This window comes from Miscanthus floridulus, chromosome 1, assembly GCF_019320115.1.
Source record: "Miscanthus floridulus cultivar M001 chromosome 1, ASM1932011v1, whole genome shotgun sequence".
NCBI classification, from domain to species: Eukaryota; Viridiplantae; Streptophyta; class Magnoliopsida; order Poales; family Poaceae; genus Miscanthus; species Miscanthus floridulus.
The window spans coordinates 170,719,546-170,791,634 of record NC_089580.1 but is presented as its reverse complement, the minus strand read 5'-3'; the positions used below and the strand labels follow the sequence as shown (position 1 = coordinate 170,791,634).

Below are 72,089 nucleotides of genomic sequence, written 5' to 3'. Positions count from 1 at the left end.
AAAATCAGGTCTAAAGTACCCATGGTCACCCACTTTAACCCAATTAAGGGGTGTTCTACATTTCTTACCATATAGGGTCTCGAATGGTGCCATTCGAATGCTCTCTTTATAGCTATTGTTATAAGAAAACTCGGCTAAAATCAAGCATTCATTCCATTTTTCTGGATAAGAAATGGCACAAGCTCTCAACATGTCTTCAAGTACTTGATTGACTCTTTCTGTCTGACCATTAGTTTGTGGATGATAAGCTAAACTTCTAAGGAGACGAGTACTAAGACATTTCTAGAGTTGCTCCTAGAAAAGAGAGACAAAGACTGACCCTCTATCAGAAATAGTAGTAAGAGGAACTCCATGCAAGGTTACAATCCGATCAAAATACAGCTTGCCATACTTCTTGGCATACTTCTTGGCCGAATACCTTGTATCCACCGGAAGGAAATAAGCGGACTTGGTAAGGCAATCCATAATGATCCAAATAGAGTCATACCCCTTTGTCGTGTGGGGCAAACCCATAACAAAGTCCATGGAAATATCCTCCCATTTCCAAACATGGATACGCAAGGGCTGTAGAAATCTAGGCGTACACATATGGTCCACCTTAACCCTTCCATAAATGTCACATTCTGAGATGTATTTGGTAATATCATGTTTCATATTTGGCCACTAATACAAGAGACGTAAATCATGATACATCTTGTTACTTCCCGGATGAATGGATAATTTGGAGTTGTGGGCTTCATCCAAAAATTTTCTTCTAAGCTCATCACTTGAGGAAACCACCAATCGGTTCTTAAACTTCACCATACCTTGATCATCAACACTTAAATGAGGACCATGCCCATCGGCAATTAACTTCTTGATATGCGGAATTTCTAAAACATCTTGCCTTTGCTCTATAATAATTTGCTCAAGTAGATCCAAGACTAGAGCAATTTGGGCTAACACCTCGGAATGGTTGAGAGACAAAGATGCTTCTTCAACTTAATGCGACTTTCAACTTAAGGCATCAACCACCACATTAGCTTTTCTTGGGTGATAATGATCTTCTAAGTTATAATCTTTGATTAACTCAAGCCACCTCCATTGCCTCACATTCAACTTGGATTGAGTGAAAATATATTTGAGACTCTTGTGATCCATGTAGATATGCACTTTATTTCCCAATAGGTAATGTCTTTAAATTTTTAGAGCGTGCACCACTACAGCCAGCTCTAAATCATGGATGGGATAATTCAACTCGTGCTTTTTCAGCTGACGTGAAGCATAAGCGATCACACATCTGCCTTGCATAAGCACACATCCCAGTCCTGTCCTAGAGGCATCACAATACACATCAAATGGCCTATCAATATCTGGTTAGGCAAGAATCGGAGCAGAGGTAAGAAACCTCTTCAAGGCTTAGAAAGCTTCTTCACAAGCCAGACTCCATACAAGCTTGAAATCTTTCTAGAGCAACTTGGTCATTGGTTGAGCAATTTTGGAAAATCAGGGATGAAGCGCTGATAATACCCAGCAAGACTAAGGAACTGACGAATCTGATGCACTAACTTTTGAGATTTCCAATTTAACACGTCCTCCACCTTGCTAAGATCCATAGAGATGCCTTCAGGTGTCAGGACATGTCCCAAAAACTACACTCGATCTAACCAAAACTCATACTTGCTGAATTTGGCATACGGATTATGTTCCCTTAACCGAGTCAATACTATCCGAAGATGCGGTGCATGCTCTTCATTGTTCTTAGAATATATCAATATGTCATCAATGAACACCACTATAAACTTGTCTAACTCCGGCATGAAGACCGAATTCATGAGATACATGAAGAATGCAGGAGCATTGGTGAGACCAAAAGATAAGACTAGGTATTTATAAAGCCCATACCTAGTAGAGAAAGTTGTCTTTGGTATATCTTGTGGCCGGATCTTAATTTGGTGATACCTAGAACGAAGATCAATCTTTGAAAACACCTTGGCACTAGCCAACTGATTGAATAAAGTATCAATACAAGGTAAAGGATACTTGTTCTTAATGGTTACCGTATTGAGAGGGTGATAATCCACACACATCCGAAGGGTGCCGTCCTTCTTCTTCACAAAAAAGCTGGACAACCCCATGGTAAAGAACTAGGATAGATGAATCCCTTCTCCAACAATTCCTCTAGCTGCTTCTTTATTTCTACCAGTTCCTTTGGACCCATGCGGTAAGGACGCCATGAAATAGGAGCAATACCCAGTTCTAACTCAATTGCAAACTCAACCTCCCGATCCGGTGGTAACCCAGGTAAATTCTTAGGGAAGATATCTAGAATCTCATAGACCATAGGAATAGAGGCAAGATCAGGAGAGGCCTCCGTATGGGCAATAACTGGTAGGGTGGAAACTAAAGACATAAGGAGAGACATTCTATCCTCATAAGAAGGAAGCTTCAACTTGACAACTCTCTGCCTAAGGTTCAGGACTACCCCATAAGTTCTCAACTAGTTTATTCCTAGAATTGCATCTATGCCTTGCCTAGGCAACACCATGAACTAGAGATGATAAGAGTGAGTTGCTAGCACTAGTCTTACTATGTCCGTCCGAGTTTTAACACACAACTACGCACCCAGGGTTCTGATTCTATAGGCAATAGAAATAGTCATAGTAGATATATTTTATCTTTGTGCAAACCCCATACTCATGAATGAATGTGATGCACCAGAATCAAATAATACATAAGCTAGGTGGGAATCAATGGTCAACATACCAGCCATCATAGGCTCTCCTTGTGGGATCTCCTCAGCCTCAGTGAAGTTAACCTGTCCTAAGCGGCTCACGGGCACCTTCTTCCTGATGATAGTCCTCTTGACCAAATAAGAGTTGGTTGAAGGCTGAGAAGACTGAATAAGCTGGTTCTGGGGCACTCACGAGCATAGTGGCCTTCCTTGCCACACTTGAAACAAGCACCCGACTTATTCTCCTATCCCTGATGAGGCAAAACCTATTGTCCCTGATGCTGCTGCACCTGCTGAGTAGGTGCACGGTACTATGTGGGAGGTGCCTGGCGAGTCTGCTGAGTCTAGCAAGACAACTATCCACCCAAAGAGTGATAGGACACCTGTAACACCCTGGTGTTACGATCTTGTTTAGCACCGCGATTGAGGCCTAAGAAAAATTTTCAAAACGAGTTTTTTGGATTTTTGATTTAAAACGTACTTGATGTGATAAGTGAATCATGTCTGACTTAGTGGACTCAAATAAACGCCCAAGTTAAATTACACAATGCGTAAAGACATTTAGGAATGTCGGACAACAATTCTAGCAAATAGATAGCGAACGGTTTGTTCTATTAGATTAAGCATGAAAAGCAATTTTTATAAACAAAATATAGTATAACTTGTATTTAGTACTTGAATAAATCTGGAGCGCAAGTTTAATAGATGAAAATGCAACTCTTGTTTTGGTGAGTAAAAGTTACCCAATAGTATATATGATAGCTCAGAAATCAAATCCAAGATTTAAACTAGAACTTTTCATTGAGTTAGCGAGAAACTGGATTTATGTTTGAAAGGTCAATTTTGGCGAATTTTGTTGAGCAAAATAGTCCAATAGTGCTTAAGTATTTTGCTCCTATGGGTTAGTATGCAGTATGGGCTAGGTCATGATATACTTGTTAGTTGAAATCGATAGGATTTAGATCTTTTGGTGTTGTCGACGACGTATCGTTGTTCACATCCGCGCCGCGTCATCTCACGTGTAGGCAGGCAGCCAACAGAGCCACGCGACGCCCATGTGTTCAACTGATGTCTGATCTCTCACGTCCTTGCTGCTGCCACTGCTGTCCTTACCTCACTGCCTTCTGGCTGCTTGAATATGGTGGTGCGCTCCCCTGCTCTGAATCTATCAACCATCCAATTCAGTCGCATCGCGCCGTGTTGCCCTGCCGGCCACGTTGTGCCAGGCTGCGATGTCCCTGCGTTAATGAAAGTTGGCCGAACCCTCATGCTGCTTTCCTCCTTCCTTTTCAATTTCTACTGTCGAATGGAGGCCCTAGCTCCTGCCGCCCATCGCCGTGCTCACCCACTCTCTTAGTCTTTGCTTCTGTTTGCCTGGCTTGCTCGTCTCTGCCTGCCTTGATTGCTTTTGTCTGCCTCTACCGACATGACCGTGCCAAGCAGGTCGGGTCACCTTTGAGCTGCTGTTGCTCCAGCTCTACACCGGCGCCCCTCCTTTTTCCTCCCCGCGTCACGCGCCCATGCCCGCAGCACTGCCCCTCCTTTTTTGTCCTCTCCGCTCTCTCTCTACTTTCCTTCTACATTGGACCACCGTGCCGTGCCGCTCACCCGTCGCCTCTCCCTTTCCCCCTCGTGAGCGTGCATGCCCCTTGGCTCCATGTGGACCTGCTGCTCCTCGACGCGCTCGGGCCACAGCGCCCCATCGTCGTCCACGCCTAGCTAACCCTGCTGCCGCTGTCGTCGTGGGGTTCTGCCTCCACGACCTGCCCGGCCAGAGGTCCGCCGGTGAAGGCTCCCCTCACCGTGCTCTACCATAGCAAGGTCCATGGTCGTGTGCCATCACCGTGAGTTCATGCAGACCTCGCGCGCCTCTCCGTCGACTCTTGTCGGCCATCGTGCCTTGCAGCAGCCGTAGTGCTCCATGCCGCCGTGTGCGCCCATGCTAGGTCCACCTAGTGCCGTAGAGCCTACCCACATTGATCGTCGTGCCACGCCACCCATAGGTGCGCCATGGCCGCCCATGCATGTGGCCAGAGCCATCGAGTTGGACCACCGTGGTGTGCGCGCGTGGCCGTCGTGCGGTGCTCCACCTCAGTCCACGTTGTGGCCAGGCCTGGGTCTGAGCGTGGTCCGCATACCTCCCCGCGTCGCCCCACGACAGCACTGTCGCCGGCGAGCCATCCATCGGCCGGTGGAGTACTTCCCCTGCTCGGTGCTCTGTTTCAAGGTTGAAAAGGGACCCTATCGCAAATAGGTTTCTTTACCGTGTTCATGGGGAAAACGCTAGACTCATAGGTTTACGAATAGGGGCGTAGTTCATTTCAAGGAAACCTAGGGGTCTCTTCACAAAATGTACCACTGTCACCTTGCCCTGGACCTAAGGGGGCTGACTTGCTTGGCCACCGCCTGCGCCATGTTGGGCCACCCTCGCTGCGCCATGGGCCACGACCTATGGTCACACGCGCGTCCCACCTGCACGCTGGGCCAGCCTGCTGCTGACTGCGTGCCTAGGCTGCCCACGCCCATGATCGCGCGCCCTGCTGGCCGGCCGGTCACTGCCACGCTGAGCCGCTCACACCCGCGCGTGCGCACCCTGCCCGTCTGGGCTGCTGGCTCTACTGGACCCTATGCGCCGTTCCACGTTGGGACGAGGTTGTTGACGCCGGCCCGTTTCGATTTGTAGAGCGATTTCTAAGTTAGCTTATAAGGTAAATTTGTAAATTTAAAAAAAATTATGTAGATATCCAAAAATTATGAAACCAATTTTGTTAGGCTCCTAAAATTATGATCTATCTAATAGTGTATTTTATTTGCATAGGTTCAGTATGTTTTAGGGTTGCTCTAATTATTTTTAAAATGTTTAATATTGTTAAAATGTGAACTTGTTGGAATTTCCGTGATAAATTGGTGATAGAATTAACTCTAAATTTTTTATAGTAAATTACTAATATTATTAGCTGCTCATGATAATTTTTGTAGCTCCTAGAATAATTAGTTTGCTAGATAGATAATGATGTCCTTTTTCGAATAAAGATTAAATTGATAGAATGGAATAAAGAAACAACTTGGGGTTGTATAACTAAAATATTTATTGGGAAATAACACCTTATTCGACAACATGAATATGTAGCCTAAGTACGGTCGTCGTTAGAGCTATCTCGTTAGCTTGTGAGACGTGATCGGATTTCTAAGCATTTCGACTATCGTTGATTATTTACATCTATGCATTTGCATCAATGCATATCATATAGGTACGATGATGGATCAACGGATCAATTGAAGGATGATTGGGAATCTGAAGATGGTGTAATGGTATTCTCTCTAGGAGATGATACAATGGGCTTTCTATTCAGTTGATAGTGGATGATCTGAAGGTGCAGATACTAACTTTTTAGTATATATTTTACCCAAGCAAGCCCCGGTGCATAACTCCTACTTTTATGTACTTTAAATTATATTTGTGCATTAAGTTTTAAGGAATTGAATGAAACCCACTTGCATATATAAATCTTTATCCTATGAGTCTTACTAGTATGACATGATCATGTAGATTGCTATGCTACAGGACTCCGGTAGAAGTCGAGTGATTTCCTGTCACTCGTGAGAGATAGGAAATATATTACTATATTATTATCACTTGGAAAATATAAATGGTGGAAAGGAAAAATGGTGACCGGGCAGGGATATGGTTTGGGTATTGGTGGGAGTAAGAGGTTGTGTCCTGTGACCAATGGGGCATAGCTTGGTTACACTATTTTCCCTGTTCGTGTCGGTTGAGGACCGACCGTTGCATTAGACTCTAGGCAAGTCACAGACTTATTATCCCAAGCACATACTTGGGTATGGGCATAGTGAAGACTTGTTACTCTCTTGTCATGGGTTTTGGCTCTTTCTAAACTAACTGTCGGGGTGGTTTTTGGGTAGAAGGTCCTTGCCCCGCACTGAGTCTGGGACTCAGGGGCGGGGTCTTGGAGTCCCAGTTTGGATGGGGACCTGGACCCCGTGATAGGAGGGTAGTGGGTTGGTCCTGCTTGTGCCTGGGGTACAAGTGAGGCGTGTGTTTTTAGGGTATCTAGCTAGGGGCATTGATTCACGAATCGCCAGGTAATCCGGTATGGCTTGTCTACCGTCTAGCACTGTAGTAAGAACTGGAAGATGAAAGATGGTAAAAGGAAAGTTGATTGCTTACCACCTGCTTGAAAGTAGCTTAGGTACTTACATAGAATGGTTAGTTAATGAACTAATGCGACTGCAAATAAAAAACAAATATAAGGACGCATGTTTAGTAATGCTTTCTATAGATGCAATAAACCCACAAGCTAGATAGCCTTACATATCCTTGGAGTCTTTTCTTTCCTCTTGTCGGGTAAGTTTTGCTGAGTATATTTGAGTACTCAGGGTTTTATTTTCCCCTGTTGCAAGTGACAGGTGGAGGCTAGAGCTGACCTTGTGTGTAGATTCCTCCTGGTGGGCTCAGAGAGAATTTTATTTATGCTGCGATCATAGTTTTTATTTAAAACTCTCACCAAATATTTTATTAAATGAAAGTTTTATAATCTGTTATTGTAGTTTATATATCAATATTTCATCAAGTCATAAATAGATGTTTAATTCCGCTATAACTCTATTCACATGTTTATATTCCGCTGTTCAATTAAATTGTTCATAACACTGATAACATGATAATATTCTGCTATTATCCACAGTAAATATTATACTCTGATGTTGTATTAAAAGTGATATAAGAAATGGTTTAAGAATGTTGTAAGCTTTATTCTCTCATTTGTGATCCTGATGAAAAAAGGTGGATTTTTGGGTTCTCCACTGGGGTGTGCCCGACGGAACTATATAATTTAGTGTTCTCCCTTGAGTACTTAGTGTCTAATGAAAGACAAGTACTCTAGGGAGGCATTAGATTAGGTAGTTCTACCACAACACCCTCCTCACAACCTGTATCTTCTGAGACCATGGGTGACTAGAAGACCCAGTGATCACGCTCTTACGCTTCCACTCAGCCTGAGAGTCATGCTGAAGTCCCTCCATAGCAATGGCAGCATTTATCAAAGCACCAAAGGTCTGATAGCCCCCTATATACAACATCTCTTACAAGATGCAAGAGAGACCGCGATTGAAATGGTCCATCTTCTTCTCATTAGTATCCACATGAGTCCCAGCATAATGTGTAAGATGGTTGAACTTGTTCACAAACTCCATCACAATCATCTTTTCTTGCTTCAGCTCTAGAAACTCGGACAACTTCCTATTCAGCAAACCAGTAGAAATATAGTACTGACAAAAAGTAGTGGTAAACTCCTACCAAGTCACATGGTGGTCCACAGGCTGCATGGCATTGAAAGTGTCCCACCAAGCACTAGCAGATCCTAAAAACTGTTGTGCAGCAAAGCGTACCTTCTGCTCATCAGTCACATTGAGCAGCTAAAACTTCTGCTCCAGAATACGAAGCCAATGCTCCATATCCAGAGGCTCAGCAGTTGGTGTGAACTTAGGTGAGTGTGTCCCCAAAAAGTCATGATAGGAACAGGGCCTCTCAGGACAGCGGGAATCACCCTTGTTCCTGCCATTGCCACCGGGGCCTCCATGAGCGAAAACCACCAATAGCCTGTGCTAGCATCTCCAAGGCATGTGCTGACTCACGACGAGCAACCATCATCTTAGCATAGGTCATCAGAGGTGGTGGTGGTGGAGGAGGAGGAGGAGGACCAAGGAGTGGGGCCTCATGGCTCTCCTCATTAGCATTGCCATGATCATCGCCACAACCATTTTCATCCTGGTCTTCACCAAGACCACGGCCCGTCCGAGCACTGGTGCTCCCACGACAAGACCTCAGGTTCATCTATAAATAGATAGGAACCCACCATGAGGGACATGGCCTCCATATTTAGAAACAAAAGGCTAGAGAGATGATAAGGCCCAATAAATAGTTACTAGCGAGATTTTTCCTTAAGAATTAAAGCATTTCTCTTTATTTATTATCCTATCAATTTACTATCCAAAAATTATACGTGTGGGAGAGTTTAGTTTAAGAAAGATTCCCTTTTTATGATTCATGGATTGACCTATTCGTTCACTCAGACCCACACATAAGACCCAATCTCAGCATGGTGCTTAGATCTCCACCTTTCCCTGCCTCCAATCAGTCGATCCGAAAAGAGCTATAACCCACGATAAGAGCATAACGAGCCTTCCCTCTCCCATAAGCAAGTATATGCTTAGGATAATAAGTCTGTGACTTAACTACCATCCACATCAATGGACGATCCTTAATCAATACGAATAGGGAAAGTATAACCAAGCTAAGCCCTGTTAGTCGTGGGACACAACCTGTTACACCCATCAGACCCCATACCATATCCCTGCCCTGTCTCCATTTTTTATTTCATCATATTATTATGAGAGTAATAATAATCACCTATTGTGAGTAACGGCAGGTTACTCATGCTACCAAAACCTAAGCATAGTAGCTACTTGAACCTGCACTAGTAAGACTCTTAGGACATGCATATCTATGCATGTGGTTTCCATAAAATTCATGTAACGTAAATGCACATAACATATATAAATAGTGATTATCCAAAAATAAGAGGTTATGCACTGGGGCTTGCCTTGTGCAGGCACGGTGTCAGCTGAGTCAGTCAATGGCGGCTCTGGGACCTTCTCCTACACGAGAATCTCCTCCTCATACTCCTCGACGATCTCCTCGAATTTGTGATCGCCGGTGGTCACGATCTCCGCCAACTCGTTCTCTCCATGCATGCGATGATGATGTAACACCTAGCATTTAAGCAACATCAACTCCTAAACTAAGAATACGCATACTAAGCTACTAAGCTATCTCTAATGACTAAGGTACTAAGCTAACTATCATCTTTACCAAGCAAAGTGTTGGGTTCAACTAACAAACACCTAGCTTTACAAATAATGGATATATCTTTATTTCTACTAATGATTTAATGTATATTTGAAACAAAGTGCATTTAACTACCCTAATGCTTAATCTATTCTAAAGCTAAAAAATTACAGTGAGCACATAATAATATAATGAAGCTACTATAAAAATTTCAGGACCAACGTTATCACCAATTTTACCACAAAAATTCCTACAATATTTCTCCTAATAACACTAAACATTTTCAAATGATTTAATAGCTCCTGGTATCAACATGTATATGTATGAACTAAATACACTAACAAATAGAGCGTAATTTTAGGAACCTAACAAAATTTGTTTCACAATTTTTAGGCACCTACATGATTTTATATGATTTATCAAAGATCAGCTCAAAAATTAAATTAGAAAGCTATTTCTAATTCCTTAGGAAAAGAAAAATGAAATATTCCGCGCAACCCACGCGACATAGCGCGTGCAGGCCAGCACGCGGCGGCCCGCGGTGCGGCCCATGTGGGGATAGCCCATGCCAGGAAATCTCGCTCACGTCGATGACTTTGCAAAAGAGACCTCGAACTCCTTCCGAATTATAATTAAGTACTAACACTAATTTTCTCTCTCTCAAACCTTCTCATTTAACCCTTGGCCTTTCCGTAATTCACTCGTGTGTACCCCAGTGACCCAGCGCATGGCGGTGCTATGGCTGGTGACACATACGCGCGTGCGGAGGTAGGTGGGGGTGTGGCATGCGCGGCCGCAGCGCCAATAAGGTGAGGCGACGGCACGAGGCAGCCGGGACAGCCCACGTGCGTGCGAGGATAAGGCGAGCGACAGTGCAGCACAGCGTCACAGTAGCGTCGATAGCGACAATGTGAGGCAGGGCATCAGTGCGGACACGATGGCGAGGTGATGGTGCTGGCAGCGGCTCCATCGCGACGTTGGGCAGGGCAGGCGACAGCAGCGGCGACGCCACGGGGCAGGGCCAGCGGTGGCTAGGCCATAGCCAGGCCAGAGCAGCCATGGTCGGCCACGCATGACAGCGCGTGTGAGTGCGGGACAGCTAGCGTGGCGACGCCGAGCGCATGAGCATGGTGACCGTGCCCACGTGGCCAACCAGCCCGAGACTGTGTCATGCATGAATTTTAAAGCGCCTATAAAAACTAAACGGTTGTTTCTGGGCCTAAACCATCTTCACCATGCTCAAGATGACATGAGACTACCAAATCGACCTATAACACTACACCACCCCCTTAACCCAATCTCTCAAAATAATTTGCTAAACATAGCAATGTCTACCTGTTGACAAACTTGGAAATTTTCTATGTTTTTGAGCTGAACTTGATTTCAATTTGTAATTTCTAGGCTAGTAGAAATATTAGCTAGTAATATCATTTTTAACAAGTATTTCACTGTCATCTACAAAGTTTGTACTTCAAACTTTATTTAAGTATCACATAGATGTTCTATAGTATTTTTGCTTAATAAAAATTGGTTTTCAACCATACTTGATATACATGAGCTATTAAATCAACTTTCATTCAACATTTTTATTGATCATTTTAAGTTACAAGAAATTTATCTACACATTCTATCACATGCATTAACACATAAACATGATGCTCATGACATGTTTTAGTAAATGATTTAGGGTGTAACACCGAGGGTGTTACACACGCCTTACACTATTGGCGACATGAGCCCGAGGTATGGTCTGTCGTGGCCATGGGTCACGTCGAGACATGCCCGCTTCCCTCTCGGTGTTAGAAGTTTGACCTTGGGGTCGTACTCTTAGACCCATAGTTGTTGGAGGCGGTATGGATCCCTGTCGGGCGAGACGGAACCCGTGCTTGAGGATTCTGGCGAGACGGAGCCCGCTGAAAGCTCTACTTTGGTTTTGGTGAATTGATGAAACCCTAAGTGCTAACCTAGTTTATCAAAGTGATTATGAGATAGGTAGTACTACTCCAAGTGGTGAAGCAAATGAAGATCATGACATGATGATGGTGTTGCCATGGTGATGATCAAGTGCTTGGACTTGGAAAAGAAGTAAAAGAAAAACAAAAGGCTCAAGGCAAAGGTATAAGTGGTAGGAGCCTTTTTGTTTCGATGATCAAGACACTTAGCGAGTGTGATCACATTTAGGTTCGATAGCCATACTATTAAGAGGGGTGAAACTCGTATCGAAATGCGGTTATCAAACTATCACTAGATGCTCTAACTCATTGCATATGCATTTAGGATCTAGTGGAGTGCTAACACCCTTGAAGATGATTGTGAAAATATGCTAACACACATGCACGGAGGTGATACACATTGTGTTTAGCACTTGGGAGCAAGGGTTTGAAACTTCACTGATGGAGTGTGGATAGTCCGATGGTGCCACCGGCGTCCTGTACAGAAAAAACATGGTTTTACAAAGTGGACCGAATGCTGGCCTCAACTAGACCAGCACGTCCGGCCAGTAGAAGCAGTGAAGACACTGGTGTCGGTCTTCGACCGAACGCTGAGTGGGTGCATCTGGTCCCGCTGATGTGGTAGCATAGAGAAGAAGAGAAAGGACCGGACGCTAATGCTGCGCCAGATCGTGACTGACCGAATCGTCCGGTCGCAGTTGAGTGGCTCTGGGAGCTCTCTGGAAGTGACCGGACACTGTGGTCCTACGTCCGGTCGTGACTAGAACCTTATTGGAAATAACCGGACGTTGGGGTCCTACATCCAGTCACTTTGAGCAGTGCGTCCGGTCACAACTTAAATGTACTGATGACCGTTGAGATCGGACGATCAGCTTTTGAAGTAGGGGGGCCGTGGTGTGCATCGCGCGATCGGATGCTAGGGTCCTACGTCTGATCGCCCCGATTTTTCAGTGAACTGGGCAACCAATGGCTCTATTTCGTGGGGACTTCTATTTAAGCCCCATGGCCGGCTCTAGCTCACCCTCTTGGCCATTTGTATTGACATAGCAACCTTGTGAGCTTAGCCATAGCCCTCCCACTCATCTCCATCACTGATTCATCATCTTTGTGAGATTGGGAGTGAATCCAAGTGCATTGCTTGAGTGATTGCATCTAGGGGCACTTGGTATTCGTGTTTCGCTGTGGGATTTGCTTGTTACTCTTGGTGGTTGCCACCACCTAGATAGCTTGGAGCAGCGAGGATCATCGAGCGGAGGTTGGTGATTGTCTCCGGCTCCGATCGTGATGATTGTGAGGGGTTCTTGACCTTTCCCCGGTGGAGAGCCAAAAGGTACTCTAGTAAATTGCTCATGGCTTGTGTGATCCTCATCTTATGTTAGTTGTGCGACACCCTATGGAGGGTTTGGCGTGTGATGCCAATTAGCGCGTGAACCTCCAAGTGAGTAAATCGCCACGAGGACTAGCTTGCCAGCAAGCAAGTGAACCTCGGTAAAAAAATCATTGTGTCATCATTTGATTCTGAGGTGATTGGTCTTCATTGGTATTGATTCTTGTGATTGATTAGTTCATTCCTCGACTCGGTGGTATAACTATCTTGCTCTCTCTCTCTCTTTATATTACCGCAAACTAGTTGTTAAGCTCTTTAGTGTAGCTAGTCGTGAGAGCTTGTTAGTTTGGTTAGTGTAGCTCTTTAGTTAGCCTTTGAGAGCACACTAACTTAGTGTAGTGACATAGCTATTGTATAGATAGAGACTATATAAACTAGAATTATGGTAGGTGCCTTGTACTTTTAGTAGGCTAGCGCAACACTTGCTTCGTCTCATATTTGTCTAACCGGATTGCTAAGTGTTGTTGTAGAATTTTTTATAGGCTATTTACCTTCCTCTAGCCATTATGACCTTTCACCCACGCCCTCGGGGGTCGGACGAGACCTTAAATATGTCTAGGACCATCCGGGCGAATTAATGTTCGTGACCGTTAACTTCCTTCCTCTAGGTATCCCTAATATCGATACCCGATAATACTCTAAATGGAATAGGTATAGATAACTTATCGAGTCGCTTGGCAAGTGATTTGGTTGCGCTGTCTTAGGGGGTGTTTGATCTAGTGACTAAAATTTAGAAGGTGTCACGTGATGGTGTCGTATGGGGTGTTTGAATATTAATAAAAAATAAATTACAGAATCCGTTAGTACTCCACGAGACGAATTTATTAAGCCTAATTAAACCGTCATTAGCACATGTTTACTGTAGCACCACATTGTTAAATCGTAGACTAATTATGCTTAAAAGATTCAGCTCATAAATTAGTCGTAACCTGTGTAATTAGTTTCGTAATTAGTCTATATTTAATACTTCATGTATTTGTCCAAATATCCGAAGGGACAACAACTAAAGTTTAGGTAGAGGAACTAAACATCCCCTTATTATTAATCGGATATACAAGATATACATCAACTACATAGTAGAACGTCGGCTGGACAGATCTGGCCCTATTGCTAAAGGACATTCTGTTCATTTTGTTTATCGTGACTGCCTTAAAAACGAATAGAGCCACTCTGTTTTTAAGGGTCCGTTTGGTTCGCACCCAAACTTTGCCGCACCGCGCCGCACCTTCCGCGCTGCAAGTTTGGCGTGCGTTTGGTTTGCTGCGGTAGTTGCGGCATTCCGCGGCCTCGCCATCGCGTGCCAGTGCATTTTTGCTGCCAAAACATGCCGCAAGTGCGGCGAACGAAATTGGCGCCGCAAGTTTGGCGCTGCCGCAGCTCTGGCGTGGCATGCACCTGCTGCGAACCAAACGGACAAACTTTGCTTTGTTGCTGCCACTAGGCATTTAAAGCCTTCTGTCAATGCAGAACTAGCAAAGATAGCCCGTGAATTCAGAACTAGCAAATATAGACCGTATAAATAGCAGGGTAGTTAACTTTTTTTAATAATAACATTTTGTGTTTTCTACTTAAATATAATTAATATTTTTGGTAGATTTAAATTAATATAAATATTTATATATTGTTGAGCTGGTCTACGTACGGTCCAGGGTGTCTAGGGTCCCGGCAGGCCCGTACATTAGCAGGTGCAAAGTGTGCGACTGTTCAGGGCCTCCAAAATTATAGGGACTACAAATTTACACATTACACTAAGTATTAAGTACTAAGTAGCAATTAGCGACCATGCCTGCAATCAATAATTTGTTAATTGGAGCACTGGCCCAACGTAAGGCCCAAAGCCATCCGCCATGCTAGCCCACCAGCCTGCTTGGGTGACTCCTTAGCTTCCCCATACGTATAGATTGGCCGGCGACATTTTATTTTCCTATGCCGGTGTGCTGCAAACCAGCCGCTGCTAGAGCTATAGCACGCCGAGTCACCGACGTCGACAGTTTGGCACCGCGGCGACTACGCCACCATCATCGCCAAGACGCCAAGCCATCGTCCGTCGAGAGTCAACACGTCGGTAGCTCGATATGCACATGGCTTTCATTTCCAATTGTTTACGTTTGTATCTTAAAAAGCAAATTAGTCTAAAAAATTGCATTATAATCAGGGATTCCAGAGGAGATTTCGAGATTTGCATCATATCTTCTAGAAATAGGAGGTTTGATTCTGGTCACGAAAATATAATGGAAGATATAATTGAAGACTTCATTTCAAAGAATACTAAGAGAATGATACTTTTTAGTAGAACATAAGGTCAGTTGGTTGCCTAAGTACTTTTTGTATTGTTTTATCATTTAGATTTGATATGTTCTAAGTACGGTAAGAACAACGTATATTTGAAGCTTTATAATTAAGCAAAAGTATGCTTTTGTTATATCATTTTCTTATATAATTTTAGGGCCACATCACGCGTTTCGTTCAGGGTCTTCCAAATCGTAGGTACGGGCCTGGTCCCGGCTGTGGCGGATCGCCTCATCGCAGTCCCTAGAGTCCACGAAGCTGCTCTAGGTGCCTGCTCACTCTTGTGGTTATAGTGAGCACGCCATTTCCTAAGTCCATGGAGCTACGTGTAGGTAGGCTAGAGGTTTGTTGTCACTTGGCGAACTTCAAACCAAGTAAAGCAGCAGTACAAACTGAACCTCGGCAGCCACCGGAGTCAGGAGTTCTAAAAATATAAATGTGGACGAGGCTTTTGATCAGAACTCACACACGGGTGCAGCGGGAGCAGTTTTGCGCAACAATAATGGAGCATTCCGGGCAGCTTCGGCTCGGTTCTCGGACTCGGTGGGTTCTGCATGTTAGATTGACCTCTAATTCTAAACTAGGCCCAATGGCTCAGTTGGGTCTTTGATCTGCGCCCTGATCGGGGGCGCCCAGCCCACTATAGCTGGAGAGACCCTATCACACTACGTAATAAATAAAGGTGGGGGCCGACGGCTCAAGTCACGAGGTTCGTCTAAGCCAAGCTCCCCATCGACAAACCCTAAACCCAATCTAGTGAGAAGCACAGCCAGTGACGGGAAGCACCTCCACCACAGCACTGCGCCGCCTTCGGACTACGTCATCGGACTCCACTGCCTTCACCGCCGATAGTCACCGCATATCACCGACGCCGTCTTCACCGAACGTCACTGCCCTAGCGTAGACACCGATTCCATGGCGGCCATGAGCGGATCCTCCTCTGTGGTGTCAGGTTTGACACGTTCTTCTACTCCACCCCTCTCTGTCTCTCTCGTTACACTAGTAGATGTTCTAGGGCTCATGATTCTATTCAATAGCAAGCAGGCATGCTAGTTCTATGCCTAGAGATCTTGTTCTAGGTTTAACAATGGTATCAGAGCCTCGTTTGGGTATAGATCTAGCCTATCAGATTAAATCTGTTTGGATCTGAGAAAAGAATAGAGGGTTCGATCCATTTTTGGATTGAAACCCTAACCCTAATCGGGAAACGAACCCTAACCCATCGGGGAAGAAGAACAGTGACTCAACCGTACACTAACCCGTCGGGGAAGATGAACAGTGAATGGAACCCTAACCCTAACCAAACCCTAATCTCAATCCTAACACCATCCCCAACCCATAATCGGATACATCCAAGAAAGAAGAAAGGAAAATAAAAAAAAGGTGAAGGGGAAGAGGCCTACCTCGTCGCCGCACCATGTTGCCGCCTTGTCCGCGCGGGGCGGGTGCTCGGGAAATAGGCGCCACGGCCAGGCCGCTCGACGGCGGCGCGCTCACCCACTAGGGAGCGCATGCACCGGCGTGAGGGCCGGCAACGGCGCCGTCATCGTCTCTGAGACAGAGAAGGAGGAGATGAAGGCCGGGTCAGATCTAGGGTTTTGGAGGGGATCAGGGCATCGCCGCCTAGACCGCTCGACGGTGGCATGCTCACCTGCTGGGGAGCATGCACGCCGACGAGGGGGCCGACGACGGCGCCATGGCTGCCGCTCATCGCTTCCTCTTCGCTCGGCTGCTCGGTGCTGTTGTGCTGAGGAGAGAATGGAGCGAGGTCTAGAGAGAGAAAGGCCAGCACAGAATGAATTAGGGTTTCCTTGGGGGCATCGTGGCGTCGGCTTTTATTTCGAGCAAAACGCGCACGTGGTCGTCGGATTAAGATGAACGGTGCAGATTGATCAGGCCAGTGATCGGCCTAGGCGGGCGCGCGCAGCCACGCGGCTGTCGCGGCCCAGGCCCAGGTTGTGGCTTGGGAAGCACAGCGCGTGCGCAAGGAGAGAGGGCTGGGCCGTTTTGCGGGCTAGGCTGAAAACAATGTTCAATTTGAATCTGTTTTTCTTTTTTCTTTTTCTAGTAACTATTTATTTCCTATAAAATGGATAAATGGCTTAAAGAAAATAGAAAAGTGAATTTTCCTGTGGGTAAAATTCACAAAATTGAGATTATTTTTCCGCTGCGTATTTAAAGTTGTTATTTTCATTATTAAATTCGAACCAACGGGAGAATTTAATTTTGAAAAATGGATATGTTTTTAGTTGATTACAATATTGTTATTGTTCTAACCAACGTTGATTAATGACAATATTATGATGCTATTTATGAGTTTTGTCATGCATTAATTCTATTTCTGCCCAACGGTGATGTAGAATTAGTGTAGAGGACAATTGTATGTTTTAATTTTGACCAACATTGGAACTAAGGCATGCAATTGTTATTGTTATTATTTATGTTCTCACTCTATATGAATTGTGTTTTTAGACGGATACAACTTAATGGGTTGTATCAAAGAGATCCACACTCTCAAAGGTGATAACTACATGGAGTGAAAGAAAAAGATTAACCTAGCCTTCATCTTGGCTGAGGTGAACTGGGTAGTCACCTCACCGTGTCCCACTGATCCTGTGGCACCGGTGAGGGAGGCAAACGAGGCTGATGCCGCTTGGGCAACAAGAGAGGGATTTTGTATCCCAAAAGATGTCCTATGACCTTGAGCATAGGAAATGGGTCACTGCCAACAAGAAATATTTGTCTGTGATAAAGAACACGATTGAGCCTGCAATTGTGGGCTCAATCCCAGAGTGTGACACCATCACCGAGTACCTCGATAGAATAAAGAGTCAGTTCACTAGCTCTTCAAAGACATATGCTACCCAGCTGATAAAGCAGCTGGTGACAGAGAGGTGCTCTGGAACTGGTGGCATAAGAGAGCACATACTAAGGATTAGCAATTTGGCATCCAAGCTAAAACCAATGGATCTGGCTCTCAAGGAAGAGTTCCTTACCCATCTGATTTTTGCTTCCTTGCCTAAGGCGTTTGACACTTTTGTTGTCAACTACAACATATAGCCTGAGAAGTGGGACTTAGGGAGGCTCATGGGCTCATGGCTGAAAGCATCTAGGCCCCTAGTTGGGTTTCGGTGATTAATGACAATACATGATTACTGTGTGTCGATAAAATATGGTCGGCAGTCCATCTAGGGGTATGCCCATGATGGCAGATTGTCGGTAGACGGTGCGTGTAATCAGGAACTAGATGGTGACACAAGGCGCAGAGACAGCAATTTAGACAGGTTCGGGCCGTCTGATCGATGTAATACCCTACGTCCTATGTCTTTAGTGTATTGTATTGAGATGTATATAGATTAACCTATCCTCTAGGGGACCCTTGTCTCTCCTTATATACTCTGAAGAGACAAGGTTACAAGTAAAGTATCCAATTTGGTACTATTACAATATCTAGTATAACTTGTAATCTTGATGTGCACACCTTGATCTTACGGGCCGGGCCACCTCGGATGGTACGACCCATGTACCATCTTGTGGTACTCGGGGGTATATCCCCCACATTGTGACTAACGTGTGTTTTGTAGAAACAATTGAGTTAGGTCACGGTAATGGAGATCGATTGGGCAATTATGGTTGTCATGCCCCTATGATGGAAATCGTTTTGGTTTTCAAAGGATGGACGACAAGGTTAAGGATGGACTAGTTCTAAGTGTCAATTGGAGTTAGAGAGACACTTAGAGTAGTTTAGGACTTTGTTTTTCCTTTGGCCATACTATTAAGGGGGGTATGAACGGGTAGCTTGACCTAGGTGAGTCTAGTGAGTTAGGTGTGGTGCACACTTATTAAAACTAGCACTAGGTAGCTCCACAATAGCCCTATGATTCAATGGAGTAAACTTCATTCACATATGTTCGAGAGTTGGAAGTGAATGGAGGGTCCAATACTGACTGGACGCTGGCTCCGGTGTGACCGAACGCTGGCTTAGGGTCCGGTCAGTTCATTTAACCAAGGTGATTGTGTCTGGTTTGACCGAACGCTGAGAGGTCAAGTGATCGGACGCTGAGAGGCAGTGTCCGGTCGACTCCAGTAAGGTTCCAGAGAGGGAAAATCAAGACCAGACGTGTCTGGTCAGTGCTGACCGGACACTGGCCAGCGTCCGGTCATACTGTAAACACTGGACTTCAGGGTATACTGACCGGAGCATCTGGTCAACCTGACCAGAGCGTCTAGTCACCCCGCAGAGGCACATAATAGTTTGTTTTTCAGCCCATGTTATAAATACCACATCCACTCGTGTGTGGGGGTACTTTTTCTCATTCCAACAGTTGAGAAACACCTTAGAGAGTGCTAAGAAGAACAAGGTCCTAATGAGGTGATTGAGATTTGAGAATCCAAAGAGAGCCCTCATTAGTGAAGATCAAGAGTAGCAAAGTGTGCATCCACCTTCTCATTAGGTTTGTCGTGGTCAAGTGAGAGTTTGTGCCTGTTACTCTTGGTAATCGCCATCACCTAGACGGCTTGGTGGTGATTGGGAGTTTGGTGATCACCCGGTGGAGCTTGTGGGTGACCCAACTCCAGTTGTGAGCGGTTGTGGGTGATTCACCATGACGGAGTGTCGAAGAATCAACCCGTAGAGAGCACTTGATCCTTGCGCGGATCAAGGGGGAGCTACACTCTTGCACGGGTGCTCCAATGAGGACTAGTGGGGAGTGGTGACTCTCCAATACCTCGGCAAAACATCACCGCGTTCCTTACTCTCTATTTACTTTGAGCTTTTTACTTTGAGCATTTACTTTGAGCAATTCAATTTATGTCTTTACATTCTTAGAATTGTCATGCTAGAGTAGGATTGGAACTTAGGATGCAAGTCTTTTATGCGGTAGAACAATTAGGAACACTTTCTAGGCATACGGGGTTAATTGGGCTAACCATAGGACTTAATTATTGCAAAGAAATTTAGAATTAACCCAATTCACCCCCCCTCTTGGGCATCTTGATCCTTTCAATTGGTATCAGAGTCTCGTGCTCACATATTTAGGCTTAACCGCCTAGAGCAAGATGTCTCACGAGGATGGACCTCCTCCTATCTTTGAGGGAGATGACTTTGCTTATTGGAAAATTCACATGGATGCGTATCTAGAGGCTCTAGATGTTGGTATACTTAGAGCCGCCTCACAAGGCTTCCCAAAACCTCAGGATGCTACTAACCTACAAGGCGATAAGGTGAACTATGAGAAGTGGAATGCAAAGGCTCGAAACACTATCTTTAGAGGCCTTTGCAAAGATGTGTTCAATCGTGTGAGGAACCACAAAGACGCCCATGCACTATGGTCGGACGTTTATGTGCTCCATGAGGGAACTAAGAGTGAGCGTGAGGAATGCTATCATCTTGTCATGAAAAAGCTCAACTCTTTTGAAATGCTTCCTAAGGAAAGTGCTAATGAAATGTATTCATGTTTGAATGTTCTTGTAGAGGAAGTCAATGGGCTTAGACTCACTCAAATGCAACCATCCAATGTTGTAAGAAAGATCTTGAGTATCCTCCCCATTGACAAATATGGGCATATTGTGACCGTGCTACATCAAGGTGATCTTTCCACCGCTACACCGACACAAATCTTGGGGAAGATCAATGCTCATGAGATGTACATGCACATAACACCACAAGATGGCTCATCCTCTACCAAGAAGAAAGATAAGGACTTAGCATTCAAAGCTAGCCAAGAGAAGGGCAAGGCAAGACTTGAGTATGAGAGCTCAAGTGAAGATGAAGTTGATGATGAAAGTCTTGCTCTCATGGTGAAGAAGACCACCAAGATGCTAAAGAAGCTCAACAAGAGTGGCATCAAGTTTGATGGCAAGAAGAAGAAGTTCTTCACAAGCTCTAGAAGGAAGCCAATCTCCAAAATGGATTGCTACAATTATGGAGAACTTGGTCATCTAGCTCACCAATGCACAAAGCCCAAAAAAGACAAGTTCAAGAACAAGAACAAGGGCAAGAAAGATGACTCAAGCAATGAAGATGAAGATGAGAAGAGAAAGAACAAGCCATACAAGAAGAGAGATGGCAAGAAGAAGGATTTCCACAAGAAGAAGAAGAGTGGAAAGGCTTACATCATCAGTGATTGGCTCATGGATATTGATTCATCTAGTGGATCATCCGATGATGAAAGTGACAATGAGAAGGTGGCCGTCATTGCTATTGACTTATCATCTCCACCGCCACCACCACCATCATCCTCTACACACCTATGCCTTATGGCCAAGGGTGAACGCAAGGTATCACATGATGATGATAGTAGTGGTGATGATCATGCTCATAATGATGATAGTGATAGTGATAGCGATGATAAATATGAGTCACCTACTTATGATGATCTTGCTAAACTACTAAAGAAATACACTAAGATCATCATAAAGACTAGAGCTAAAAATGAAAAGCTTGAGATTAAAAATGATTCTCTTTTAGCTAAATGTGAGATAGCCGAAAAGGCTAGTGTTGAGCTTAGAGAAGCAAATGATGCTATGTCATCCAAACTCAAGGAGCTCAAATCTTCTAAGAAAGAGCTCAAAGATAAACATGATAAATTTGAGTGGGTGCACAAAGAGCTCATCACTAGCCATAACAAGCTAAAAGATGAATACACTACTCTTAAGGTTAATCATGATACCCTTGTTATTGCTCAAGAATTTTTTACCCAATGAGCCACATGATGCCACTAATGATGTTGTTAAGATTGATATAGCTACATCATGTGATGATCTAATTGATGAGAGCATTGAGCAAGGATCTAGTGGCAAAGGCAAGCAAGTGGTTGAGTGCAATGACTATGATGAGTATGTCAAGCTCAAGAATGATAATGCAAAGCTTAAGAAGGATCTTGAAGAACTCAAAACCACCAAGCCTATTGTGCTAGAAACTATTATTCATGATGAGGGTTTGATCCTTGAGAATGAGAAGCTCAAAGATGAGAACAAGAAGCTCAAGGAAGAAAAGAACAATGATGCTCTCAAGGAAGAAAACAAGAAGCTCAAGTTGGAGAAAGAGCATCTTAAGATTGGATTGAGCAAATTCACTAGAGGCAAATATCTTCAAAGTGAGCTCCTAATGAACACCGTCATGAAGATGGATAGAAGTGGCATTAGGTACATGGCAAACAAAGAGAAGAAGGCTCAAGCTCAACAACGATAATCAAAGCCAAAGCCAAAGCCAAAGAGATGCTTTGAGTGTGGACAAGAAGGCCACTTTGCTCATGAGTGCCAAACTCCACCACCACAACCCTTGCCCAAGCATGCTAGACCCTTTGCTTTCAATACTCACTACATGCTTAGAAAGGATTCTAATGGAAAGATGAAAGTGATGTTCTTAGGACCTCCAAATAAGAATAGGCCTAAGAAGATTTGGGTTGCAAAGTCACTTGTTGAGAAGGTGAAGGGCCCTCAACAAGTTTGGGTTCCTAAAGCTTGATCTCTTGTGTGTAGGTGAACTACAAGACCGGTGGAAGTCATTGGGTTATTGATAGTGGTTGCACACAACATATGACCGGTGATCCTCGTATGTTCACCTCACTAGATGAAGAAGTAGATGGGCAAGAAAGAATCACATTTGGAGATAACTCAAAGGGCAAGGTCAAAGGATTGGGCAAAGTGGCAATATCAAATGATCATTCCATCTCCAATGTGCTATATGTTGCTTCATTGAGTTTCAACTTGCTATCCGTTGGACAATTATGTGATCTTGGCTTCCAATGCTTGTTTACCGAGAAGGAGGTTGTTGTATCCAAGAAGGATGATGATCATGTGATATTCAAAGGATTTAGATACAACAACCTATATCTAGTGGACTTCACCTCCGAAGATGCAAACTTGAAGACATGCTTATTCACCAAAATAACTCTTAGGTGGCTATGGCATAGAAGACTTGCTCATGTTGGGATGAGCTCACTCAAGAAGCTTATGAAGAATGATTTGGTGAGAGGGTTGAAGGATGTGAAGTTTGAGAAGGACAAGCTTTGTAGTGCATGTCAAGCCGGCAAGCAAGTTGCAAATACCCATCCAACAAAAGTTTTCATGTCAACCGCAAGAGTGCTAGAACTCCTTCATATGGATTTATTTGGACCAACAACATACAAGAGTTTGGGAGAAAATCTTTATTGTCTTGTGATTGTTGATGATTATTCAAGGTATGCATGGGTATTCTTCCTTCATGACAAATCCGAAGTTGCATCTTGCTTCAAGAAGTTTGCCAAGAGAGCACAAAATGAATTTGAAGTGAAGCTCAAGAAGATAAGAAGTGACAATGGGAAAGAGTTTGACAACACAAACACAGAAGCTTATTGTGATGAAGTTGGAATCAAACATGAAGTCTCCGCAACATACACTCCTCAACAAAATGGTGTAGTTGAGAGGAAGAACCGGACATTGATCACTCTTGCTAGAACAATGCTTGATGGGTACAACACCCCCAAAGCTCTATGGGCAGAAGCAATTAGCACCGCATGCTATGCATCCAACCGCCTATTCCTTCAAAAGTTCCTTGGTAAGACACCTTATGAGTTGCTCAATGGGAAGAAGCCAGACGTCTCCTTCTTTAGGGTGTTTGGTTGCAAATGCTACATCTACAAGAAGCGGCAACACCTAGGAAAGTTTCAAAGATGTTGTGATATTGGTTTTCTTATTGGTTACTCATCAAAGTCCAAAGCATATAGAGTATTTAATCATGCCACCAGCTTGGTTGAAGAAACATATAATGTGGAATTTGATGAATCTAATGGCTCCCAAGGAGCACATGAGAATCTTGATGATGTAGGTGATGAACCATTGAGGGAGGCTATGAAGAACATTCCGGTTGGAGACATCAAGCCTAAAGATGATGATGATGTACAAGAGATTGATCCACCCTCTTCATCAAGTGTGCCACAAGATAATGAAAAAGATGGGAGAGTAGAAAATGAAGATACTCATGTCTCTCATGAACAAATGGTGGTACAAGCACAAGATGTTGATGCTCCATAACCTCCCCCTCAAGTGGTCAATAGAATAAATACACCCCTACTTTAAGATCATCCACAAGATCTTATCATAGGGAGTCCATCAAAGGGTGTAATGACTCGATCTCAAGAACTTGCTTCATTTATTGCTCATCACTCTTTTGTCTCTTGCTTTGAGCCTACTAAGGTAGAAGAAGCTCTTCAACATCTAGATTGGATAAATGCCATGCATGAAGAGTTGAACAACTTCACCTGCAATGAAGTTTGGACTCTTGAAGAGCGACCAAAAGGTGCAAGAGTCATTGGAACAAAGTGGGTGTTCCGAAACAAGCAAGATGATCAAGGTATTGTTGTGAGGAACAAGGCAAGACTAGTTGCAAAGGGGTTCTCTCAAGTTGATGGTTTGGATTTTGGAGAGACCTTTGCCGTGGTTGCAAGATTAGAAGCCATCCGTATCCTCCTTGCATATGCATCACATCATGAAATAAAACTTTATCAAATGGATGTGAAAAGTGCATTTCTAAATGGCTTTATTAATGAACTAGTCTATGTTGATCAACCTCCTGGGTTTGAAGACCCTAGATATCCTAATCATGTTTATAGGTTGTCCAAGGCACTATATGGGCTTAAGCAAGCCCCAAGAGCTTGGTATGAGCGCCTTCGGGACTTTCTCATTGAGAAGGGCTTCATCATTGGGAAGGCCGACACCACACTATTCACTAAGAAGCTTGATGGGCATATCTTCATTTGTCAAGTGTATGTTGATGATATTATCTTTGGATCATCAAATGAAGATTCATGCAAAGAATTTGGTGAATTGATGTCGAAGGAGTTCGAGATGTCAATGATTGGAGAGCTTACATTCTTTCTTGGTTTTTAAGTCAAGCAAATGAGAGAAGGGATTTTCATCTCTCAAGAGAAATATACTAATGATCTTCTCAAGAGATTCAAGATGGATGAATGTAAGCCAATCAAGACTCTAATGCCAACCAATGCACATCTCGACCTAGATAAGGGAGGTAACCCGGTTGATCAAACTCTCTACCGCTCTATGATTGGTAGCTTGTTGTATTTGACCGCATCTAGGTCCGACATCATGTTTAGTGTGTGTATGTGTGCTAGGTTTCAAGCTAATCCTAAGGAAACTCATTTAATTGCTGTAAAAAGAATCCTTAGGTATCTTAAGCACACACCAAGCATTGGCCTTTGGTATCCCAAAGGAGCTAGATTTGAATTAATTGGCTATTCCGATTCGAATTATGCCGGGTGCAAAGTTGATAGAAAAAGCACATCTGGAGGGTGCCATTTGCTTGGTAGATCACTTGTGTCTTGGTCCTCCAAGAAACAAAATAGTGTGGCATTGTCCACCGCTAAAGCAGAATACATTGCCGCGGGTGCTTGTTGTGCACAAATACTTTACATAAAACAAACTTTGCTAGACTATGGTGTAGTTCTAGATAAAGTACCTCTTTTGTGCGACAATGAAAGTGCGGTAAAACTTGCAAATAATCCGGTTCAACACTCTCGCACCAAGCATATAGATATCCGTCATCACTTTCTTAGAGATCATATTGCTAAAAATGATATATCACTAGAAGGTGTAAGGACCGAGGATCAATTGGCGGATATCTTCACTAAACCGCTAGATGAGGCAACATTTTGTAGATTGCGGAATGAACTCAATGCGCTTGATTTTAGCAACTTCACTAAAAATTGAGCTTGTGTTATCCCTTACATTGCATTGTATTATACAACATGTTTAATGCTTTATAATGCATATAGGGCTTGTCTAACATGGTTAAGATAACCGCCGAAAAGCGTGTGAAGAAGCTTAACCTTGGATCAAACTTGACAAGCAACTAGATTTACATTCAAGTATTGCATATGCATGAATGTTGTTTTGTCGTTTATCTTAAATTGCCCTCTTATTGCCTAATTTCTTAAAAAGAATTATAGCCTAAGGCAAAATATTTTGAAAAACTTGAGGGTTTGAGAGAGGTCACTCACATCAGTCCCAATTAGTGTTTATTTGGATCTTATTGGTGTTGGGACTTGATTGAAAATAGGCAGCGCGAAGGACTTTGAAGATTTGCTGAAGAAGGAGTGACCGGACGCTACACCGGACTCTGATGTCCAGCATCCGGTCAGTTCACATGAGGTGAACCTGCTGTCGAAGGAGTGACCGGACGCTAAAACAGTGTTTTCCTAGTCCGGTCAGAAGGAGCTTCAGCGTCCGATCGATGATGAAGACGTCAAGGCTAGGTGACCGGACTCTGGCTGCGTCCAGTCGGTGTCCACCGGACGCATCTAGTTGCGATTCCAGAGGATTTGGACCTCTCTGGAATCGACCGGACGCTGGGTGGTAGCGTTCGGTCGCTACCACCGGAGCATCCGGTCAGTAGAAAACGTGTGGCATCAAAACTCTTTCTTCGTTTCCTCTTCTGATCTGCTGGGGGACACCTTATTTAATCAAAGTGTCGGGGCTTTGACCTATTCTGCCCGCCGTATTCACCATCGATGCCCCACCGCGCCTGCCCTAGCTCCACGTCATCGCACCATAAGCCCTCCCATGCTCTAGCAGCCGCAAGTCGCCACCTCAGCCGCCACCATAGCCGCGCCTAGGTCATTGGATCCGCTTGCCCGCACGCCACCACAGCCACCGTGCCAGCCCGTGCGCACGCCGTCGCTTGCCCTCGCACCACCGCCGCCTCCCTATTGCCCTCGCGCCAGGTGCTGCTCCTCCACGCCAGTGCCCTGCCAAGCACCACCACGCCGACGACCCACTACAGAGCCACCACCGTCGACGAGCTTCCAGCGCTGCAGTACCCTAGCTCCACCACCAAGCAAGCCCGCAGTGCTCTTCATTGGATCCTCGCCGATGACCTCCATGGCTCCATTGCAATCCAGTGCCGCCGATCCTCGCCGACTAGGAACCCTAGCCAATTCGGTGTCCTCCGATCCGTTCCTCCTCTTGCTGCTTTGCCGTTTCGTCAGGTAGCAAGCCCCGCGTCTCAATTTCATATCTAAATTGCTTACTTCTTAGGGTTTCGCATCTATTAGGTATATTGTATTCATTTGTATATCCCATCTATTCCATCATGCAGCGAGTCGGTGCCGTTGAGATCGTGTGGCAGTTGTTAGTTAACTCGGGGCCAAGCTCACGAGTACGGACCGAGGCCAAGCCTCGAAAGTGTCAGAGGTAGTTGTTTCTTGTCCATGGCAGTTGATTCTTCTTTGATACATCAGATGGCTTGCACGAAGAATGTCAGAGGTGGTCTAGGAGATGAGGATCCGAGGCGTCCACCTCACTTGCCTGTAGATCCTAAAGGAAAGGCGACAAAGAAGATTGCATCAAAGAAGCGCAAGTACCCTGATGCAGAGACAGCCAGAGCAGTTGCAGTTGCTGAGGCTGCAGAGCGTGCCGAGAGAGGAGGTACTCGCAGTGGAGTTGTTATTGTAGATCATCTGTCTCCAGAGGCGCAGGGTAGACTTGAGCATATTGAGCGTCTTCATGGTGGTCCACCTGTGACTGTCATGATGCAAGGACGACGTCTTGCCATTAAGGAGCCTTAGCCTTAGGGGGAGTCACATAAGGAGCCACAACAGCAGCCCCTACCAGCAAAGCTGACAGAGCTGACTCAGGAGGGTTAGTAGGCTGAGGAGATAGAGCAGGCACCTTAGCCACAGCTTCACCGCTCTGGTCGTACCCATGCCCTAGTCACACCGAGGGCTGACACACAGCGGAGGGGTTCTCGTCCACCTCCCAGACCACAGGGTCCGCCTCTAGTGACCCATCTTGACTTGAGGGCCACCATGGCCAAGTAGGTTTAGCAGCTGAGATTTGTTGATTTTGAGATATGGTTTCCACCCAGGAGGGATGAGAGAGCTTCAGAGGGCTTCTATACTCCACTGCAGGAGGATTTCTACAATGCCTATCTCAATAGTGGGGCAATTTTTAGATCTCAGAGGGTGTGCCACATTGACTCTATAGTTGCAGCAGCTGGAGAGCACATTCGCCCCTACCTTACATATCTGTCGGGGCTATCAGGTTTGATTAGACGGACCGGACTATATGTTCCATCTTAGGTTCGGTGGTTCTATGCTTCCCTCTGGATTGACCCGCAGCATAGATATATTCACTTCACATTCGGAGGAAGAGACTATCGCCTGACAAGCTAGAGGGTCAGGGAGATACTGAGGCTTCAGGAGCAGCCAGTCAGACTTCACGAGGTGTGCTATGGCCAGACAGCACCCCCCAAACACCCTCATGGTGGCAATGTGCCCCCTACAGACTTGGTTCGCCACTGCTTCACTGAGCCCTTTGGAGAGGGATCACGCAGGAACCCCAGTGACCTAAATCCCACTACTTGCATACTTGAGGCTATTATGAGGAGGACACTGCTTCCTAGGATGGGATACAGAGAGGGCTTGACACATATACAGTTATGGCTGATCAACTCTCTGATGCAGCAGACAGTCTTTGATATCTGGGATCTTATTATGTCAGAGATGGAGGACACTATAGCTGAGGGCTTCAGAGGACACAAGCAGCTACCTTATGCTCACTGGATCACATGGCTTATCCACAGGGCAGTCACAGTGAGGCCACCAGAGATGCTTGCTGAGTACAGTGGTGCCACCACATAGTTTTCTGCCTATAACATGACACAGATGATCAGGCACAGTACACCTACAGCACCCAGTCAGCCGCGTCAACGTCCTAAGGTGCCAGAGTCTGTAGCCCAGTAGGATGATATTATCAGGGGCATTGTAGCTATTGAGGAGGAGGAGCTTGCTCAGTAGGAGGGTGTAGTCATGAGCGACCCTAGTGATAGTTCTGATCATGACTACTAGCCTGTTCCTCAGATGCCTCCACAGCGACATGATCATGAGGCCGACAGTTCTAGCTCAGCGCCACCTGCCTCGTAGACAGACCCCACTCTCCTTGCTATACTTGAGCGGATGAGGCAGGACCAGGCACGCCAGGCTCAGGAGACAGCTGCTACGTTTGCATAGTTCCAGACTCAGCAGGATGAGTTCCAGCAGCAGCAATAGGCGATCCAGCAGCAGCAGCTAGCTATTCAGCAGCAGACTCAGGCTCTACAGTAGCAGCAGCGGTAGGCCATGCATCAGCAGCAGCTCCTCATGCAGCAGCAGCTGCTTGGATTTATGCAGCATGTAGTGACAGCTATTGGGGCTCCACCGCCACAGCCACGTCCCAGCTTGGTCAGCCTGCCACCACTTCCATGACTCCAGCGTTATAGCCTAGTGGGCTTCAGAGTCAGGGACAGCCACCAGCACCATTTACTTCTCCTACAGAGCAGCTGTCCTAGTACTTTGCTTCGCCAGCACTAGCCCCACAGTTCACACCTTTTTAGACAAGCTTCACACTGGCTGGGACGTCTTCGCTGCTTCTACCAGAGACCACCGTGTCTAGGAGCCTTGGTGCTTCATTCAGTGAGTTGACAAGGATGCCCACTCCTCTATATCTACATGTCCCAGGTCCTTCTATAGTTGTACCTGTTACCAGGACTACAGAGACGCTCCCTTCTTCAGTGGCATCATCAGAGCCTACTATAGTCATACCAGCTCAGTCTACAGCAGCTCTAGTTCCTGATCCGACCCAGACTGCTACAGCATCACTTCCAGCTATAGAGGGTCAGACTGCTCAGAGCTCAGGGTCTGATGATGTTGGCACTCAGTTTCAGCTTGCTCCTCATTCTTCAGCGCCTGGCTTGTCCGCTGCAGCCCCGCCGACCGACCCTTAGGTTTTGGTGTTTGACGCCAAAGGGTGAGAGGGTTCGAGTATGATAGTCTTAGGGGGAGCGACTATTTAGGGGGAGCTTAGTTATTATATTAGCTTATATATTACATTTGGAGTTTTTATGTGTGATATACTATTATGCATTCATCGTGTGTTTACTTTCATGCATTGAACTATATATGTGATAGTGATATCTACGTGATCGTGATATATGACATGTGTGCTCTCTACTTTGAATTATTTATATGTCATATCACTTGTGCAATGCTCATTTGCCCTTGCTTCCGCACTTTACTCCGATGCAAATGAGCTTTATTACTTGTACTCAAGCTTATTTCATATCTTTTGAGTACAATATGTTGGCTTGGTTCATATAAGCTTGCCTAACCCTTTTGTTCTTATTGACAAAAGCTTATATGATCCAAGCATGTTAAAAACCTCATCTCTTTCACATACTTGAGGTAGTATTGTCATCAATCACCAAAAAGGGGGAGATTGAAAGCATCTAGGCCCCTAGTTGGGTTTCGGTGATTAATGACAATACATGATTACTGTGACTAACGTGTGTTTTGCAGAAACAATTGAGTTAGGTCACGGTAATGGAGATCGATTGGGCAATTATGGTTGTCATACCCCTACGATGGAAATCGTTTTGGTTTTCAAAGGATGGACGACAAGGTTAAGGATGGACTAGTTCTAAGTGTCAATTGGAGTTGGAGAGACACTTAGAGTAGTTTAGGACTTTGTTTTTCCTTTGATCGTACTATTAAGGGGGTTACGAATGGGTAGCTTGACCTAGGTGAGTCTAGTGAGTTAGGTGTGGTGCACACTTGTTAAAACTAGTACTAGGTAGCTCCACAACAGCCCTATGATCTAATGGAGTAAACTTCATTCACATATGTTCGAGAGTTGGAAGTGAATGGAGGGTCAAATACTGATCGGACGCTGGCTCAGGGTCCGGTCAGTTCATTTGACCAAGGTGATTGCGTCTGGTTTGACCGGACGCTGAGAGGCAGCGTCCGGTCGACTCTAGTAAGGTTCTAGAGAGAGAAAATCATGACCGGACGCGTCTGGTCAGTGCTGATTGGATGCTGGCCAGCGTCCGATCACACTGTAAACACTGGAGTTCATGGTATACTGACCAGAGCGTCCAGTCAACCTGACCGGAGCGTCCGGTCACCCCGCAGAGGCACATAACGGTTCGTTTTTCAGCCTATGTTATAAATACCACCTCCACTCGTGTGTGGGGGTACTTTTGCTCATTCCAACAGCTGAGAAACACCTTAGAGAGTGCCAAGAAGAACAAGGTCCTAGTGAGGTGATTGAGATTTGAGAATCCAAAGAGAGCCCTCATTAGTGAAGATCAAGAGTAGCAAAGTGTGCATCCACCTTCTCATTAGGTTTGTCGTGGTCAAGTGAGAGTTCGTGCCTGTTACTCTTGGTGATCGCCATCACCTAGATGGCTTAGTGGTGATTGGGAGTTCGGTGATCACCCGGCGGCGCTTGTGGGTGACCCAACTCAAGTTGTGAGCGGTTGTGGGTGATTCACCGTGACGAAGTGTCGAAGAATCAACCCATAGAGAGCACTTGATCCTTGCGCGGATCAAGGGGGAGCTACACTCTTGTGCGGGTGCTCCAACGAGGACTAGTGGGGAGTGGCGACTCTCCGATACCTCGACAAAACATCGCCGCGTTCCTTACTCTCTATTTACTTTGAGCTTTTTACTTTGAGCATTTACTTTGAGCAATTCAATTCATGTCTTTACATTCTTAGAATTGCCATGCTAGAGTAGGATTGGAACTTAGGTTGCAAGTTTTTTGTACAGTAGAACAATTAGGAACACTTTCTAGGTACAAGGGGTTAATTGGGCTAACTATAGGACTTAATTATTACAAAGAAATTTAGAATTAGCCCAATTCACCCCCCTCTTGGGCATCTTGATCCTTTCAATGGCTATGTGTGTGCAAAAGGAGGAGAGAATGAAAGCTACCAATAGTGGCACTATCAATTATGTGAAAGACAACAAGAAAAATAATAATAATTATAACTCCTTCTCAAAGCCAAAGGGAAAGGGTCCCACGCTGCATCAGCCTCAGCAGAACAAGTTCACAGTAGAGAAAGACCAGTGTCTTTATTGCAAGAAGACGGGACATTATAAAAAAGATTGTCTCGATTACTTAAAGATGATCATGACAAAGAAAGGTGAGAACATTATTACATTCATAAATGAATCCTTGTATGTACAATATTCGAAATTTACTTGGTGGATTGACTCAGGTACAACTGTTCATGTTGCTAATTCTTTACAGGGATTCTATTCGACGAGGACTACGTAAAGAAGAGAAAGACACGTTAAAGTTACAAATGGAGTCCGAGCAGATGTTGAAGCCGTTGGCGGTCTTTCTCTAGAGCTTACTGATGGTTTCACACTTTTACTTAGAGATGTACTTTATGTTCCCTCCCTACAAAGAAACTTGATTAGTATTTCATGCTTGGACAATGATGGATATGATTGCCATTTTGGAAATGGCAAATATAAGATAACATTTAATAATGCATGTGTTGGTATTGCTATCTTACAAAATGAGCTTTATTTGTTATCACTACGTGATAATGTGAATGTTGTATGCGATGATGGGAACGTTGCGTGCGACAATGAGAATGTATCCTCGTCTGCGGATGTAAACAGAAAACGAAAGAGAGCTCACGATGCGTTGTCGAAATTATGGCACTGTCGTTTAGGCCATATTTTGAGGGGGAGAATAGAAAGACTAGTTAAAAATGATATTCTTCCTCCATTAGAGCTCTCAGATTTAGAACAATGCAGAGAATGCATAAAAGAAAAGTATGTAAAGAAAATTAAGAAAGATGCCAAACGAAGCGCAGGAATTTTATAGATTATTCACACAGACATCTGTGGTCCTTTTCCTATAAAGAGTGTCGATGGTTATGATTCGTTCATAACATTCACAGATGATTACTCCTATTATGGCTACATTTATCCAATCAAAGAAAGAACAGAAGTATTGGATAAATTTAAGATATTTAATGCAGAAGTTGAAAACCAACACAATTTAAAGATTAAGATAGTCAGGTCCGACCATAGGGGAGAGTACTACGGTCGGCATACCCCATATGGCTAAGTTTCTGGACCTTTTGCAAGGTTCTTATAGGAGAATGGCATTGTAGCCCAGTATTCTACACTGGGCGAACCTCAGCAGTATGGAGTAGCTGAAAGATGCAATCGTACCTTGATGGATATGGTGCACAGTATGATAAGTTACTCCACCTTACCGTTGAGCCTATGGATGAAGGCGTTAAAAATTGCCATTCAAATTTTCAATAGAGTACCAAGTAAGTCGGTGCCAAAAACACTGTATGAGTTGTGGACAGAAAGAATACCCTCACTAAACCACTTACATGTGTGGGGGAGTCTTGCTGAGACTAAAGTATTTAACCCAAACATTGAGAAGCTAGATCCCAAAATAGTAAGTTGCCATTTCATTGGCTACCCAGAAAAGTCAAAAGTTTTTTGTTTCTACTGTCCAGACAGACATACAAAGTTTATAGAAATAAGACACGCTGTCTTCCTATAGGATGAAATGATGAGGAGGAGCATGGTAGCTCGAGAAATTGACCTTGAAGAGAAGCGGATGTATGCGTCCACTCCAATGATTCATGAGCCATTTTTCTTATTACTTGCTGTCGCTGCACCAATAGTGCAAGATACTGTGGTGCCAGCACCTGTTGTTATTCCGCCTGTGGCAACAATGAATAACGATGAGGAACCTGTTCTTCAGGATCCTATAGAACCTATTGCCACATATAAGGGGGAGCAACAACAGCCTCAAACAGAAGATGTGCCAAATATGGAGGCCCCTAGAAGGTCTCAAAGAGTTAGAAAATCAGCTATTCCTGCTAACTATGAAGTATACAACACTGAGGAATTTCAAATGGATGATGATCCCACCTCATTTGAAGAAGCCATGAGAAGTGATCATTCATCAAAGTGGCTTGAGGCCATGGAAGATGAAATGAAATCTACGAATGCCAATAAAGTTTGAGACTTAAAAATAATTCCTAAAGGAGCCAAAACAGTAGGTTGTAAATGGGTCTACAAAACAAAATTTGACTCTCAAGAGAATATAGAGAGATATAAAGCGTGACTTGTGGCAAAAGGCTTTACGCAAAGAGAATGGATTGATTACAATAAGACCTTTTCTCCAGTCTCATGTAAGGATTCCTTCATAATCATAATAGCATTAGTGGCACATTACGATTTAGAATTACATCAGATGGATGTAAAGACGGCATTTCTCAACGAGGACTTGGAGGAAAATGTTTACATGGCACAACCGAAAGGTTTTGTCATAGAAGGAAAAGAACGAATATGATGCCGCCTAAAGAAATACATTTATGGATTAAAACAAGCTTCAAGACAGTGATACTTGAAGTTTGATCAGACAATAAGGAATTTTGGGTTTAAAGAGAATGTTGAGGACAATTGTGTCTATGCAAAGTTTAAGAATGAGAAGTTTATCTCCCTTGTCCTGTATGTAGATAATATCTTACTTGCTAGTAATGATGTTAGTCTACTGCTGGAGACAAAGAAGTTTTTATCCTCAAATTTTGATATGAAAGATCTTGGTGAAGCTTCGTTCGTTCTAGGGATCGAGATTCACCGAGATAGAAGTAAAGGAGTATTAGGACTGTCACAAAAGGCATAAACAGAAAGGATCTTAAAGAAATTCAGTATGCACAAATGTAGTCCCTCACCTGCTCCTATAGTCAAGGGCGACAGATATGGGGATTTTCAATGCCCTAGGAACCAATATGAGATCGATCAAATGAAAACGGTTTCATATGCTTTAGCTATCGGAAGCTTACAATATGCTCAAGTATGTACGCACCCTAACTTGGCATTTGTTATCGGGTTACTTGGCAAATTCCAGAGCAATCCTGGAACAGAACACTGGAAATTAGTAAAGAAAGTCTTGCGTTATTTGTAAGGAACAAAAGGCCTCATGATGACGTATAGAAGATCTGATTTACTCCATATAGTGGGATATTCAGATTCTAATTATACGGGAGATTATAGAAAATCCACGTCTAGATATGTATTCACTCTCGCAGGGGGAGCTATTTCATGGAAAAACTCAAAGCAAACCGTCACTACATCGTCCATAATGTATGTCGAGTTTGTAGTGCGTTATGAGGCAACAAGGCAGGTGAACTGGCTAAAGAAGTTCATACCCGATTTGAAGGTGGTTGACGACATCTATAGACCATTTAAGTTATACTGCGATAATAATCCGGCAGTACTATATGCTCACCACAATAAGTCAAGTGGTGCTGCTAAATACATTGACATAAAGTATTATGTTGTGAAAGATAAAGTCCAGGATCATGTCATAAGTCTTGAGCATATAAGTACCGAAAAGATGCTCGTGGATCCGCTTACAAAAGGCTTACCACCCAACGTGTTCAGAGAACATGTAGCCGACATGGGTTTAAGGGAAAACCTATAATTCCTGGACAAAAGAAGGCCTAAAAGTTAAGTATCTATTTCAGAACAGAGTGGTGTGTTGTAGCTGTTAAATCTATCGGCAATTGACTATGATGATGAAACATGCTCTATGCGCTAATCTGTAATGGAATGAACAAAAGTAAATGATATGAAATTGAAAGATGGTAGGAGATCAAGGGAGAGATTATTAGATTGATCTCTAATCCCAAACTGGGTCCAACGGCTCAGTTGTGTCTTTGATTTGCGCCCTGATCGGGGGCGCCCAGCCCACTATGGCTGGAGGACCCCTATCACACTGCGCAATAAATAAAGGTGGGGCCGGCGGCTCAAGTCACGAGGTTCGCCTGAACTGAGCTCCCAATCGACAAATCCTAAACCCGATCTAGTGAGGGGCGTAGCTAGTGACGGGAAGCACCTCCACCACAGCACCGCGCCGCCTCCGGACTGCGTCACCGGACTCCACTGCCTTCACCGCCGGTCGCCACCGCACATCACCGACGCCGTCTTCACCGAACGTCGCTGTCCTAGCGCAGACACCAATTCCATGGCGGACGCGAGCGGATCCTCCTCTGCGGTGTCAGGTTCGACACGTTCTTCTACTCCACCTCTCTCTATCTCTCTCGTTACACTAGTAGATGTTCTAGGACTCATGATTCTATTCAATAGCAAGCAGACGCGCTAGTTCTATGTCTAGAGATCATGTTATAGGTTTAACACTGCACTCCTAGCTGAAGCTGAAAGCTTACGGGATGGTGTGCGCCTGATCCCGGAGGGCACCACTGAGCACGTCATTTTGGAAACCGATTCTCAGGAATTGGTGTCGTTATGGAAGAACAGGGTTAATCACCGTTCGGAGATTACTGCAATTCTCAGGGATGTCGAAGAGATGCTTGCATCTAAACCCCCAGCCAAGATCATACACGTCCGAAGATCAGCGAACTTCGCAGCACCTCTGTGCGCAACATGCGTTCTTTTTGTTTACAATCCTTTGTTTGGTCTCTTCTCCCTAGCTTCTTGCTGCAATGTTTGCAGTCTGATTGTAACAACTCTATTTGAGTAATCAAGCTATGATTCACAAAAAAAAAGTCCATGAAGCTGCATGCCTGCATGTCGTTGGTCATCTGCCTATGGGTGCAGTTTGATTCCTGAGCATGTAGTCGGGCAGTGCTGGCACCACCAGTCCACCATGGCTGTGCCCTCTCTCGTCCGCTCCATCTTCATCGTCGGGATAGTTCTGCTGCTTGACGTCACGCGAGGAAAGAAACGAGCAGAATCCGAACGAATGGGATAGGAGGACGTCTCCTTAAACGGAGCAGTGCGTGCCGAAAGACAGCCCCAGAGGAAAGCCGACTTGGTGAGCACGAGCACCCGAGCCGTTTTGATCCCGGCGACATGCGGCGACGCCATGACGGCAATTCGGCAGGCACACAACAACAACGCGGTCAGGGCTGGACACGGGTGGGGTTGGACGGACCGGGCCCACAGGGACCTAAGAGAAAAAATAATTAAGAAAAAAAAACTAATTGTGTGGGCTGATTTGAGATTGGTGCTATTTTTAGAAAGAGGAGTATTAGAGCAGTTCTCTATTTTTTCTTGAGCTGAACTTTTCTTCCCTCTTTAGCGTAGCACACACAAAATCGACTGCAAATATGCAAAATATCACTCGTCTTATTGAGCAAATATGTAAAACAAAATAGGCAGTGAAACCTCAAGATTGACTTCATGTGCTCGCGAAGGCGCGAACCACGATGATTGGAGGCGGGCCCAGCTTTCTACTCGACATCAGCTCTAATGATTGGAGGCAAGAGTTTCAGAAGAGGAGTCCAGGGATGAGGATTTGATTACTTTCAGTTAGTAGAGATTAAGGGGGTGTTTGGTTCCTACAGAAAAATTTTAGTTCCTGTCCCATCGGATATTTGGACACATGCATGAAGTATTAAATATAGACGAAAAAAATAACTAATTGCACAGATTGTGGCTAATTTACGAGACGAATTTTTTAAGCCTAATTAGTCCATGATTTGACAATGTGGTGCTACAGTAAATATATGCTAAAAGCGGATTAATTAGGCTTAATAAATTCATCTCGTAAATTAGTCTCTATCTATGTAATTAGTTTTATAATTAACTCATATTTAGTTCTCCTAAATAGCATCCGAACGTCCGATGTGACATGGACTAAAATTTAGTCCATAAAACCAAACACCCCTCTAACCAGAGGGAAGCAGGGAAATTGTTCCCAAAAAAAAAAAGGAGGGAATCATGGAAGTGTGCCGACCTGTCAAACTTCTTCGGAGTAAAAGAACTATACTACTGCACAACAAATCTAACCAATGAAATGAGAATCATGGAAGTGTGCCGACCTGTCAAACTTCTTCGGAGTAAAAGAACTATACTACTGCACAACAAATCTAACCAATGAAATTACTGAACTGATGTACTTCCTTCGTTCTAAATTATAAAATATTTTAATTTTTCTATATACATAACTTTTGCTATGCATTTAGGGCTCGTTGGAAGGGGCTCTAAGCGGTTCCAACTATGTTACTGTAGTAGTAGTTCTACAGCGGTGCCATCGAAGCCCCAATACATCCACTCCTCCGGCTCCTCCACTTTCTCTCTCTCTTTTTGTTTTTTGCCAGAGCCGAAGCCGTATTTGAGTATGCTACAATACACTATACCGCATAACAATGTGCTATAGTACCTTAATGAAAGGAGTCGGAGACTCGGAGCCCTCCAGACCGGTGCTATGCCAAACAACCCCTTAGGGTGTCCCAATGGGGTGACGATGTTGCTGACTCATGTCACCTTCTGTTCGACATGGAGGAGAAAAGTTACTGAAAAGCATCTCGCCAGCGAGGGGGAAGTCACTGGTCTCACATGCTTCACAAAAAACTCCGTGTCTCTGCTCACCCTGGCTCATCTGTGTATGCCCACAAAGGTTACCAACCCTGTTTTCTATTGTTTCATAGATCACATCAGCTAACGATTTCGCTAGATCTACTGGGGACACCTTTAGATATACACTAGTATAGGTACATAATAAAACCATGAGTCTAGAAAAAATCAAAACATCTTATAATTTAAAAACCGAAGGAGTATCATATATGCATGTGAGTTAATTATCATTAAGCACTGATGTTTTTGTAACATTCACATGGCTCCTGCTTCTCGTGTTATTGCCTTATTGGCAACCAACCGTGTCCCTAGCGCCTCATTTGAGTTTCGACCCCTTTGAGAATCATATGTTCTGTGTGACAAGCAGCAGCATATCAAGTGTTTTTTTTAGATCGGAGGCAGCGTTATCCCCTTCATTAATCTGAGGTTGACTTACGTGGAACTTGACTCTGACCTTACAGGTGGCATTTGTTCTGCATGACTGCATCCAAGACCACAATTTTTGATACAGTACTATTTTGTCACCATCTAGTAAGCCAGTCAGCTCTGGTTGCTCGTTCAACGGCGGGCCTAAAAAATGGTTTCTCGAACTTGATTTTTTACTTATTAATTAATTACACGACTACGACTTCTCTTGTATAATGTCGGCCATGATCGGTTGGTATTAAATTGGCTTCTGCTGATTTGTAGCTGGTTTGTTGTGAGAGAAAAATACGGTTTTCACGGCTGATTTGTGCGAATTAAAGCCGGATGAATAGAACAAGCGAATAGAGCAGTCTTTAGGGCGATTATCTTTCAATATAATTAAGAAGCAAACATCGTAGAGAAGCGGGGATGCCGACGGCCAAGTAGCTCGACTGCTCGAGAAAAGGCAAGCAAGGCAGAAAATCCCAGTTCCCAGACCTTAAAATGTTTGTAGCCCTTGTGCAGAACAAACGCGTAAGCAATGCATGTTCGACGCAACTGCATGCGGCTCATACAAGTCTCGAGCATGTGTGAACAGGAAGAGATAGACGTGACTAGCGGACCAATGACACATCGACATGCGTTTAGCATTCCTGCATTTTGAATTGATTGAGTGCGAGAGCATCCATCTCACGGCTCATGAGTCATGTCACTCTGTTTACTGTCATGGAGCGATAATCAACACCACCTACCAGTACCAGTAGCGCAATCGTTCGTCGCCACCGGACTGGAACGGAGCTAGGGGTAGTAGCAACTTCACCCTCACGGCCTCACCTCATGTCGGCGCGCGTCAACGTCAACGTCAACGGTCAACCTGCGTTAATTAGCGGCTTGGTTATGCCTAATCTACCCCCACATGACATTTGGAAACGACTAAAGAAGTAGCAGTAGTCTGACACTAGATTCCAATGTGATATGAAGTTGGAGTGGGCATGCTGACTCCTGGCTTCTGGAACATTCAATCTGTCTCAGAAAACTGTTACGAGTAGTTCTCAAGCATTACTTATCAGATCTTTTGACTAAACTGCTTGAAACAAAGATCTTCTGACCATAGGTTGAAAGGAAAACAAAATGTCACGAGAATTTCCCGTTGACCAAACTTTTGGGACTGTACGGTGGCCGGTGGCCGGTGGGCGTGGACGGACACTGGACTCGCGGGCCGTACACATGCTCGAGCAAGGGAGCAGCGCAGCTCATCCTTGCCTTGCTGCCGTCTGCGTCTCACACGGTCAGCGGCGGCCTCCCCACCACCCAGCCTATTGCCGGGGCCCGGACGAAACCGCCCGGCGGTGTTCAATTTCCGGGCCACAGCGGTGTGAACCGCCCGGCTGGGTAGGAGGAGAAGTACTTGGGTTCGCTGGTCGCCGGTTTTGGTTTGGCGCTACAAAACGTGGACTTCCACGGTGTGGTGGGTGGCTGGGTGCCGATCTGTGACCGCGCGCGTCGCCACGGAAGCGAGCAAAAAAAGCGACAGTTCGGGGCACGGCGGAACGGGTAAAAAACCGCCGGGCATCGGCCGCCTCCTACCCCCTTCACCCTGTCCTCGGACAGGCAGCGTCGGTGCGCCGGCGGTGCCAACGCGGAGGCGGACGGAGCGCTGGGGCGCCAGCGCGGGGAAGGAGTGGAGGAAGGAGACAGCCCGGAGCTTCGGCTGTCTGCTTCTGCGGCTTGCGGGAGCGATCCCGTCTTCCGTCGGCCAGGTTCTTGCCCGATTCTTGCCTGCTTCGGGGAGCGGTATGGCGCATCGAATCCGGCTATTTCCATGCGTTTCTCAAGATCTTGCTCATTTTGTCCTCGATTTCGCTCCCTTTTTCAGTTTCTGTAGCGAGTTGCGAACGAGCAGAAGTATACAATACTGGTTCGTCTATCGACAGTTCGAGTAAACAAGCTTTTACAGTTTTACGTAATTACTAATAACTTCGCACCCTCTGCGCAGTTCCGGGCACGAACTAGAACTGGCTGCGCTTATACTTCTGGAGGAGGCAGCGGGATTTGGAACATGGGGAGTTCGGTCGGCTGCTTGAGAGGCGGCTCCAAGTCGAGGCAAGATCAGAATGGTCAGGTCGTCGCGGGTTCGTCTCCTCGTTCAGGTACATCCGTTCCGTGAGCACATGATTCGGGGCTCAATAGTGTCGGGACTAAACAGTTTCGAAATGAAGAGCACTTGTGTCGCTTTACATTAAAAAAGTGTGGACAAATATTGCACAATATATGCTTCATGAGTATAACCATGATCCCAAAAGTTATTCATCAGGGTATCATGCTTAAGGCAAAACTGCCTCTAGTGTTCTATTCTTTCTTGTAAACCATGCATTGCTGTGCGCATGTGAGGCTTCAGTGAGATGTAATTCATAGCCAGTAGCACTAGAACTCTAGGAGCAGCAAACAGCATCCTCGTACCGAGGCGAAACCTTTTTAGTAGCCATTTCCTGCATTAGGGATCCTGTTGTCCTGACAGGAACTATACCATGACTTAGACATTAGGAATATGATGACAGCAATAGGACTTTTGTACACCTCTTGCACAAAGATAAACTTTTTTTTTATTTCTGTCGGTCAAACTAGCATATAAAGATGTTTGCTATAAGTGATCATTCATCATCGAAGATTTTAGTCATAATAACTATATATTATTGACCAAAGTGACTGTCATCCTATTTCAGTGCACTTCTGTGGTGACATTTCTTTCCTGTCTGTGTCCTTTTGCTTAACAGCAATTGATGATGCAACTCTGATAAAAGTGCAGGTCATGTATTATCAAGAGCTGGGAATAATGTACAGGTATTCTCCCTAAATGAGATGAAGACTGCCACACGAAACTTTCACATGTTGAATTGCATTGGCCGCGGGGGTTTCGGGGCAGTGTATAAGGTGATGCCCAGGACCTGTTTATGCATTTTTGTTTAACATTCGTGCTTTATTTGCTGCTTCTACTCTAAATGCATGTTTCGAGGAACTTTGCAAATACTGTAGTCAATGACTAACAAAGGCTGTTCCTCACTTAGGGAAACCTGAAAGATGGCACTCAAATTGCAATTAAAAAGCTTGCAGCTGAGTCAAAACAAGGAATTAGCGAATTCTTGACAGAGATTAATGTCATATCAAACGTTAGGCACCCAAACCTTGTCAAGCTGATTGGTTGCTGCGCTGAAGGGAGTAACAGACTATTGGTGTATGAGTACGCCGAAAATAATAGTTTGGCGAATGCTTTGCTTGGTAAGTTCAATATTGAAGTTGTACTTTCTAAGTTGGTCAATCCAAATGTATGAAGTTTACCTTTGTGAATTATGGCCAGGACCAAAGAATAAATGTATCCCATTGGACTGGCAGAAAAGAGCTGCTATATGTATCGGAACTGCTTCTGGCCTTGCTTTTCTTCATGAGGAAGCACAACCACGCATTGTCCACCGTGATATCAAGGCTAGCAACATTTTACTTGATAAAAAACTGCTGCCGAAAATTGGAGATTTTGGATTGGCCAAGCTTTTTCCTGATACTGTCACTCACATTAGCACGCGTGTTGCAGGAACAATGTTAGTGCATCTCTGGATCTTTTTATGTATCTTCCTCGCAAAAAGAAAAGATTTTCCTGTATTTACTTGCTTATACAATGAAGTTATGTGTATTTCATGTCACTTCTTTTCATTGTGCTATTCTGATTTTACCAAGTGTACCGATTTTGTTATTTTTGCAGCCAGTTTACCAGTGCGCTGATCGACTAATTGTAGTTTGCATGGTCTGCTATAACTTACTTGCATTGAACTCTCAATATATAATTTTTTTGCAGGGGTTATTTGGCACCAGAGTATGCTTTGTTGGGACAATTAACCAAGAAAGCAGACATATATAGTTTTGGGGTGCTTCTTCTTGAAGTGATAAGTGGTGAAAGCAGCAGCAAGTCGACTTGGGGGCCTAATATGCATGTTCTTGTGGAATGGGTACCTCATTTTTCCCTCTTTGTTTCCCATTAAGTATGGACCTGCAAGCCTTGTAGTATTTGCCATGATTACATCAGCTCTTGATGGACTGTAGAATCACACATGCACCTAATAAGTACCAACTTTTTCCATGACAGACTCACAATACATGTTGACGATGGTGTTCTAACTTTACAAGTTTACATTCAAGATATAGCTACTTCGGAAAAATGACTGAACTTATTACATGGGTTAAACTGCAGACATGGAAGCTGCGGGAAGAAGGAAGACTCTTCGAAATTGTTGACCCAGAGCTGGAAAACTACCCAGAGGAGGAAATGCTTCGTTTCATCAAGGTGGCACTGCTGTGCACACAAGCCACGTCCCAGCAGAGGCCATCCATGAAGCAGGTTGTCAATATGCTATCTAACCAAACAGAAATTGATCTGCAAAATGTAGTTGCACCAGGTGTGCTGAAAGAACCTCGGCCGCGTACCGGTGGCTTTGGGGGTTTGACAGCAGACACGTCCTCAAGCTCAAGCCAAAGCACCAAAGCCAATCCAGCTGAATCATACAGTACACAGACCAACATGAACAGCTGTCAATTTAGCACAACCGACGTATCACCAAGGTGACGTGATAGACTATCAGCTTGCAAGCTTGTTTAACGTCTGCAGAGGTGTCTCGCACCTCCCACAAGGTTTACTGTGCTGAGCCCTGACAAATTCTCTTGATATGGAAGGCCTGATCCATTTTCATCCTGTTTTAGAGCTACATAGGATGCGAAGGCCGCTGTGAATTGCTGATATACAGGAATTGTAGCTCGTCTTTTTTTTTTTTTTGCAAAGGAGGAATTGTAGTTCAATTTGACAATTGCTTTTATGTTCTTTTATTAAAGCCTGTTGTAGGGACACATTGCAAGAGTACAAGACTAGTGTATTCGAAAATTCAAAAATTGTGCTCGGAGGATGAGCAAGAAAGTTGTGAAGAACAGCTACTATGCACAATATGTTAATGTTCCATACATTTTTTAGACTATATATCACGGCTTAAAAGTACGATCATAGTTTATCTTCATTCATCTCTGTACACGATCGCCTCCTGCATAATAGTTCTAACAGTATTAATGTTTTCCTTCATGCTTTTAACGACCCGTGATGCTCTTCGTTAGCCATACTGTCTGCAGCAGTCCTTTCCTAAAAAACCAATGAATGCCGCTGTCATCGATGCTCTCTTTAATTTATGGAATGAATTGAAGAAAACTTCAAAATTCGTCTCTAAGTCCGCTTGGTGTCTGCTCATGTTAGTCCCTTGATCGCCTTTTTGTCATGGTGTCCCCTCATGAGGCCTGCTTCTGTCGATGAAAACTCCTCTCTAACTTTAATCTATAGCAGAGCTCACACCTTTGTTTAGAAAAAAAATAGTCTTTCTGGGACACCGAGGGTATACAAGGACAGTTATGTTAGGCATTAAGTTGTATATATATTGGACACATTTAGTAATAAATACGTTTGGCAGGTTATAGTATTCAACATTTTTTTTAACAACATACTGTTCAACATTGAGTTGCAATTGCACATGCTTGTTTCTGGTAACAATACTAGTAATACAATGAATGTAAAACTTAAAATTAATGCCACTAGCATATAACTATGTAATATATGCAACAAAGAGGGCCACAGGAGTTATATTAAGAGTCTATACTACTCTACTAAGCCTACCTTATCTGACAAGACACTTGCATACTTCTAAGGTAAGGGAAGAAATCTGCTTCGTACTGAACAGACGACATTCAAAGGCCATAACCTCAGTTCCCATATTTATTCAATTCCTTAGAGAACATAGCCTTATTGCTCTTTTCCACCCACTAATGACATCTTTCTTAACGGAAAGTGGGTAAAGAAACATGAACAAGAACTAACAAGCAATTCTCATAGAACACTATTCTTTGTCTACAAAAGCTGACTCTGCAAGATCGATGGCCCGAGCTAGTGCTGCAGCCTTATTCTCGCATTCACGTTGTTCATCATCTGGGCTACTGTCGGCAACAATGCCTGCACCAGCCTGGAGATGAGCAACCCACTCCCGGCGTCTATCTGCATCTTTGTACGAGTACATCGTGTTGTGGCTTGGCGCTGTTGAGAATACCATGGTGCGCAGAGAAAGTGCAATTTGCATATCGCCATCAAACGATATTCCTCCTAGACCACCACTATATGGTCCTCGCCTTGTAACTTCCAACTTATCTATCAACTCCATGGCTTTTACCTGGTCACATAAATAGATTTTCTTTAAGCAACAATTATTTGAAAGAGAAATGAACTCTTTAAACGACAATTATTAGAAAGAGGATAATAAACTTTTTTAAAAAAGAAGCCGTAGAATTGCGATGGTTTTAGAATAGCTACAAAGATGCCAACCGCTAAACCGAGCAACATAGTCAGATAGATCTACCAAACCAAACGTCACTGCTTTGCAATTAGAGCAGATAGATTAAGAACCTAGATCAGACACATACCAAATTATAATAAAAATGATAAAACCGCTGATGACATGTTAAGCTGACATTGTCTGAATTAAGTATAAACATATATCAAGAGGCAGAAAATTGGGCAGACATGTCACACAAAAATATATGAGTTGTATAGCAAATTATTATACAAATAAGAATATTGGAAGGGAAACTTCACCTTTGGAGCACCACTGACTGTTCCAACAGGCAATGCAGCTCTCAGGGCATCCCAGCTCTGGAGATGATCATCCAACTGTCCACTGACCTGCAAGCATTCAACTAGATGTTACATTTTTTTTTGCATTACATTACAATATTTTCCAAAGCCTATCTTTCACCATGTACACTAATAACCAAAATCTCTTATGCATGTTAAATACGATGGGAGACAAACAAAAAGGTGAAAAAAGTGCACAATCAGAAGGTGCTCATACAATAAGCCAAACAAGATAATTAGAAACAACATTGCATGTAGCTTGGTGAGTTGTATAACAATTTTTTTTTTTTTTTGTATTTTCAAGCTAAAACCCAATTGTAGGCTATTCCTGAATGCCAAATAAAGAGTATTACTCAAGAATCATGATAAATTAATGTTTTATTGTATATTTGAGCTAAACCCTTAATCCTTGCCACACGAAACATGCTAAATCAAGTTCAATGAAGGTGATTATTTGTAATTATCAAGCATGTATAAATTTCCAAAGCATAAAATTTGATATATTATAAGAACTTTATTACATAACATAAGAACAGCCTAACCGTTGAGCTGATGTGCATAACATGGGAGTATCGCTCAATGTTCATCAACTTCTCCACCTTTACTGATCCAGGTTTGGAGACCTATTAAGCCATAGTCATCAGAAAAGCATCCAATACAATCACTATTTAAGAGCAACAAAGCAGTAAACATTCATTTTCATAACTTCTAAAGAATGGATAGAATTGCATACTAGCCATTCTTATGGCATCGCTATTATGTCAGAATGTGAGTTAACAACAGAAAATAATTCAAAAGAAACAAAAACAAAATAGCATTGTCATTATGTCAGAATGCAATGTAGTAGACATTATGGGCTTCTTGTAATAACAAGGCAAAAGAAATACATACCTTGCCAACATCATTCCTTCCTAAGTCTACAAGCATTATGTGCTCGGCACACTGTTTTTCATCACTTAATAGTTGATGCTCTTGCATTTGATCTTCCTTCTCTGTTTTGCCCCTTCGAACAGTTCCAGCAAGTGGTCGATTAATAATTTTCCCCTGAAAATTTTAAAAGATGTGCGTATTAGCGAGAGGACAATTTTGAAATCTAATGAATAGCCATAAAAGGTCCAAAATTCATATACCTTACTGACTCGTGTAAGAATTTCAGGACTAGATGCAACCAACACACATCCTCTTGCCTAAATAGACAGTCAAAGGGTGTTGATTAGAACCTCAAAGGCAAATCGGTGCACATAACAATGTTCAAATAGGTCGTACTTCATGTTTCTATGTATACCTGTACATACGCCATGTATGGGCTAGGGTTCACAATTCGCAAGGCTCGATAAACCTCAAATGGGTTGGCATATGTTCGTCTCTCGAACCTCTGGCTTAAAACAATCTGGAAGATATCCCCAGCCATAATATGTTCCTTAGCCTGCATAACAGCATTCTTATACTCATCACTTGTCATGGTTGACTTGTTCAAAGGTGCACCAAACTGGCGAGTGTGCAGCTTCACAAATCCAGGAGAGAGTGTGGGGCTAAAATCCAAAGCAAATAGATCTATGAGTATCAAACTAAATAAGTAGCAGGATAGAATTAATATGGGCAGCGTAGCTTACACATTGGAATTGTGCACTTTAGATAGCAACAGGTTCAGCCGGGACCTGCCATCTTGGTATGCTTCCTCAACAGATGCATGCCGGTCCACATTGACCCAATGGATAACATATACTTTCTAATAAAACAAGAAAAGAGCCATGTCATTTGAAATGAACACATATTTTCCACAAATTGTCTCCAAGGGATAAATACCACAAGTCAAATACAGCTATGGGAAACAATATTTTGCCTCATAAGATGCAGATTACTTAAATGCATCAACACTGAGTGGTGTAGTTTCTGCCTGCTGTTGATGTGAACAAAATATAAGATGCAACAATGACAAACTACATGCATAATCTTTAGTATTAGACTATTAGTATAGTTAACTTTCTAAATTATTAAACTAGTTATCTTATTCTGCTTTCAAAAATTGGTGCCCCAACACGAAGTGATTAACTAAATGGAAACTAATACTTAGTCATAACTGGAACTGTGGGACAATACCCTCTCTGAAACACTGAGACTATCATAAGTTAGTTACGAATGAGACGAGAAAACAGGAATTCTGGAATAAGTACCTTCTCAACATTGTCGAAGACTAGAACATCATCATAGAGCCCCAAGTGCACATCAGGAAGGTTCCTATCGTCCTGAGGAGCACCAGAGAACGGTAGCTTCTTCTTCTCAACATAACGAACCGTATCATAGGAAAAGAACCCAACCCATCCACCTATCACAAACAAAATAACAAATGTGATGATTCACATAACATCATCGGCGACACCAAATCTTCTCTCTGTCTCAGCAATGAGGGCTGCTCACCAGAGAAGGATTCAGGGAGCTCGTCGATCTGCTGTGGGTGCCATCCCTCCATCATGCTCCTGGGGACCTGCATCGGGTCGTCCACTACCTGCTCCGTCACTTGGCCCTTCTCGTGGTCCATGACCGTAACCTTGTGCTCTTTGGCCACTATCTCCATCACCGGGTGGGCTCCCACCATGCTGTAGCGGCCCTGCAATACAATCCAATCAGTCCCGCATTCTTAACGAGGATAAGAATCGATAAGGGAGCAGCAGATTTGACAGGGAACATGGGAGACGTACGACGTTGGTGGTGCCTTGGGGCCCCTGCTCGACGGACTCGAAGAGGAAGCTGGGGGCGTCGACGTTGTCCTCGGGGACGAGGCAGCGGTAGGCGAGCACGGGGGTGAGATGGTCCGACACGATGCACTCCCACATGGGCACCAGGTTCCCCTTCCCGCTCCCCCGCGCCGCCGCCTCGAAGAACCGCCTCTTGTCCTCCTCCGCCGCCTTCGCCGCCACCGCGCTCCTGCTAATCACTGAGCTCGCCTGCGGCGTCACGGTAGAGCACTTCAACCCGCGGGTTCCGCTCCTGCTGCTCCTCCGCCTGGCTGATACCACCGTCCCCGCCCTAACCCGGGCCCCCGCCGCCGGGACGGCGGCTCGGGAGGGCGAGAACACGGAGGTGGCGGCTAGGGATTCCATTGCCGCTGGCTTCACGCTCCCCACCGTGCACCGTTTTTTATCTATATATAATTATATATATATATATCCCGATTTGGTTGGCGGTCGGGGTCGGAGTCGGAGAGAGCGAACGCTGGGTGGTGCGCTTATATAAGCAGTTGCAATCTGATTCGGAAATTCAAAATTAGCAGCTAGTAAAAGGTGGGGGATTCGGATCCTGGGATTCGCCAGCAGATTTCCAAGGAGAAAAACAATTTTTAATGGAAACGAGTGATGCAGGCTGCTGGCGAGGCTGGGGTTTTGGGTTTGACCCTTTCTTCTCAGGCCACGTTTAGTTCCGCCGAATCAGTGACGTTTTGTTTTTATTTGGTAATAATTGTTCAATCGTTGACTAATTAGTCTTAAAACGTTCGTTTCGCAAAGTACAACTAAACTGTGTAATTAGTTTTTGATTTCGTCAACATTTAGTACTCCATACATGTATCGCAATTTTGATGTGACAAAGAATCTTCTTTTTACATAGTGTTAAAGTTAGGAATTTAGTGAAACTAAACAGAGCCTCAGGTGCCTTCTTCTGGTGGGGACTTGGGGCAAGGCGAGGAGCCGAGGAAGAAGAAGCCACCGTCGCTTGCCTGAATTGCTGATGGGGGTGACGAGGTTTGTTCATTGTTGCTGCTACTACTGTATATGCACAGTACTTGCTCGCAAAACACGTGACACGTCTACCGGCTTTGGTTCGTGCAGTTCCTCGTAAAATTGTTGTCGCATTGAAGGTTTACACACACACACATATATATATATATATATATATATATATATATATATATATATATATATATATGGAGAATTAAATATAGACTAATTACGAAACTAATTGCACAACTTGCGACTAATTTGCGAGACGAATCTTTTAAGCCTAATTAGTTCATAATTTGATAATGTGGTGCTACAGTAACATGTGTTAATGATAGATTAATTAGGCTTAAAAAATCGTCTCATAAATTAACCTCCATCAATGTAATTGGTTTTGTAATTAATCTATATTTAATACTCTTTATTAGTATCTAAATATTTAATGTGACATGAATTTTAGGAGCGATTAAAGACCCCTTGGTCTGTCAAAATTTGCTGACTGCTCCCATAGTAACCCTATCTTGTCAGAGACAGGGGCCAATGCCCAATAGCAATGCAAGTTGATTGAGAAGCGAAAAAACGGGTGTGGGTCCCCCACCAGGCCACCAACCGGTGGTGCCGCAGCGCGGACGGCGATGGCCACAGGGAAAGATAGAAGTGACTCGTCTTGGCGTTGGCATCAAACTCTACTCCAAACGGCAGGGTCATTCCGGCGCTGGCCGCCGCCCTGTGCGCGTTGGTCATTTGGTCGTGACGCGGGAAGCTGCGCGGCAGCGTGCCGCGAGCGCGGAGCGCCCTTGGCACCACGGCGCGCATGAGCGTGTGGTTGGTAGGCGACAATTTTCGCCAGGCCGCATCAGCTGTCTGTGCTGCTGGTTTGTGATCTCCCCACGAGGAAAACGAGGAAAACGAGTGTATCGGGTCAGAGTGGTAGCGGCGGCCGCGATCTACAGGCACCTGGATGAATAGGGCGGAACGGCCAGCGTGGCAGCGTGTGTTTCTCGTTCCGGAAAGGAGTTAGGGATCGACGAACAAGTGTGTGCTCCGTTCCCTATTCGAAAGTCTTCGCGACTGTCGTACTCGTACCAAAGACCATCGGCCAACGACTGTTGAGCCGATAACAACGGTCTGGAGACGCTACCGATTCGTCCAAGTAAAAACCATCGGGAATTCTGGACTGAACTCTCTGCTCGCATAGAGAAATCAGTTTTTGCTGTTTACTTCATTGGTCGTTTAAAAGAGAATAGAAAATTTTCAGCTTCAAACAACTTCCTCCGAGAATAAATCTAGTCAAAACTATTATTACAAATTTAGCAGACGTATTTGCGTATTTTTCAATAATATATACACTTTACTCAGCAGTCATCTGAACGACTTGTGGCTCGAAGATTTATGTAGCAATCACGACATCTATTCTACTACGTCTTGGAATTGGACTCCGTACCGTGGTTACAAGTTCTAGCTCGTTTGAGCGTACAGGTTGAGGTTGTGAGTCTCAGTCATGGACCAGACAGAGAAGTGCACAAGAGAGTCATGGAAGTAAAATACGACGGTAATATAACTTTATAGTAATATAACTTAGATTAGGCATATTGACATGAAAAAATGGCTAGTAACCATGATATCATATCGCATCGGTAACAGTCACAACATGGTCTGCAATAATGATTGTACAGTCACAACATGCGCCCTGATCGTTTGGCTTATAAGCTGTATTTTTTCAGCCAACGAACAATATTTTTCTCTCACAACAAATCAGCCAACAGTATTTTCAGCCATGACTTATCAGCCAAACGAACAGGACAATGGTCTGCAGTATAACAATTAGAGTACCTAAAAGAAGACAAGCACAGTAGCATAACAAATGTGTGGCCAGTAATTTCAGAGCAGAGAAGGAACGATAACACGATAGCACAATACATGTGTGGCTAGGAATTAGCAAAGACAATAAACAAAGCTTGATCAAACAAAATTATGGCATGGACTACTACATAAAGTTCTAGCACTACTACTCTTGCACCATTGTGCCTGGATTTCCAAATTTGAACTGACGCCATTGCCCCACTGCAAAAAGGACTCAGAAGCTTCACATGCTCCAAAATGACTCCAACTCCATAGCCTGCAATCCATTCCACCTTCAACCTTGACCAAATAGAGTACCAGATGAAGGAAGTGGAGAGCGCTTACCTGACCTAGAATGAAGAACATGCTGCTGATGGAGACGAAATCCATCATCTTTAGGAAGATCAAGTGTACCCGCTCAACGAGAAGGCTAGTCCCACTATCTCTAGGAAGAGAAACACACTGGTGTTATGGCGTGCATGCCATAGATCTCAATGTTGCTACTTGTAAAGGACAAGACGGAGAATCTTATGAAGGTAATGTTTCTCTTAATTGCATCATTACTATTGACGGTGAAAATGACATGATTTTACATCTTCAAAACACCATCAACATACCTCAAAATAAAAGGAAATGAGCGTGTCATAAGCATATTTTATTCAAATAACAAATTCTACTTGTATCAGAGTGATTTCTCTGTTGCAAACAAGAATAGAAGCAAGTGGGGCCAGACCTTAGCACGACAGCAAAATCTAGATGGTAGCACAAGATTTCTAATGTTTATACAGATAGAATAAAGTGGCACACACATGATTGAGTGACATTTATGTCCATACTAAATAGTATTAAGTATAGTGTGGTTACATGACACTTGTGTTGTCATCAAACCCACGGTCATTAACGTAGATCAATTATAATAGACAATGAGAGCATGCATATGTGCGGTAGGGTGCATGCAACTACGTAGGCAAACACAATTACTCTAAAAATTTATCAAAGGTAGAGGGCGAGCGCCCACTACACTCCTGACGATGCTCCACTAGGGCATCTACGTGGTCCGAATGAACATCATCGAATAATTATAATAGATAATGAGCGCTTCTACTAGAAAATAAGCACCAAAACGGTCCATCAAAATTCAAACAATTTCAAGCTAGGCACCATAAGATAGAGCATGATTTAAGACAAAAAAAAAACTAAAACTAGTTTCATAATTTTTCAAGGTAAAACAAAATTTCTATGGATTTTCTAAGACTAAAACAGATTTTTAATTACAATATTTTCCCATGTAAAAATATTTGGATACATTTCTTGCAAACTTATTTTTATGAATCTTTGGAGAATATTTCTAGTCCAATTACCTCCTGAACTTTCAACTTAGTCCCATTGATCCTCCTCTAACGTTCCATCACATCAGTAAAACCACCAAGATATAAAAATAAACAGTTTTAGAAGTTGAGGGTATAAAAAACTGATTTTGTATTTTAGGAAGCAGAACCGAGGTAGATTACTTTATTTTTTCCGCCTAAATACTTTTGGTACCAAGCCACTGGCGGCCCAATAAAAATATGTGAGACTCCAGCGCAGTGGCTAGGCCCAAAAATAGGCCTGCATAGTGTGTATTAGTCCTTTTGCGGCTCTGTGGCCAAGTAAAGAAACCCGCCCCAAAAACGGGAAAAACAGCTTTTCCTCGAAAAGAAAAAAAACAGCTAGTGTCTTTTGTCACATAAACAAGAGATCTGTGATAGAATCGTCTAATTTATACAAGATTAAGTACGGCTGCCCCCGCTAATATATTGGCACGCACACATTTTCATCTATATAAACCCAGTAGTCTGCCGAGTGTTACGATGGACCTCGGTAAATCAACATCACAATCAAGATCGCATGATTAAGCAAATACACATCACATACCAAAATTTGCAGCGAAAATAATATTACAATTGAGTTCACAAATAATAATACAATACTGAGTTCAAATCTTATTAGAGGAGACAACATAGCCTTGAAATGATAACAATAACATAAGTTCAAAATATAAATTGCTAGCTTAGATAACATCCTCCAACAAAAGAATATAGATAAAAAATAAATACAGAGTCACCGAGCCCACCGGCCTATAGTAGCCACCTTCAGCAGGTTGGATAGCATAACTTTTCAAGGATATACAAGGCTTATTTGGTGGAGCTGGTTGGATAACATAACTTTTCAAAAAAAAATACTATCTTAAGTCCTTACTTTTAATATTTTAGTCAATATTTTAGCATCAAGTTTAGTGAAGCTTATTATGGCTAAATTTACACATATTCTAGAGCAATAACTTGATTAACATTAATAAGCATCACAATAATAACCATATCCAGTTTATCATAATATCATCATAACCATCATCTTTCATCAACTTACTACGATGCTGAAGCTAGTCAAGTTTCTCACATCCGGGAGAGACGGCGATTCGAATCGATTGCAACCAGCTGGACAGAAATCCATAACACAAACCCAGGCCCACCAGTCATGGTAGCCTTAGGTCACTGTCGGGTATCGATAATAGGGATACCCAAAGCAAAGAAGTTAGCGCCCACGCTGACTTCCTTGGATGGCTCGAGACGTATTAAAAGGTCTCATCCGACCCCAAGGCCGCGGGCACTGGCTCGCCCGACCTCGAGGCCGCGAGCTCCGTCTCGCCCGACCCTAAGGACGTAGGTTCCATCTCGCCCGAGGTCGTGGGCTTCATCTCGCCCGACCTCGAGGCCGCGGACTCCGTCTTGCCCGACCTCGAGGCCGTGGGCTCCGTCTCGCCCGACCCCTTGGGTGCGGACTCCGTCTCGCCCGACCCTAAGGATGCGGTTTCCATCTCACCTAAGGTCATGGGCTCTGTCTCGCCCGACCTTGAGGACACGGGTTTCATCTCGTCCGACGGGGACCCATACCACAGCCAACCACTCTAGGTCCAAGCGTATGGGCCTAGGTTAAAACTTTGACGTCAGAAAAGAGGCTAGCACGCCTCGATATAACCAGTTGCCATGACGGATCATACCTGGGGATTCACATCAAGAACAGTGTCGGGCGTGCCGGTGCTATTCTGCCTAATCCTTGTACGGACGCTGACAGGCGCGTCAGTTCACCACGACATCCATCGAAATGGAGTGGAACGCAATGACAGACAGTTGACGTCTGCGCATGGCGCCAGTGACGAACAGGGCCACGATATGAAGTCGTCCCTATTGACATCTACAGGATCAGCGGGACCCGCATAAAGGAGAAGAAAGACCCGGCTATCCTAGAAGCCTTCTTCTCTCTCTCGTTCTTCTCCTTTTCCTCCTCTGTAACTCGCGCTTTCTCTTCGCCTATAAAAGGGAAAGCAGGACATCCCGTGAAAGGGGGGATTGGGAACACAAGAGCATGACATGAGTACCCACCTGAGCGGCAAACCAAGTGCCGGTAACCCCTACGGTAAACCAAGTGTCGGTAACACGAGCGGCAGTGAACTGGACATAGGGATGTTCCGCCTGAACCAGTATAAACCCTTATGTCCTCCGAGCACACCATCCGAGCTAGACGCGCAAATACAAATTTACTCATCGGTGGTCCAAAAACAGCGACAGTTGGCGCACCATGTAGGGTTTTTTGCACGTCTCGATGTCCATATCATGGCTCAAATGGCTAGTCATGGCATCAACTGGGTCCCGAATGCGCACATGCGCTTCGGCAACCTAGACTTCATCGTTACGATGGAGGGAGAGTTGGCGCAGGTTCCCACCGCCGTCTAGCCTCTCCACTCCGCCGACCTTGACGTGATCGCCGTGGGGCTTGAGGAGCTATAGCTGCATGCACTGGAGGCCCACACCCCTTGGAGCGACTAGCTCCTCGGCTTCAATTATGGGAGGTTGGAGCGCCACCTCGGCGCCTTCCTAGGACCCCGACCGTCCCGAGAGGACCTGTGCCGCCTCACCTTCTCATTCGCCAATGTCAAGATGTAGCTTGCCAGAGGAGAGCCGCTCTCCCTAGAATACCTGATCTGGAGTGCCCTGGCAGCACTCCCGTTCGGTCTACACAACACCATAGAGATAGTTGGCCACCTTGTCGCGCAGCACACGCCCCCATCCCCTACGAATGATGAGTTCATGGGGATGACCGAATACGTCGTGGAATCTTTTCATGACCTTCTCGTGAGAGAATCAGAGTCACCCTCCGACTCTGACTCCAGTAGGGGCGCCATCACCCCTCATGAGAATGTTTCATGGCAAGTACCCCTGAGGGATACATCGAAAGCATCCATGAGGGAGGGGCTACCCCAATAGACGACCTCGAGGATGAGGTCAAGGAGGATGTAAGGGCCCACCTCACGTGTGGGTAGAGCAGCTGAGGGCGCGACACCAAGAGCTCAAAGAAGCATGACTCCAGCTCGAGCAGGAATGCGCGAAGCTTTAGTGAGAGATCGAGCACCATGGAGATGGTGGGCGTGCATGCGTCGTGGCTTGCGACGTGAATCGGAGGATCATCGAGGACGACGAAGCCCTCCCACACTTCACTCGGACAAGCCAGAACATCGTTGCTGCTGTGGCCTTGCTCTGAAGGCTTTTGGGGCCCGCGACACCCAAGGATCATTGACCCCATCGCGAGATTCACACGCTACTCGAGCCTACAACGGCGCAGCAGGCCGAGAGCTCATTGTCCTGACAATGCGAGCTCTACGCCAGCCAATGTGCGCCCTCAGAGCGACCTGATAGGGACGTGTTAGTCCACCAGGCGCAACGAGGCAGCAGGCCACGCATCGTGGCCCTAGTGCATGAGCGTCTTGTCCTACACCATGACACGCGCAACACCCTGGATGCCTGAAGGTGTACCCACGGTGATGAGAGGGAGGAGCTAGTTGTGGCTACCACCCTTATCGTGGTGGACGCTACGACAGCGGCGAGGACCGAAGCCCGAGCCTTGACTTGCTGGAACCTTAGGCCTTTGGCCGACACATCCTCAATGTTGTCTTCCCACCATGGTACCGACCATCGACCAACATCCTAAAGTACTCCGGGGAAACAAACCCTGGACTGTGGCTCGAGGATTATCGGCTTGCTTGCCAAGCCAGTGGAGCGGATAGTGATAATTTCATTATCCACAACCTTCCATTATTCCTGGCCGATTCAGCATGAATGTGGTTGAAACATCTTCTGCCCAACCAAATCCAAAGCTGGGCGGACCTAAAAGAGATCTTTGTGGGAAACTTCCAGGGCACATACGCACGTGCTGGGAACCTATGGGATCTCAAAAACTATCGACAGAAGCCTAGGGAAACTCTTGATGGGTACATCCTGCGCTTCTCCTAGCAGTGCAATGAGCTACCCGACATCGCCGACACCGATGTCATAGTAGCTTTCCTATCTGGGACCACTTGTGAATCTCTAGTTCATAAGCTGGGACATAAGGGCTCGTGAACCACAAAAGAGCTCCTTGACATTGCCACCAGCCATGCCTCGGGCGAGGAGGCGATCAGGGCGATTTTCAATAGTCCCAAGGGCAAGGCAAAGAGAGATGAGGATGCCGACGAAAGCACCTCCAACCGCCCCAACAAGAAGAAGAACAAGCAGCGGTGCGAGGGCACGCTCGTGGCCACTACCGACCGTAAGGGGGATTAGAAGCCCGCCGAGGGTTAGGGCGTATGACGAATAGGGAGCTGAGGCATTCCTCAAGGATACCATGGACCAGCTTGATGAAGCATGCAACGTTGCCCTCCTCCACCTGGCCAAGTACCAGCAGGCGTTGTGCCGATACCACAGTCGTTGAGTGTGGGGTCAGGCCTTCAACGTCGGGGATCTAGTGCTTCGCCTCGTCTAGAGAAACAAGAACTGCCACAAGCTCTCTCCGCCGTGAAAGGGACCATATGTTGTGGTGGAGGTGCTCTGACCAGGCACCTATAAGCTCAAGACCATAGATGGCAAAGTCTTTGTTAACGCCTAGAACATCGAATAGCTACATCGCTTTTACCCTTAATCTACGCATGCTTTCTCTTATCGGTTTCACTATCGACTCCTTGATCTTTAGTGACACCTGACCCTAGCAACGGGAAGGGGGCGGGCCTCACTCGGGGGCTGATAAGAGCATATCTATTCGGTAGACATTCTCTATGTCTGACCCTTTCTCATGTTAAGATCTAGAAGCAAGGGTTGTGGAAACAAACGCTGAGTAAAACTGGTCGGACCGCAAGAAACCTACGCCCAGCGGCTACGATGTTTTTGCTCACCAACATGATCAGAGTTTTTTGCCCGTACCCAGAGTTTTTTAGCCTTAACTACAGAAAGATTCAGAACACATTAAAGAGTATATCTATCTAGTAGACATTCTCTATGCCTAACCCTTTCTCATGTTAAGATCTAGAAGCAAAGGTTGCAGAAATGAATGCTGAGTAAAACTGGTCGAACTACAAGAAACCTACGCACCAGCGGCTACAGCGTTTTTGCTCACCAGTGTGATTAGAGTTTTTTCACCCACACTGATGTAGACAAGGCCCGATCTTCCGAAAGGTATCATAGCGTCGATTGGTGGAGACTCGACATTCACGATCTAGGCTTCGAACCAAGATTGATTCGGACCCCCGCAACCATTACACCACTGCTCCGTTGGTTATCAACCACGCGAACGTGATTGACCTCGCCGAGAAGGCTTTCCTGCAAGCGAATCGAGAACACAAGCAAAAACGGGATGAACGCAATCTGAAATTGCAAATAAACATGAGGCTTATGAAATCAAGGAGTTCAAGTCTTTATTCGAAAGGACTAATCACCACAGGCAAACAAGATCAAGAACTGGGGCCCTGGTTCACAGCAAGCGGCCTTGGCGGCGACAGTTGCAGCAAAACGATGTCTGTTTCACAAGAAAATAAAAAACTAAACAAAACCCAAACCCTAAGGAGAGTGATGGCTGCTATTTATAGAGTCTTGGGTGTCACCCCCCTGAACGAGCCCCCTAATGGGCCCAAACATGATACACGGTCCAACGAAACAAAAGACGGTGTCGCAGCACCCTGGCAGATTTTGGACGCTGACTTGTTTTGATGATTCCTGTTGATTCCAAAGGTCTTTTGACGTGAAACTAATTGGGTTGGCTTTTTTATCCAATTAGCTTTTCATCCATATGTGGATCATCAAAAAAACAGAGTCTGGATGCATCTTGGGTGACTAATTTAAGGCAGACTGGTCCTAGAACCCAAGACAGACTCGAACTTGAGTTGCTTTGGGCCTCCACCTTAGGGACTCGAACCGAATTAGCCTCGGACCTCCTTCTTGACTTAGACACACTCACTGATCTCCTTGGTCTCTACATGGTTCTCCAAGCATGGTCATATGTATGAAGGTCATGTCCTCATCATCCTCCCTTTCTTGACAAAAAGCCGTCCTCGGCGTCGATTTTGCTTGAAGTCGATCCCGCACAACATGAGGACAAATGAGGTTTCCAAAATAATAGGAATGGACAATGTTGTGAGAAAGAATATGACCATGTGTCTAGGTTTGTAGCATGTCTTATCCTACAGACATGTAGTCTGCTCGATTGAAATATACATAATCTTTGCCAATATAGAGACCAAGGATATTAGCAAAACTAGAGGAATATATGCTCCCTTTCTCTAGATTCCACTTGTGTTCGAAAAGCAAAACTAGAGGAATATGGCATAATAACAGTATTGATTTTATTGTCCTCTAGTTGATCATTAATTTGTACAACAAAAGGAGAATTCGGATTTGTACAAATGTAAACTCGTTGTATCAAATATTGCCCTTGGTTGTTATATTTACCAAAAACATGATATGTATGTCTAGAGAACCATGGCAAATCAGCATATGCATAAAGTTTCTCCTCTAAAGAACTAAGATTACACGGAACATCAAATTCAATGTAACCCAAAGTATTTAAAGAAGACAACAATTTCAGTTCATCAACTTCACTAGCATTATGAATAACAAGTCTATTTTCAGCACAAGTGCTCGATTTCAGCACACATATATCATGATCATTCTTCAATGATTGCATATGTATAACATAAATATCATCATGCAAGTCATCTTCATCACAAGAAACATCAAGCAAATCATCTTGTGACAAAGGTAAATCAAGCGAAGGCTCCACTAAAATTTGCTCTATTATAGCATGATTGGTGAAAAAATTCAGCACATCAAGAGAACTCTCACCTTCTGTGAGTTTAGCATCATGGCCATTACCTTTGCTCTCATGTTCAGCAGGCATAATAGTTGATGGTTCTGAATTTTCACATGAGGCTGTGAGCATCTCCTTTTCTGTCACGTCATCCTCGCTCTTTTGTACATTGTCCTGCAAAAGGTTAGGCATAGAGGGAGGAATAACAAGAGATTGATCTAGTTGATGCACCTCATCATTTGAATTAATTACAAGAGATGGATTAACAAATTTTTCTCTCATAAGATGTTTCATATCATTCCAAGTTTGAGGTTTATCAGAAGGATCTAAAGACTCCCACCAAGATAAAGCAGAATGTCGCAAAACACTAGCTGTATTTTTTACCTTCCTCCTTGGACACATAAAGCGAGTAGCAAATATGTTATCAATGGCAATTTCCCACTCCATGTACTCATCAGCACATATACCATCATAAGTCGGTGGATACGAATAACCTGTCATTGTTAGAAGACAGCAAAAGGCAACACAAAAGTATTATCCCTATCAACTACTTAGGTTGTGGACAAGGAAAAAAATAAGGCACTCAACTCTCAAGCGTCCTACCATGGTCTTACAAGTGTTCTTACCAAAGCAACAGGCGGTGTAATCAGTCGGTGACTGTGATACCATTGTAGCTTGAGTGTAACAGTTGCAAGACGAACCTGTACTTGGTTAGAAGAAAGTGGAGCTTGGACAGGCACAATATAGTAGCAAGGAATAGCAATAATTTAATTCAGAAATTGCAAGATTGAAAAGTAGTCCCAAGCTAGTCTATGTCGCTGCCAAAACTGGTCCTGAACCTAGTTCAAGCAAGCAATACAATACAACTCAGCACAAGGACTCAAAAGGATGCAAGCACTTCTGAACTTTTTTTTCACTTTCTTTTTCTTTCCTTCTTTATTTTTTTCTCTCTTTTTTTAGGTGCGGCTTTTTTTCCTTCTTTTGGTTTTTGCACCTCTTTGCCTTTTTATTTGTTTTATGTTTTTTTATCTCACAAAAGTGCCGCACATAAGAGATTAGACTTTAGATATTTCCACCGTGGAAGAAAAATACTTAACCGAGGAAGCCGTAGAAGGAATTGCTAGACAAAACAAACTCAATCATGCAACCCACTCCATGACTATTTCAGATCCAAAGAAAAACTAGATATCAATCTGATGCAAGCCACACTAGGAAACAAGACTTGACACTAGACCAAGAACAAGATCAGAACACAACAAATAGTAAGACGCGGCGAGGGACGATAGTTCAATAAAGCAAACTAAAATTAAAAAATTGCAAAGGCACAGCGGGGCTATAGGACTAGAGATATGTGATAGTGTATATTTTTTTGGCTTTTTGTGGACTATAGGTAAAACAAAAACAGTAGCAATCTAAAGGGGAAAACAAAGTTATACCTAACGGGCAACAAGGTCTCTAATACCACTTGATGTAGACTAGGCCCGATCTTCCGAAAGGTATGATAGCGTCGATTGGTGGAAACTCTACGTTCACGATCTAGGCTTTAAACCAAGATTGATTCGGACCCCCGCAACCGTTACACCACTGCTCCATTGGTTATCAACCACGCGAACGCGATTGACCTCGCCGAGAAGGCTTTCCTGCAAGCGAATCGAGAACACAAGCAAGAACGGGATGAACGCAATCTGAAATTACAAATAAATATGAGGCTTATGAAATCAAGGAGTTCAAGTCTTTATTCGAAAGGACTAATCGCCACAGGCGAACAAGATCAAGAACTGGGGCCCTGGTTCACAGCAAGCGGCCTTGGCGGCGACAGTTGCAGCAAAACGATGTCTGTTTCACGAGAAAATCAAAAACTAAATAAAACCCAAACCCTAAGGAGAGTGATGGCTGCTATTTATAGAGTCTTGGGCGTCACCCCCCTGAACGAGCCCCCTAACAGGCCCAAACATGATACACGGTCCAACGGACCAAAAGACGGTGTCGCAGCACCCTAGCAGATTCTGGACGCTGACTTGTTTTGATGATTCCTGTTGATTCCGAAGGTCTTTTGACGTGAAACCAATTGGGTTGGCTTCCTTATCCAATTAGCTTTCCATCCATATGCGGATCATCGAAAACAGAGTCTAGATGCGTCCTGGGTGACCAATTTAAGGCTGACTGGTCCTAGAACCCGAGACAGACTCGAACTTGAGTTGCTTTGGGCCTCCACCTTGGGGACTCGAACCGAATTAGCCTCGGACCTCCTTCTTGACTTGGACACCCTCGCTGATCTCCTTGGTCTCCATATGGTTCTCCAAGCATGGTCATATGTATGAAGGTCATGTCCTCATCACACACCCTGAGCTTTACAGCCTTAACAATGGAAAGGGTTGGAACGTATTAACCTTTTTATATGTTCTTCTCATCCAGAGCAACAAGAACCGCGATAATGCTCTCTCCGCCATGGGAGGGACCGTACGTCATTGCATAGGTGCTCTGACCAGGCACCTATAAGCTCAAGACTATCGACGGTGAAGTCTTCGTCAACACATGGAACATCAAACAACTATATCGCTTTTACCCTTAATCTATGCACGCTTTCTCTTATCGGTTTCGCTATCGACTCCTCGATCTTTAGTGACACCCGACCCCAGCAATGGCTTAGGGTTAGGCCTCACTCAGGGGCTGATAAGAGCATATCTATCCGGTAGACATTCTCTATGCCTGACCCTTTCTCACGTTAAGATCTAGAATCAAGGGTTGCAAAAACAAACGCTGAGTAAAACTGGTCAGACCGTAAGAAACCTACGCCTCAGCGGCTATGGCGTTTTTGCTCACCAGTGTGATCCGAGTTTTTTGCCCGCACCCCGAGCTTTTTAGCCTTAACTACAGAAAGAATCAAAACGCATTAAAGAGTATATCTACCCAGCAGACATTCTTTGTGCTCGACCATTTCTCACGTTAAGATCTAGAAGCAAGGGTTGAGGAAACAAATGCTAAGTAAAACTGGTCGGACTGTAAGAAACCTATGCCCTAGTGGCTACATCGTTTTTGCTCACCAATGTGATCAGAGTTTTTTCACCCACACCCTGAGCTTTATAGTCTTAATGACGGAAAGGGTTGGAACGCATTAACCTTTTTATACAAAAGGGGAGAAGAGCAAAAAATATGTTTGGCCATAACAAAATTTAAGAGCATGTCCACTTATTAGAAGTTCGTCGCCTGGCTTATCTACCTAACTAATTTCTTGGGGGGATGATCTCATCTTGGCTGGTAAGTCCTGTGCCATAGGGGCCATCTCCTTCTCGATGTCGTCTAGCTCGGCATCAATGTAGACAGGCGTGAGAACCATCACAGGTAAGGAGGGATACTGAGCTAAAAATGCTCCTATGGCCCATTTAGGTCCAGGAGTTCGAAGGCTGGCCCTTTGACAAGTCACAGCCGCTTCGGGGCACCCTTAGAGTGAGGGGTGGAAAGGGATGGGCCCACAAGTAGACAGTACTCAGGCGCACAAGCGCCATGAGCATCCCAACCCACGTTCGAGTCTTGGTCGGTTCCTAGTCCATAATTTTTTTCTCAAAGAAAGGCAATGAGCCCTTAGGATCGATCGAACGAACCCGAGAACTATATGGATTAGCCACTAAGAATTTGGAGTCGGTCACCAGTGGACCCATGTCAGACCCCCATGAATGGGAAGCTGGGGCCCCACTAGGACTAGCCTGTTAATAGCTCACCGAGCACCATGTTTCGTCCATCGAGGAAAAACATGGTATGGCTCAGCCCCTCTGTTTTATCAAAAAAATGTTTGAGGGATGACGATCACAAAGATGAGCTGATCCCTCGACCGGACTCCTGCAATGTGTGGGGGCTCGAGGGAAGTTGGACTCGTAAGGAGACCGAATGTGTGGTCGTAGGACGATGGCTTGGATCCTAGGGAGGGGTACGTCTCGTCGATCTTTAGTGAAACCTGACCCCGACAACGGAAAGGGGTCGGGCCTCACTCGGGGGCTGATAAGGGTATATATATCCATTATGAAACAGTCACCATGCCTGACCCTTTCTCACATTAAAAACCTAGAGGCATGGTTTGCAAAAAATGAACGCTGAGTAAAACTGGTCGGACTGCAAGAAACCTATGCCCTAGCGGCTACGGCACTCTTGCTTACTAGCATGATTAGAGTTTTTCATCCACACCTAGAGCTCTACAGTCTTAACAACAAGAAGGGTCAGAACGCATTAACCCTTTTTACACATAAAAAGGGAAAAAGAACAAATTTGTTCAACCGAAACAAAAGAACAAGCTTGTTTAAACGAAACAAGGGGGTTGGAACTTCTCCGCTCATTATAAATGTACCGCCTGACCTATCTGACTAAACTAACCCCTCGGGGGGGATGGTTTCATCTTCTATCTTGGCAGAAAGGTCATGCACCAGGGGGCCACTTCCTTCTCGATGTCGTCTAGCTCGACATCGGTATAGATGGGCGTGAAGCCTTGGCTCATCATCGCTAGATCGATGTTCTCATAATGAGAATGGGTGATCACGAACGATTGGTGAATGCCAAAGCGGAGCGTGCCCCTTGCCATATCACATGCCTGGTCCGTGATTCAGGTGGCATGAACCGCGAGCGAGCTTGTCTCTTGCTCTGGGGCTAGCTCAAGCTCATCGTAGACCTGCTGGATGGTGACACGTAGGTTGTCGTGTTTGTTGCTCTCCTTCTAGAGGGTGTCCTTCACCTCGCTGAGCTCCTTCTCTAGGCCATGGCTCTTCACCACCTCCGCCCCAAGCTTGTCGTCGAGACCTGCCCAAGTCATGTACCGACCATGTCAAAAGGCTTACCATAGATTCCAGGGAGAAAGACAACAAGCAAAACCCGAGACTTACTGTTCACATCCACCCAAAGCCTACGCACCACATCGCGTTGCTGGGTCACCTCAGCCTCTAGGTGCCGAACCTCTTCTTGGCACTGACCGACCTCTGCAGCGAGCCTAGAGGACATGCCCTCGGCTATGACCTTTAGGTCCTTCTCCCCCTAAAGCTCATCCTTGAGGTGGTCGATCTGCTGCTGAGCGTCGGCACGCTCCTGGCGAGCCAGGTCAATCCCCGTGCGGAGCTCCTCTATGGCTTAGAGCAAATCATCTCGCTCCATCCGTAGCCACTCGGCCTCCACAATGTCCACACCCTCTTGATTAGGGCCACAAGCTTCTCCTCAGCCTCATGGGCATCGTCGTGAGTGTCCTTCTCCCTGACTCAGAGGTCAGCCACCTCCCGGGCGGTAGGGGCAAGTTTAGCCACCTCCTAACGAGCGACAGCGAGCTGTGCGCCTAGCCCCTCACTCTGCAGCGTCTCCTCGGCAAGGAACTGATACTTCTCTAGGCTACATGCCATAAGGATCTACGAAGAAGACAAGACTTAGAGGCGCGGAAAGAGAACATAGGGGTCGAAAGCACGGTCATATCATACCTGGCCAACCGGGGCGATAATCAGGGGCGAAGCTACGTTGAAGGTTGCGGGTGCCCAGGCACCCATAGAAATTTGAAAAACCACTATTAAAAACAAATTTTCACCATGGTTGCAGATCAAATTTTTACACATATAAGAGAAAGGCACCCCCCTCTAGTTTGCTCTGGCTTCGCCACTGGCGACAATGTCGTGCATCAAGCTCGGCATGGTGGTCAGGGCATGAACCGCATCCCTGACCTCCATGTGGACACTCCCCCATGCCCTCTCCTCTACTGCATCATCAAGGGCAGCCACCCGGACCAGAGACCGGGATGTCCTCATGCCGACCTCAAGCGATGCCGACCTCTCTTGCGGTGGTAGCTCCTCTAGAGCGGCTCCTCTAGCGATAGCGGGGGTGGGTGATGTGGACACAGAGGCTTGCCCTGTTGCCACATCTACAAAGGATGCCTTAGGTGCGCCCCCCTTCTGTCTGCCCCACCACAGACACGGCCACCTGCACGGACGATGGCTCCGGACATGCCGTCTTCGCCTACAATGTCGAGGACACAACCCGCTGCGCCCTCCTCCGCCTGCTCTCCCATGGACGCAGCCATCGGCTGCGCCTCCCCAGTCGACACTGTGGCCGCCCCAACACCACTCACACTCACCACCGGCATGGAGCTAGCCGGCTCCTAGCACGTTTGCCAGGGGAGGATCTTTTTTGGAGCGAGCCGCAGGAGAGTCCCACATCCTCCGACGCTGCAAGGGACATAGCGATCAGTTCACGGCAAAAATTCGTTAAGACAAAAGGACAAAAAACTCTTGACTCACCCTAACACCATCATGCGAGGATGTTTTGGGGTTGGCTTGCTCGACCCCAGCTACTCCTCGTCGGTACATTGCCGCTTCAAGCCCTCCCTCAGCTCAGAGGGCTCAGACGAATTAGAACAGCTGCCCCCTGCCGACATTGGAGGCGCCGTCGAGGGCTCGAACGGAGCAGGGCGACCTATTTCCGTTGGCTCTGGGGCCACCATAGACAGCTCGGATGGAGCAGGATGGTCTGATTCTGCTAGCTCTGGGGCCACCGTTAGGCCCAAACAAGGCGAGGTGGCCTAATTCTGCCGGTTTTGAGGCTGCCGTTGAAGGTCTGGATGAGGCGGGGCGGTTTGATTCCACCGGCTCTGGGGGTGTGTCCTCCCCTTCCTGCCCCATGGCATGCCGTAGGAATGGCCCCGCCTATGGCAAAGGCTTGTCATCATCCTTAGCGGTCAGATCATCCCACAGGATGGGCGACCTAGAGCCATCATCCTCCTCCTCCCCACCTCTTCTTCTTCCTCCTCTTCTCCCGACGAACCTTGATGCTACTTCCCTCGCCGCAGCTTTGCTCGTTGCTTCGACCGCCGTTTCTTCTCCTCATCATCCTTCTTCTTCTTCCTTTGTTCATCCATGATACAGTTCACCACCCTCATGGTTGTATGCTCTAGCAACGGCGCGACAGAGTCCTAGAAGACTAACCCCACCGGCAGCTCGATGAAGCCCTTGTCTGGTCGCATCACAGGATGCCCCAAGATTGGGAACATGGCGTTAGCCTCCTTGATGCGTTGCGTGACCTTGCTATCATGGAGCAGCCCTCGGGTGAGCGTCATCCCAACAAGCTATGCGCTAGGCGTCATCCCATACAATGGGAGGATACACGCCATCAGCGGCGCCACCCTCCTCGCGTGATACCCCCAATGATGTCGGCCTCATGGAGGCCGTGGGTCTTCAGGAATGCAATGGCCTCGAGGAGCTTGTGCATCCTCTTCTTCTCCTTGACGGGTGGCCCCCACGGCCATGACGGTGGTACCTCTTCGACCAGGCGCCCGGAGAAGACCGGCAAGGGAGCAGTAGGGTCATTTTTTAGGTAGAACCAATGCAAGTGCCACCCCTTATTGGATCTAGAGAGCTGGCAGGGCATGTACTCGGCCGCCCGCTGCCCCCAGAGGTGGATGCCAGCGCATCCCATCAGCACCGGGTCTCCTGGCCTCTCTCCTTCTTCTTGATCAAGGTGATGGAGAAGAAATATCTCCATAGCTCAAAGTGGGGCATGATCCCAAGGTACCCCTCGCACATCATGATGAAGGCCGCGATATGCTACATCCCGTTAGGGTTCAAGTGCTACAGCTCGATCTGATAGTGGTGCAGCAAACCCTAGAAGAACAGGTGGGGAGGAACCGTGAGTCCGTGCTCATGGAAGAGCACGAAGGAGACAAAATAGCCGTCGGGTGGCGCTGGCGTTTCCTCACGGCCGAGCACAAGCCACTCCGCCGCATCAGTCCTCCCGCAAAGAAGACCACGCTTGACGAGGCCCTCTATGCACGCATGGGTAACATCGGAGTGGTACCACGAATCCATGGAGGATGGAGGCGGCTACGGAGAAGCAAAGGCGGTGGCAGAGAAGCAAAAGCTAGAGATCTAGAGCTCCGGCGGCGGATTAGCAAGCATGGCAGATCCGAACGGCGATAGCGGAGAAACGGAGAAGGTAAGGCTATGGTTTTGGTGTGTAAAAATATGAAGAGGGAGGCCACTATTTATAGGACAGAGCAGGGCAAGAAGGCGAACTATCCGCTAAGGTTCATGCACCCACTACGCCATGTCACGTCACCTCCCTCCGAAGATCGTGTGCACGCTATCTCTAGCCACGCCCTTGAAGGACACACTGGATGACGGTTCGCTCGGTCGATGGGCCAAGAACCGTCGTAGGTAAGGAGGGATATAGAGCTAAAAATGCTCCTATGGCCCATTCAGGACCAGGAATTCGAAGGCTAGCCCACCGACGGGTTCACAGCCGCTCTGGGGCACCCTTAGAGCAAGGGGTGGAAAGGGATGGGCCCACTAGCGGCCAGTACCTAGGTGCATGAGCGCTGCGGGCATCTTGGCCTACATTCGAGTCTTGGTCGGTTCTCAGTCCAAGGTTTTTCCTCTAAGAAAGATAATGATCCCTTGGGACCAGCCGAACGGACCCAAGAACAATATGTATTGGCCGCCAAGAGTCTAGAGTCAGTCACCAGCTGACCCATGCCAGACCCCTATGAATGGGAAGCTAGGGCCCCACTCGGACTAGCCTGTTAACAGCTCACCGAGCACCTTGTTTTGTCCATCGACGAAAAACATGGCACGGCTCAGTCCCTCCGTTTTATCAAAAAAACACTTAAGGGATGACGATCACAAAGACGAGCCAACCCTTGATCGGACCCCTGCTACGCGCGGGAGCTTAAGGGAAGTTGGACTCACAAGGAGACTGGTCGGATCCTAGGGGACCGGAATCAAGAAAAAAATTTCCAACCTCCCAAATCCTATGGTTACATACCCCCAAAAAGATGGATCACGACAAAAGAGAATCGCCGTCCTACTAGGACACGCCGCGGGCTACAAAAAGAAGGCGTCCTACCGGGACACGTCGCGGACCGGTAGATGACGCCTGCGCATGGTGCCAGTGATGAATAGGGCCATGACATGGAGCCATCCCTATTGACATCTACAGGATCAGCAGGACCCGCATGAAGGAGAAGAAGGACCCGGCTACCCTAGAAGCCTTCTTCTCTCTCTCGTTCTTCTTTTTCTCATCTATAACATGCGCTTTCCCTTCGCCTATAAAAGGGGAAGCAAGGCGCTCCATGAAAGGGGGGATTGGGAACACAAGAGCATGACACGAGCACATGGCTGAGCGATAAGTGAGCTCTCAGCACCCGTTCACTCCTTCCACCAGAGACTTGGGATCCTCTCCCCCTCTCATCTGTTTGTAACCCTTACTTCAAACCAAGTGTCGGTAAGACGAGCAACAGCAACTGGACATAGGGATGTTCCACCCGAACCAGTATAAACCATTGTGTCCTCCAAGCACACCATTTGAGCTAGACGCATAAATACAAATTTACTCATCGGTGGTCCAAAAACATCGACAGTCACCTTTGGTATAATTTAGGATGTCGTGGGTTTGAGCTGAGCCGCACACTCAAGGGGCAGCCGGATGCCAGGTAGCTCAGGCCAAGCCTGCCCATGGTCAATCCCTGTCCGCGGCACATGCTTCATTCCTCCTGTGTGCGCGTCACACATCTCAAATTTTTAGCCCAAATTGAGCTACTCGGCTTCGTGGTCGGAATGACTTATCCGACTAGCTAAGTGAAAGGCTGTGTTCAATCTCGACAGATGGTCCAACAATGGTACGGTCCTTAAACGACACGGACATGATCAACATAGCCAACCATCACCATTTGCATATAAGATCTCACCCGGTCTTCATTTATATAATCGTCACATGGTTATTTTCCATGATAGCAAATATAGTCAACCGTGACTGAGTATCCACCTATATCTCGCAGGTGACAGAAAATCACCCGACTTTTATCGTTCTAAGCATGGCTAAGCATAGAATGACCTACTCATAGTAGTAAGGGTATATGCATTTATATATAGTGGACAAGGTAGGGAATATGCATCAACGATTTCATCCAACTCCTATCAACCTAATGTATCATACAAAAAGTTATACTCAAGTGCATTTGTAAAAAGAGAGGGTAGGAGGCTTAGAATGCTCCGAGGCTTGCGTGGGATCTGACACAAAGTCAGTTCAGTTAGCTCGCACCATCTTGTGGAACATCTCCACTCCAGGCATGCACTCCAGGGGTCCTTCCATCTTTGGGATAGGTCCACCAAACACCGTCTTCTGGCCCAGCTCCAACATCACATGCTTCAGTTCCTCGCATCGGGCATCTAACGCACCTAGATTAGATGCAACAATGCAAGTGCATGAATGCAATGAATGGCAACATGAGATCATCACATAAAAGCATTCAAGACAAACATATGGTTACACGATAAGGCATAAGCACCTAGAGTTGTTTAACTAAACATCACAATCTATTATAGAGACACAACAAGCACAACAAGCATGGCACACAAGTTAACTTAAGTTCAGCTATCGCAAGCATTCATCAATCAAGAACTAATTAAACATATTTAACCAAAATAAGAACAAGTTAAAGCAATCAACTTAAGCACATGCACAGAATCTGGACAGCAGAACAACAACCCCTTGTTTTAGCCATAACTGGAGATATACACATCAAACAAAGGTGATCCTAGACTTTCTAGAAATCTTAGGAAATTGTCTACAACTATGTTATTTATACCCAGAGCTGATTCATTAGTTAACTAGGTCGAAAACCACAAGGAAGCATAACTGCACAGCAAGGATAGAAAACTAACATGAATTTTAGAAATGTATATATGAAGTTCTAGACATCCAACAAACATGATTCTTAACTTTCTGAAAAGCTTATTAAGTTATCTATAACTTTCTTATTATCATCTCAAGATGATTCAACAGCTAACAAGATCAATCAACATGAAGAAGCAATTCTAGCATTCAACTTTAGACATCTATACCTAGAGTTCTAGGCCACCAAAAAGGATGTTCTTTAATATTTTAGAAAGCTTATGAAAAGCAATACAACTCTTTTATTGTCACCAAGAGATGATTCTAAGGTTATCTTAGTTAAAAAGACATAACATTGCAGCATTGTCCAGAACACAGACAAAACCTGACAGGGTATTTGTAAAATCTATAACTCTCAGACCTGTTGTCCTAAAATCATTAAAGTTTAATACAAGTAAGATAAGAAAGTTACCTACAACTTTTGTATTTACCACATCCACAGAAAATATAATTATCACCACGAAATTATAATTACAACTGGAACTGCGCGTGTAGCCATCTTCAGCACACATATCTATCTATCTACCACTTGGTTTGTTAGCAACTAAGCACATCCAAGTCATAAATATAGCTGCTACCTTAACATATATTGGCAACATCATACTTGGTCACAGACCATAAGAGCAACAAGGACCTTACATGCTCAACAAGAGTCAAACCAATTATTAAAAGCTCGCATGAGCAACATAAGAGAACAAGCATATATATATAAGAGAACTATAACCAAGATAGACTCTTGCATTCAAGTACCACTAATAGCAGTAAGAGTACACTCTAAACATGCTAGAAGAGCTAACCATCAAACCTAAGTCACATGTTAACCTAATCAAGCAACCTATGCAGAAATTCATTATAAGATCTCCCATTTAGCATGCTTTGACTTTTACTACATTGCATGGATGAATCGGAGCTGACAAAGCAACAAAAAAAAAAACGATTTTATTGACTTCTAGTTTTTTTTAAAAAAAAATGAGACAAAACAATTTCTTACTAGTGCATGGAAAAGCCGGATGAAGCTCTAACCAAACAAATGGTGCATTAATATGCGTTTTGATTTACCTAGAAACACTTTTTTATTATGTATTTAAACATAATATATATCTCGGTGTTTAACAAAAAACTATGTGACTAGAAAAAACTAGAACAACATAAAGTTTGGAACCGATGGAGTATTTGTCTTCGTACTATCACAAGTGGGAAAATAGGTACAGGCAGTGGCGGATCCAGGGGGGGGGGCTAGGGGGGCAGCAGCCCCCCGTGAGAGTGATTTTATGTGGTATTTACTGTAGAAAAAAACGTGATTTTACCGTTAATCTTCGACATTTGTTCTAAATCTCTATTGATTAGCCCCCCCGAGGTGCTCATCTTGGCTCCGCTAATGGGTACAGGGTCCGAAACGATTTGTAGCTTTCGCTATTCTAATGACAGATGCAAATGTGAAAACAGATCAAGAGCAAATGAAAAGTCTGGAGGATAATTGAGCAGAAACCATTAGACCATGTAACAGGGGACCAACAAACAGTGACAGGTACAAAAACATGCCAACCACAACACTACATAATAACTTAATAACATTATGGTTCTGGCGCGTCCCATTCGCATATGGTAGGCTCAACTCCGTATCATCACACATTCACAGCACTTGGCTACCCACCCCTATCAAGCATCAAGCTTTCCATCGGATCCGGCATATTAGACGACGGCATCGGCCACTGTTGATTGCACGATCCAACAGAAATCCAGAGCGCCACGGCCCACGGTGCGTGCCCGGTGACCACAGTCCATAGCAGCGGCGCAGCCACCAAACGGAACGGGGGATGGTGGGGACAAGGAACAGTGGAAAGGCTATACACTAGTACTGCGTGCAGGCTGGCCGCCTTGTGCTACTGACGACTAGCTGTTGTAGAGGATGACGAAGCACGGGAGCACAGCTCTGGGGTTGTACACCAGCAGCTCGACGTCGTCGCCCCCGACAGCGCTGACGCCGCCGCGCACGGGGACCATGGAGTCGTAGGCCACCTTGTCGTCCGCGGGGCCTCGGGCGACGCGGCCCGCCACGACGCGGCACACCAGCATGGCGCGGCGCACCTGGAGGAAGGCGAACTCGCGCTCCACGTCGGCGGGCAGGGACGCGTGCGCGGCCCACGCGGAGGCGTAGGTGGCGATGCCGTCCACGTCGGCCTGCTTGCCCGCGAAGCCGTGCCGC

General features: G+C 45.2%; 3 protein-coding genes across 4 annotated transcripts in view; 1 reads left to right on the top strand and 2 right to left on the bottom strand.

Moving 5' to 3' along the window:
• Positions 1-40,182: 40,182 nt before the first annotated feature.
• LOC136548101 (cold-responsive protein kinase 1-like) lies at positions 40,183-43,813 on the top strand. 2 transcript variants are annotated; one of them, XM_066539741.1, is made up of 8 exons: positions 40,183-40,554; positions 40,671-40,712; positions 40,791-40,944; positions 41,601-41,725; positions 41,860-42,070; positions 42,150-42,387; positions 42,642-42,792; positions 43,035-43,813. In XM_066539741.1, the coding sequence occupies exons 3-8, from the start codon at positions 40,854-40,856 to the stop codon at positions 43,404-43,406; spliced, it is 1,188 nt and encodes a 395-aa protein (XP_066395838.1). In that variant the 5' UTR covers positions 40,183-40,554; positions 40,671-40,712; positions 40,791-40,853; the 3' UTR covers positions 43,407-43,813. The 2 variants fall into 2 exon arrangements, with proteins under 2 accessions (XP_066395838.1, XP_066395842.1); XM_066539745.1 differs by lacking the exons at positions 40,183-40,554; positions 40,671-40,712 and having other exon boundaries at positions 40,811-40,944; positions 41,596-41,725.
• Positions 43,814-44,391: 578 nt separating this feature from the next.
• Positions 44,392-48,735, bottom strand: LOC136548091 (anthranilate synthase alpha subunit 2, chloroplastic). The gene is made up of 10 exons (XM_066539734.1): positions 48,200-48,735; positions 47,919-48,108; positions 47,675-47,826; positions 47,114-47,229; positions 46,786-47,032; positions 46,631-46,687; positions 46,392-46,544; positions 46,043-46,123; positions 45,462-45,548; positions 44,392-45,039 (listed from the first exon to the last, which is right to left on the bottom strand). Exons 1-10 carry the CDS (start codon positions 48,599-48,601, stop codon positions 44,713-44,715), a joined length of 1,812 nt encoding a protein of 603 aa, XP_066395831.1. The 5' UTR covers positions 48,602-48,735; the 3' UTR covers positions 44,392-44,712.
• A 22,601-nt stretch (positions 48,736-71,336) lies between these two features.
• The window catches only part of LOC136502064 (uncharacterized), a 3,026-nt gene continuing 2,273 nt past the window's right edge, over positions 71,337-72,089 (bottom strand). Inside the window, exon 1 of the mRNA XM_066497554.1 lies at positions 71,337-72,089. This exon is cut by the window's right edge and continues 2,273 nt beyond it. Within this exon, the coding sequence (XP_066353651.1) occupies positions 71,777-72,089 (313 nt within the window). The 3' untranslated portion in view covers positions 71,337-71,776.

Coding starts and splice junctions, on each gene's coding strand:
- LOC136548101 (XM_066539741.1), top strand. CDS start 40,854: ATGGGGAGTTCGGTCGGCTGCTTGAGAGGCGGCTCCAAGTCGAGGCAA. Junction 41,726..41,859: donor GTTTCGGGGCAGTGTATAAG/GTGATGCCCAGG, acceptor TTCCTCACTTAG/GGAAACCTGAAAGATGGCAC. Junction 42,793..43,034: donor TGCATGTTCTTGTGGAATGG/GTACCTCATTTT, acceptor GTTAAACTGCAG/ACATGGAAGCTGCGGGAAGA.
- LOC136548091 (XM_066539734.1), bottom strand. CDS start 48,601: ATGGAATCCCTAGCCGCCACCTCCGTGTTCTCGCCCTCCCGAGCCGCC. Junction 47,033..47,113: donor AAAGTGCACAATTCCAATGT/GTAAGCTACGCT, acceptor TTTGGATTTTAG/CCCCACACTCTCTCCTGGAT. Junction 45,549..46,042: donor TTATGCACATCAGCTCAACG/GTTAGGCTGTTC, acceptor GAATGCTTGCAG/GTCAGTGGACAGTTGGATGA.